Here is a 68104-nt window from a genome sequence, read left to right as displayed (position 1 = left end):
TATGCATGAGACTCATGATAAGAATGCTTTATGTGATAGTTATATTGTTGAGTTTGCTCATGTTGCTACTGAAAGTTATTATGAGAGAGGAAAATATGGTTGTAGAAATTTTCATGTTACTAAAATGCCTCTCTATGTGCTGAAATTTTTGAAGCTACACTTGTTCTATCTTCCTATGCTTGTTACTTTGCTCTTCATGAACTTGTTTATTTACAAGATTTCTTTGCATAGGAAGCATATTAGACTTAAATGTGCTTTGAATTTGCCTCTTGATGCTCTCTTTTGCTTCAAATACTATTTCTTGCGAGTGCATCATTAAAACTGCTGAGCCCATCTTAATGGCTATAAAGAAAGAACTTCTTGGGAGATAACCCATGTGTTATTTTGCTACAGTACTTTGTTTTATATTTGAGTCTTGGAAGTTGTTTACTACTGTAGCAACCTCTCCTTATCTTAGTTTTGAGTTTTTTTTGTTCCAAGTAAAGTCTTTGATAGTAAAGTAAGTACTAGATTTGGATTACTGCGCAGTTCCAGATTTCTTTGCTGTCACGAATCTGGGTCTACCTCCCTGTAGGAAGCTCAGAAAATTAAGCCAATTTACGTGCATGATCCTCAGATATGTACGCAACTTTCATTCAATTTGAGCATTTTCATTTGAGGAAGTCTGGTGTCCTAATAAAATCCATCTTTACGGACTGTTCTGTTTTGACAGATTCTGCCTTTTATTTTGCATTGTCTCTTTTGCTATGTTGGATGAATTTCTTTGATCCATTAATGTCCAGTAGCTTTATGCAATGTCCAGAAGTGTTAAGAATGATTGTGTCACCTCTGAACATGTGAATTTTTATTATGCACTAACCCTCTAATGAGTTGTTTCGAGTTTGGTGTGGAGGAAGTTTTCAAGGATCAAGAGAGGAGTATGATGCAATATGATCAAGGAGAGTGAAAGCTCTAAGCTTGGGGATGCCCCGGTGGTTCACCCCTGCATATTCTAAGAAGACTCAAGCGTCTAAGCTTGGGGATGCCCAAGGCATCCCCTTCTTCATCGACAACATTATCAGGTTCCTCCCCTCAAACTATATTTTTATTCCGTCACATCTTATGTACTTTGCTTGGAGCGTCGGTTTGTTTTTATTTTTTGTTTTGTTTGAATAAAATGGATCCTAGCATTCACTTTATGGGAGAGAGACACGCTCCGCTGTAGCATATGGACAAATATGTCCTTAGGCTCTACTCATAGTATTCAAGGCGAAGTTTCATCTTCGTTAAATTGTTATATGGTTAGAATTGGAAAATACTACATGTAGTAACTCTAAAATGTCTTGGATAATTTGATACTTGGTAATTGTTGTGCTCATGTTTAAGCTCTTGCATCATATACTTTGCACCCATTAATGAAGAAATACTTAGAGCTTGCTAATTTGGTTTGCATATTTGGTTTCTCTAGAGTCTAGATAACATCTAGTATTGAGTTTTGAACAACAAGGAAGACGGTATGGAGTCTTATAATGTTTACAATATGTCTTTTATGTGAGTTTTGCTGTACCGTTCATCCTTGTGTTTGTTTCAAATAACCTTGCTAGCCTAAACCTTGTATCGAGAGGGAATACTTCTCATGCATCCAAAATCCTTGAGCCAACCACTATGCCATTTGTGTCCACCATACCTACCTACTACATGGTATTTATCCGCCATTCCAAAGTAAATTGCTTGAGTGCTACCTTTAAAATTCCATCATTCACCTTTGCAATATATAGCTCATGGGACAAATAGCTTAAAAACTATTGTGGTATTGAATATGTACTTATGCACTTTATCTCTTATTAAGTTGCTTGTTGTGCGATAACCATGCTTCTGGGGACGCCATCAACTATTTGTTGAATATCATGTGAGTTGCTATGCATGTCCGTCTTGTCTGAAGTAAGAGAGATCTACCACCTTTATGGTTGGAGCATGCATATTGTTAGAGAAGAACTTTGGGCCGCTAACTAAAGCCATGATTCATGGTGGAAGTTTCAGTCTTGGACATATATCATCAATCTCATATGAGAATAATAATTGTTGCCACATTCTTATGCATTAAAGAGGAGTCCATTATCTGTTGTCCATGTTGTCCCGGTATGGATGTCTAAGTTGAGAATAATCAAAAGCGAGAAATCCAAAATGCGAGCTTTCTCCTTAGACCTTTGTACAGGCGGCATGGAAGTACCCCATTGTGACACTTGGTTAAAACATGTGCATTGCAAAGATCCGGTAGTCCAAGTTAATTAGGACAAGGTGCGGGCACTATTAGTATACTATGCATGAGACTTGCAACTTGTAAGATATAACTTTCATAACTCATATGCTTTATTACTACCGTTGACAAAATTGTTTCATGTTTTCAAAATAAAAGCTCTAGCACAAATATAGCAATCGATGCTTTCCTCTTTGAAGGACCATTCTTTTACTTTTATGTTGAGTCAGTTCACCTATCTCTCTCCACCTCAAGAAGCAAACACTTGTGTGAACTGTGCATTGATTCCTACATACTTGCATATTGTACTTGTTATATTACTCTATGTTGACAATTATCCATGAGATATACATGTTACAAGTTGAAAGCAACCGCTGAAACTTAATCTTCCTTTGTGTTGCTTCAATACCTTTACTTTGATTTATTGCTTTATGAGTTAACTCTTATGCAAGACTTATTAATACTTGTCTTGAAGTACTATTCATGAAAAGTCTTTGCTTTATGATTCACTTGTTTACTCATGTCATTACCATTGTTTTGATCGCTGCATCCACTACATATGTTTACAAATAGTATGATCAAGGTTATGATGGCATATCACTTCAGAAATTATCTTTTGTTATCGTTTTACTCGCTCGGGACGAGCGGAACTAAGCTTGGGGATGCTTGATACGTCTCCGACGTATCGATAATTTCTTATGTTCTATGCCATATTATTGATGATACCTACATGTTTTATGCACACTTTATGTCATATTCGTGCATTTTCCGGAACTAACCTATTAACAAGATGCCGAAGTGCCGGTTCTCGTTTTCTCGCTGTTTTTGGTTTCGAAATCCTAGTAACGAAATATTCTCGGAATTGGACGAAACGAAGACCCAGTGTTCCTATTTTCACCGGAAGCATCCAGAACACCCGGGAAGGACCGAGAGGGGGCACTCGGGCCCCCGCACCATAGGCCGGCGCGGCCCGAGGCCCCGGCCGCGCCGCCATATGGTGTGGCCACCCCTTTGACCCTCCCGCGCCGCCTCTTCGCCTATATAAAGCCTCCGTCGCGAAACCCCTGAGGCGAAGAACCACGATACGGAAAACCTTCCAGAGCCGCCGCCATCGCGAAGCCAAGATCTGGGGGACAGGAGTCTCTGTTCCGGCACCCTGCCGGAGCGGGGAAGTGCCCCTGGAAGGCTTCTCCATCGACACCGCTGCCATCTCCACCGCCATCTTCATCACCGCTGCTGCTCCCATGAGGAGGGAGTAGTTCTCCATCGAGGCTCGGGGCTGTACCGGTAGCTATGTGGTTCATCTCTCTCCTATGTGCTTCAATACAATAATCTCATGAGCTGCCTTACATGATTGAGATTCATATGATGATGCTTGTAATCTAGATGTCATTGTGCTAGTCAAGTGAGTTTTACTTATGTGATCTCCGGAGACTCCTTTTCCCACGTGTGTAAAGGTGACAGGTGTGTGCACCGTGTGGGTCTCTTAGGCTATATTTCACGTAATACTTACTCACCGTTATGAATGGCGTAGTGAAGTGCTTATTTATATCTCTTTATGATTGCAATGTGTTTTGTATCACAATTTATCTATGTGCTACTCTAGTGATGTGTTATTAAAGTAGTTTTATTCCTCCCGCACGGTGTAATGGTGACAGTGTGTGCATCCGTGTTAGTACTTGGCGTATGCTATGATCATGATCTCTTGTAGATTGTGAAGTTAACTATTGCTATGATAGTATTGATATGATCTATTCCTCCTACGTGGCGTGAAGGTGACGAGTGTGCATGCTATGTTAGTACTTGGTTTAGTCGTGTTGATCTTTCTTGCACTCTAAGGTTATTTAAATATGAACATTGAATTGTGGAGCTTGTTAACTCCGGCATTGAGGGTTCGTGTAATCCTACGCAATGTGTTCATCATCCAACAAGAGTGTAGAGTATGCATTTATCTATTCTGTTATGTGATCAAAGTTGAGAGTGTCCACTAGTGAAAGTCTAATCCCTAGGCCTTGTTCCTAAATACCGCTATTGCTGCTTGTTTCATCGTTTCTATCAGCGTTACTACTCGCTGCGTTACTATCGCTGCGTTACTACCGCTGCGTTACTACTGCTTGTTTACCGTCCCGGGCAAAGCACTTTTATGGTGCCGTTGCCACTACTTATTCATACCACCTGTATTTCACTATCTCTTCGCCGAACTAGTGCACCTATTAGGTGTGTTGGGGACACAAGAGACTTCTTGCTTTGTGGTTGCGGTGGTTGCATGAGAGGGATATCTTTGAACTCTTCCTCCCTGAGATCGATAAACCTTGGGTGATCCACTTAAGGGAAACTTGCTGCTGTTCTACAAACCTCTGCTCTTGGAGGCCCAACACTGTCTACAAGAATAGAAGCTCCCGTAGACATCAGGCGCCACTCTTTCCTATGTGGCCGACCTTCTTCGTCCAGGGTTCGCTGAATTTTAGCGGCCAGATCAGGCCGCGCCTTTCTCAACGTGTGCAGGTATAACCTTTCAGCTTCCTCCAAACCACGTAGTCGTTGAACCCTTCGCTTTTGGGAACGGCTGAGCCCATCAGGGCACCACCTTGGCCGATGATACTTGTCTTCTTCTTCATCATCGTCCTCTAGTTCCTCGAGATCTTCTACCCGAGCGGACTCAGCGTGCTTGTTCCGAGGCGGGAGAGGCCCTAGACGTTTGAACACGGACACGTTAGCCGCATCCTTCTTCTTTTGTCTACACTCGGACAATTGCCGATTGTAGGCAATCGGCTCATTCCCGAATCCCAGCGAGTGTCCGAAGAAGGGGCAGTCCCAGTGCCTATCCACGTCGTCTTGCTCTCTCGACTTTTCCTTGGCGTGGCGCTCATATCGCTCCTCGTCGCGATCATGCCGACGGTGTCTCCCGGCGTCCCTAGCCGGACGATCTCTTTCATCATCGTCGTTGTATCGCCGGCGTTGGTCGTATTGACCCACATACTTGCCGAGGAGGTGATCGAGAGAGAGGTCGCCGATATCTTACGTTCCTCACTTCTCCCTCTCGTGATGTAGCGCTTGCCATCGTGACGGAGCCGATCGCGTGGAGCGGCTTCCTCTCGTGTCCTTGCTATGAGAGCAGCTGCCCTCATCTACGTCCTTACCGGAGTGGTGCCCGGGTCCTACCATGTTGATATTGCACGAGAATCCTGGCTGGCACCCTCCATGGTAAGTGCACTCCACCATGTTAACGGCGGGGAAGGGGTGTGTGTCGACCTTCATGGCGTACCGGCTGAAAATTAGCCGCCCTTGTTCTATCGCCATTTGGACCCGCCGACGCCACACCCTGCAGTCGTTGGTGGCGTGGGTGAACGTGTTATGCCACTTGCGGTATGGCTTTCCGTTCAGCTCTCCGCACCGTGGGGATCTTGTGGCCTTCGGGTAGCTTTAGCCGCTTCTCCTTGAGTAAGAGGTCGAAAATCTGCTCAGCTTTGGTCACGTCGAAGTCGAACCCTTTTGGAGGACCTTGTGGCTTAACCCATTTACGGGACACGGGCTTGCCCCCGAGTCCATTCAGCCACTGCTACCTCTTGATCTCCCGCAAGCACCTTCATCTTCGTCCGCCTCAACCAGGACCACCGCACGCTTGAATTTATCCCGGTAAACATCCGGGTGGCACCGTTCATATGCCGACGCCTTCCGCACCATGTGCGCCGGTGAAGGATAGTCTCGCTTGGGAGGCCACGTCCTTGATCGATGATGAGAGACCCACCACCGCCAACTCGACTGCTTCTTTTTCACTTACATGAACCGAATAGCATCGGTTCCTAACGGTCCTGAAGCGCTGGACGTATTCTGCCACTGTTTCCCCACGCTTCTGTCGTACTTGTGCTAGATCGGCAATGCCAGCCTCGGAAGCCTCTGAGTGATACTGTATGTGGAACTGCTCTTCCAACTGCTTCCAAGTCCGGATTGAGTCTGGTGGCAGAGATGTGTACCACCCGAAAGCCGATCCTGTGAGGGACTGTGCGAAGAACCTCACGCGCAGCTCGTCCGATGCTGAGATCGTGCCCAGCTGTGCCAAATATCGGCTCACATGCTCGATGGAGCTGGAACCATCCGATCCATTAAACTTGGTGAAATCAGGGAGCCGATATTTGGGTGGTAGCGGGATCAACTCGTACTCGTTGGGGTACGGCTTGGAATAGCCGATTGTCCTCCTTTTCGGCATCATGCCGAACCGATCTTTCGAGATTGTACAGTATCTGATCCGCGGTGATGGCCGCAGCGTCGAACTCTGAAGATTCGCCGGGGTGGCATACTTAGCCAGCCATGCTTGCTTTTCCAGCTCTGAGCCAACTGCAGGAGCTGAGCTCTGGAGGTTTGTCGGAGTGGCATACTTAGCTAGCCATGTCTGCTTTTCAAGATCTGTTCCCGATGTTCCTCCTGCTGTTCCGGAAGTCCCTGCTGTTGCAGCCTGGTTAGAGAGCGCCCAGTTACTACAGTCTGGCACGTATGCGCACGTGTATCCGTGCGGGATCTCCTTAGGCGCCTCATGCAAGAACTGGTAGTCACTAGGGTCACCACCGATCTTGTAGACGACGTATGCCGATGAACTCGGCACTTCTGGTGCTGCCAATGCGAACGGCAGCGGTGGACGGGACTCGGAGTGGCATCTCTCCTCGGCGAGTCCCCGCAGCTGGTCCCGACGGAGAATATTGATGGCTCATGATTTCCTCGGATCACGCGCGAGCGACACGCTCCAAAGTGTTCACCGGGCTCTCGTAATGGCGGTGCAGCGAATGAGCCACCATGAAGTTAATCTCCTCGACGCAGCCGACTCGGTGCATTCTTCCGACGGGGTGGACAGGTCCACTCCATCGAGCGCGCCTCAGGTGAGAACCCTTTCCACCCGATGCCATGTCGAGCGGGTTCCGTGAAAAGAGCCGATGAGGTCGGCTTCGAGGACCGCCTTGATCTCGTCATGCTTCTTCTTGAGCTCCTCGGCCAGGTCCTCGTACTTGATCGGAGTGCCTTCCGCCATCTCGGATGTAGATGGCGATGCGGTTGATGTCGAAGATTGTCCCACCGGGCGTGCCGAATGCGTTGCGGTCGAAACCCACCGGCGTGCAGCGATGGGCAACACGAGAGAGCCGGGAATCTCCCAGGACTCGCGGCTGGCCCCTGGTCCCTCCGAGCGACGGCCCGCAAAGCCTTCGGCACGCACGTCCGATGCTGATGCAAGGGCGTGCCACCTGACCTATACTTGGTCAGGAAGGTGTTGGAGAATGCCTTGCTTAGTTTCCTGCATGGCATACACGTAAATATTAAATACGAGCCTCGATCGGCTCTCAGGTTATCCTGTGAATCGGCTCAAGGAGCCGATCCACCCATGATGCGTACGAGGTGTACGATCAGATGGTGGTCCTGCTTGATCAAAACAAAACTAAAACGACCTACTACGATTTAGGGTTTTCACCGCATAATCGGAACATCCTACTCGTGATTGAGCCTCGCGGCCACGCACGGTGATCGTAAACCGACCCTAGACAAGGCCTAAAAACCAACACGAGGTTGATCCTCGGAACATCCTGTCTAGGGCTAGCAAACTACACCCTACGCGCCACTGGATCCTTCAACCCGTTTGTAAGACCTAACGATGCAGATATTAAACTAATCCTTGAAGAATCAAGGAGCAATCATAACGGATCGGATCTACTAAATAATGATCAAGCGGGGTGCCGCCCTTACACCCAAGATAGGTGTAAGGGCGGCTAGATGCCTAAGGGTGTGTTTGTTTGGGCTGCAGTTGTGGAAAATCAGCTGTGGAGAATCAGCAGTGTAGAATCAGCAGTGGAAAAGCAGCAGTGGAAGTGGAGATTTGGTGTTTGGCAAATCAGCTTTTGACGACCGCTCGTTGCTGTTTGCGTAACCGAAATGTCCGGAATGCCCCCGATGCAATCAATTTTGTATATCTCGATGCAGTAATTATCATGACTATTATATGAGGCTATTTGAAATATAAATGTACTTCATATTACATCTGAACATAAAACACCATATATTAGAAATACGATGTCGTTGTGGTAGTTATATTACAAAGTTGTCCCAAAGTATCCAAACGAGATACAATTTTTTCATGCCTACAAGACACCTCCTCTAGCAATGAACAAATCATCGGCTATGTTATCACGCATGTTGTTCATGCTAACATGGTCATCTCCCAAATCATTGCCTACATTACCTCCTGATGTGGAAACAACATGGCCTCGGAGGCATATAGTTCTCATCATTGTCACATCGATAGAAGTGGAGATCAAACAACCGACTATCCCTAATGAAGTTATGGAGACCCATACACGCAATGATAATCTCTGTCTCGCTTCTCTAATGGATAACTTGGCACACCACGCAAGATGCGCCATTTTTGCTTCAATACACCAAATGTTCTCTCAATAGCATTCCGCAGAGATGAATGGGCATGGTTGAATATTTCTTTCTTCCCGTAGGTGGTCCAGCAAGTCTGAACTCAGGTAGATGATACTTGGTGCCTCGTATATGGTGAAAGATAGCCATCCTGATTGGGATAACCCGAATCAACTAGATAGTACCTTCCTGAATGAAATATGGTGAAGCACAAGTGAGTGATAGCATAGATGACACAAATATGATCATAAAGAAGAATGCACAAGTTTAACTACCTGGAGGAGGATGCGGAAAATTTGCTTCAAACTTAAACAATGTATCTTTGAATATCCTTGTGTCATGCACGTGAACCCGGCCATCCCGCAACTATGGAGGTGAACCGCAAGTCAAAATCACACACGGCCATAACATTTTGTGTCGAATATCCATAGCGACCAACATGGTTAACCATATGAGCAGCTGGCACAAGAACCGGTATGTAGCGTCCCATCGATGGCACCAATAGCACCATCGAAATGAGGTGTGAATCTAGAGTCCCGTAGCCTCTCATGCACCGTTGGGAATAGTGGATCAATAGGCTTGATGATATCTCCCGCTAACCGATTCACACAGTATAGCACCTCCGCAAACTTTCTATTGATTGTCTCCTTGCTTCTTTTGAATCTGTTCCGAACTTGTGACACAGATTGAGGACTACCAAGAGTCCACAAAAACATTCCAAGTGCCTCCTCGGAACACATGTTGGTTGATCCCTCCAGACCATACTTTTCAACCAAAGTGTCATGCAAAGAATCAAAACATGGCCTATGCATTCTAAACATGGCATAGCAATCCTTCGAGTTGCCCAAATTATCAAATACCCATTGTTGTCCAGAGTGTACCTTGGTTCCACCCTTGGTTTCTTCTCAAGATGCTTCTCGAATGTGACAGAACTTGATACATAATTGCAGTATTCAGCCGTCGACGGCGTCTTCTTGCATCCATAAGTGCAGACTCGATGCCATCCTCACTTTCACTGCTGTGGCTGCTACTCATCTAAAAAAAACAGCAATAGCATCAGCACAAACAGCAATATATATGATGAAAATAGAACACAAACAGCAATATATATGATGAAAACAGAACACAAACAGCAATATATATGATGAAAACAGAACAAAGATACAATCTCAAAGTACATTATAGATACAATCCATAACTTAGTAGTCATTACATGAAAGCATAAAGATACAATCTCAAAAGTACATTATGAGATAGGCATACAAAGCATAAAGATACAATCTCTAATTTCTCTTCCTATCCTCATATTGCATCTTCAACCAACGAAGCCGACCCTCCGCTGTCTTCATGGTATGGAAGAAAGCTCGGTTTTCAAGTTTGCTAAACAATTTAGTTGCCATGTAATGCTCAACACTACCCTCAAGGGCTCCACAATCCACAACTTCTTTCATGATGTCTTCAATGTCTTGAACAATTTGGGTTGAAGATGAGACAGCCCGATCTTCATTAATGCAATGGTCAATATAACGCTTAAAGTCTTGCTGCATTGGACTCTTCTTTTTCTTCCCCGGGCTGGCTGCAATCCTAGCAGCCCCACGCTTTTTATTCGGAGGTGTTGGTGTTGCCTCTTCGTCATCGACAATATTAACCAAATCAGCGGGCACCTCTTTTGGCACTCCCGGCATGACAGCCGATGTACCATCAACATGGGCATCCTCAAACATCTGATCCATCATCTCCAGGTTGTCCGGAGGACCTCTCTTGAAACCCGCAATAAGCTTGTTAGCCTGCATAACATTTCACAAGTTAAAAACCATAATATAATCCATCTATTTCAAAATGTACATATGACATAAACATGGCATATAACATACCTTGATCAGTTCATCCCACTGTTCCTTTGACGCTGTGATTGTTTGTTTCACCGGATCCCAACCAAGTCCAGTTGCTTTCGTTCTATAATACACCCATGCTTGGTACAATGATTTGGTTGAATCCCATTTATTTTTGAACTGCGGCCTCGAATAGGTTTTCCCTGTTCTACGAGCAAATTCGATACCTAGAATCTTGTACCCCTCCGGACTAAGAAAAGCTGTAGGTCTATTTCCTTTTTCTTTTTGATCGGCGCAGATTTCACAAAAAACTGTGGTGGACACAGCATCCCAATGTGCTTTCGGTATCTTATCATGATCCATCTAGTTACATGACCATAGAACGAAATTAACAACAATCTATCCATGTGTGAAAATATGTAAAGCACATGTACGTATTGCTATCTATATGAGCAAATAGTAAACAGCAAATTCTATTACTTATCTCCAGATTACAATGGGCCAATAAATTGCTGTTCTCCATTATCATCACAGTACAAAGAATCAAAAAGGAGGGCAGAGAGCCTCACCTTGCTGCTGGATGTGCTTGACAGGTCGGAGAAGAGGCGTCGGGGTTGGAGCTGGCCTTGGGCGCGTCGGAGTAGGTGAAGAGGACGCCAGAGAACGTAGTACGGTGAGTCGGCGGCTGCTCGAACAGCTCGCTTCTCCGGCAGCCGACGGAGACGACGCCGAGGCGTCGTTGCACGGGAAGGCGTCAACGGGGCGGGAGAGGCAGAGCACGGGGCGGGAGAGGCACGGGGCGGGAGAGGCAGAGCACGGGGCGGCGGGAGTACCTCTGCTTTGGCGGCCGGGACGGGCGGCGGCGGCGGCGGAAGGCGTCGACGGGGCGTGAGAGGCGGAGCACGGGCCGGGAGGGGCAGAGCACGGGGCGGGAGAGGCAGAGCACGGGGCGGCGGGAGGAGCTCCGCCGGCGGCCGGGACGGGCGGCGGCGGCGGGGGAATTCCTAACCCTAGCTATCGCCTTCCATGGCAGTGCAGAGGAGAGAAAAAGCAGAGGTCGGGGAACGAATCGACCGGGGCACTGGGCAATTACGGGCGGACGCGCGGTGGCAGTTTTTTTGTAAAAACGGGGAACTTGCGAGGATAGATACGTCCACACCACCCGGGAAGCGGCAGAAAATCTGGAGAAGCTGCCCTCGCCCCGCTTCCCGCAAACCTGCTCCCGCAGTGTATTTTCTATCCCGCTTCCGGCCAGCGCGGTTCAGAATTTAGCTGTTTGTTTTTTGCTACCGATTCTACAAAGCAGAAGCGGGGAAGAAGCAGTAACAAACACAGCCTAAGGGTCGCACGACGATAGCATATGATACGAAGAACAATGCTAACCCTAAGAACATCTATGATAACTACGTTGCTCGCCATCAAAAAAGCTTCAGTACGAGCAACGCATGAACGACGAATAAACGTGTGCTGCCTAGATCGCAAGATGCGATCTAGGCAGCATGGTGCTTACCCGGAAGAAACCCTCGAGACGGGGGAGTTTGCGATGCGCCGAGATTGGTTTGTGGTGAACGTGATTGTTGTTTATTTCATAAACCCTAGATACATATTTATAGTCCGGGGGACTTTCTAATTCAGGCATGCACCTAACCGTGCACGGGTTAAACTCTAACTTCTAAACTCAGATGCGATCTACTATAATACAAATACACGGGCAATCTAGCCCAAACTCTTCGCGTAAGGCCGCTTCAAAGATGCTTCACGTGTAATCTTCTAAGCCCGTCTCACTTACGGCCTATCTCCTGATTTGGCAAAAATCTGGTGATAACAGATTCCCAGTCCCAAATTAATTAACCTAAATAGACACTCCTCCATGGTATGTGATTGTTGGACGGCACCCGAAGGATTCGGTTAGCCATGGCTTGAGAAAGCAAAGGTGGGGAGGAGTGTCATCATAATAAAACTAAAATAAAAAGGCACTCCTTCATGGTATGAGATTGTTGGCAGGCACCCGAGGATTCGGTTAGCCATGGTTTGTGAAAGAAAGGTTGGAAGGAGTGCCACCCAAAAATAAAAATAATTCATGGGAGCCGCTCTTTGAAGGTTTGTATGGCAAGGGGGTTAGAGTGCCCACTACCATTCGTTGACAACAACAAACACCTCTCAAAATTTTACTTTTATGCTCTCTTTATGTTTTCAAAACCAAAGCTCTAGCACAAATATAGCAATCAATGCTTCCCTCTACGAAGGGCCATTCTTTTACCTTTTATGCCGAGTCGGTTCACCTATCTCTCTCCACCTCAAGAAGCAAACACTTGTGTGAACTCGTGCATTGATTCTTACATACTTGCATATTGCACTTGTTATATTACTTTACATTGACAATATCCATGAGATATACATGTTATAAGTTGAAAGCAACCGCTGAAACTTAATCTTCCTTTGTGTTGCTTCAATACCTTTACTATGAATTTATTGCTTTATGAGTTAACTCTTATGCAAGACTTATTGATGCTTGTCTTGAAAGTACTATTCATGAAAAGTCTTTGCTTTATGATTCAGCTTGTTTACTCATGTCATTACCATTGTTTTGATCACCGCATTCATTACATATGCTTACAATAGTATGATCAAGGTTATGATGGCATGTCACTCCAGAAATTATCTTTGTTATCGTTTACCTGCTCGGGACGAGCGAAACTAAGCTTGGGGATGCTGATACGTCTCCGACGTATCGATAATTTCTTATGTTCCATGCCACATTATTGATGATATCTACATGTTTTATGCATACTTTATGTCATATTTATGCGTTTTCCGGAACTAACCTATTGACGAGATGCCGAAGGGCCGCTTGCTGTTTTCTGCTGTTTTTGGTTTCGAAATCCTAGTAAGGAAATATTCTCGGAATCGGACGAAATCAACGCCCAGCATCTTAGGATCACGCGAAGCTTCCAGAACACCCGAGAGAGGCCAGAGGGGGGCCACTGGGCCCCCAGATGACAGGCCGGCGCGACCCTAGGGGGGGGCCCCCCCTAGTGTGTCATCGCCTCGTCGACCCTCCGACTCCGCCTCTTCGCCTATTTAGTCGTCCCTGACCTAAAACCTCGACCGAGTTGGACAAAACCAGAGAAAACCTTCCAGAGCCGCCGCCATCGCGAAGCCAAGATCTGGGGGACAGGAGTCTCTGTTCCGGCACGCCGCCGGGACGGGGAAGTGCCCCCGGAAGGCTTCTCCATCGACACCACCGCCATCTTCATCAACGCTGTTGTCTCCCATGAGGAGGGAGTAGTTCTCCATCGAGGCTCGGGGCTGTACCGGTAGCTATGTGGTTAATCTCTCTCCTATGTGCTTCAATACAATAATCTCATGAGCTGCCCTACATGATTGAGATTCATATGATGATGCTTGTAATCTAGATGTCATTGTGCTAGTCAAGTGGGTTTTACTTATGTGATCTCCGGAGACTCCTTGTCCCACGTGTGTAAAGGTGACAGTGTGTGCACCGTGTGGGTCTCTTAGGCTATATTTCACAGAATACTTATTGAGCTTTTCCTCAACAGATTTGTTAAAAGCAGTTTGTGTACTAATAAATTCTTTAAGCATAGCTTCAAGTCCAGGGGGTGTGTTCCTATTATTGTTGTAAGAAATCCCATAAGAATTACCATAACCATTACCATTATTATAAGGATATGGCCTATAGTTATTACTAGAATTGTTCCGGTAAGCATTGTTGTTGAAATTATTATTTTTAATGAAGTTTACATCAACATGTTCTTCTTGGGCAACCAATGAAGCTAACGGAACATTATTAGGATCAACATTAGTCCTATCATTCACAAGCATAGACATAATAGCATCAATCTTATCACTCAAGGAAGAGGTTTCTTCGACATAATTTACCTTCTTACCTTGTGGAGCTCTTTCCGTGTGCCATTCAGAGTAATTAATCATCATATTATCAAGAAGCTTTGTTGCCTCACCAATAGTGATGGACATAAAGGTACCTCCAGCAGCTGAATCCAATAGGTTCCGCGAAGAAAAGTTCGATCCCGCATAAAAGGTTTGGATGATCATCCAAGTAGTCAATCCATGGGTTGGGCAATTTTTAACCAAAGATTTCATTCTTTCCCAAGCTTGAGCAACATGTTCATTATCCAATTGTTTAAAATTCATTATGCTACTCCTCAAAGATATAATTTTAGCAGGGGGATAATATCTACCAATAAAAACATCCTTGCATTTAGTCCATGAATCAATACTATTCTTAGGCGAGAGATAGCAACCAATCTTTAGCTCTTCCTCTTAATGAGAAAGGAAACAATTTTAATTTTATAATGTCACCATCTACATCTTTATACTTTTGCATTTCACACAATTCAACAAAATTATTGAGATGGGCAGCAGCATCATCGAACTAACACTGAGAAAATTGCTCTCGCATAACAAGATTCAAGAGAGCAGAGTTTAATTTCAAAGAATTCTCGCTGTAGTAGCAGGTGGAGCAATAGGTGTGCATAAGAAATCATTATTATTTGTGGTTGTGAAGTCACACAACTTAGTATTTTCAGGAGTGGCCATTTTAGCAGTAGTAAATAAAGCAAACTAGATAAAATAAATGCAAGTAACTAATTTTTTTGTGTTTTTGATATAGAGTGCAAGACAGTAAATAAAGTAAAACTAGCAACTAATTTTTTTGTGTTTTGATATAATGCAGCAAACAAATAAGTAAATAAAGTAAAGCAAGACAAAAACAAAGTAAAGAGATTGGATTGTGGAGACTCCCCTTGCAGCGTGTCTTGATCTCCCCGGCAACGGCGCCAGAAAATATGCTTGATACGCGTACAACACGCGTCCGTTGGGAACCCCAAGAGGAAGGTGTGATGCGTACGGCGGCAAGTTTTCCCTCAGAAAGAAACCAAGGTTTATCGAACCAGGAGGAGCCAAGAAGCACGTTGAAGGTTGATGGCGACGGGATGTAGTGCGGCGCAACACCAGGGATTCCGGCGCCAACGTGGAACCTCGCACAACACAACCAAAGTACTTTGCCCCAACGAAACAGTGAGGTTGTCAATCTCACCGGCTTGCTGTAACAAAGGATTAGATGTATAGTGTGGATGATGATTGTTTGCAGAAAACAGTAGAACAAGTATTGCAGTAGATTGTATTTGATGTAAAAGAATGGACCGGGGTCCACAGTTCACTAGAGGTGTCTCTCCCATAAGATAAATAGCATGTTGGGTGAACAAATTACAGTCGGGCAATTGACAAATAGAGAGAGCATGACAATGCACATACATGATATGATGAGTATTGTGAGATTTAATTGGGCATTACGACAAAGTACATAGACCGCTATCCAAGCATGCATCTATGCCTAAAAAGTCCACCTTCAGAGTTATCATCCGAACCCCTTCCAGTATTAAGTTGCAAACAACGAGACAATTGCATTAAGTATGGTGCGTAATGTAATCAATAACTACATCCTCGGACATAGCATCAATGTTTTATCCCTAGTGGCAACAAGCACATCCACAACCTTAGAACTTTTCGTCACTCGTCCCGCATTTAATGGAGGCATGAACCCACTATCGAGCATAAATACTCCCTCTTGGAGTTAAGAGTAAAAACTTGGCCAGAGCCTCTACTAATAACGGAGAGCATGCAAGATCATAAACAACACATAGGTAATAGATTGATAATCAACATAACATAGTATTCTCTATCCATCGGATCCCGAGAAACACAACATATAGAATTACAGATAGATGATCTTGATCATGTTAGGCAGCTCACAAGATCCAACAATGAAGCACATGAGGAGAAGACGACCATCTAGCTACTGCTATGGACCCATAGTCCAGGGGTGAACTACTCACTCATCACTCCGGATGCGACCATGGCGGTGAAGAGTCCTCCGGGAGATGATTCCCCTCTCCGGCAGGGTGCCGGAGGCGATCTCCTGAATCCTCCGAGATGGGATTGGCGGTGGCGGCGTCTCAGTAAGGTTTTCCGTATCGTGGCTCTCGGCACTGGGGGTTTCGCGACGAAGGCTTTAAGTAGGCGGAAGGGCAACGCGGGGGGCCACACGAGGGCCCCACACACCAGGGCCGCGCGGCCAAGGGCTGGGCCGCGCCGCCCTATTGTGGCGGCGCCTCGTGGCCCCACTTCCTTTCCCCCTCGGTCTTCTGGAATCTTCGTGCAAAAATAGGACCCTGGGCGTTGATTTCGTCCAATTCCGAGAATATTTCCTTACTAGGATTTCTGAAACCAAAAACAGCAGAAAACAACGAACCGGCTCTTCGGCATCTCGTTAATAGGTTAGTGCCGGAAAATGCATAAATACGACATATAATGTGTATAAAACATGTAGATATCATCAATAATGTGGCATGGAACATAAGAAATTATCGATACGTCGGAGACGTATCAATGGACGCCAAGGCCAAGACCCGTGCAGAAGACACAAGGATCATGCTTGCCGACTTGAGCGGCGTCGACGATGACACCAGGGCATGGTTCATGAAGAGGCGCGCCGAAATCCGCACATGAGACGCCTGATCGCCATCGCCATGCGCCCAACACCTTGGCCTCCTTTTGGACTTTTTTTTTATTGCTGTTCAGGCCTTGTTGTGCCCCTTTTGCTCCACTTTGCGCCGTACCTTGTGCAAAGTGTGATGAACATATTGCTAACCTCAATTTGCGGTTGTAATTTCGTGCAAATTTGAGGCTACAATCTCTTTTTTGAAATCTGACCTGCGCCAAAAATGCGTCGCCCCGCTGGAGCCAGCCCCAGACGCAAAAAGACGCGCGACCATTTGTGCGTCCGCCAGGCGACGCAAACGGACGCCCGCAGACATTTTGGGGGTTCTAAATGCGTCGCGCCATTGGAGATGCCCTAAGTTTTGCCTTGCTGCTCTCTCTCCCAGGCGGCGGCGGTAGATCCCATCTTCACCGGCGTGAGAGTTGGGCCCCTCTCTCCGCTTGCGGCTTCAGCGGCAGGAGGGGGAGGAGACCTCTTTCTTCCGTTCTATAGTGAGGGCTTGTCTGATGTGGTGCGTTGTTGTGGTGGTGGGAGCGGCGCCTGGGCAAGTAAGCATGCCTCAACTTCACTCCCACACCGGCGACGACCTTAACGACGATGTCTCGGACTTGTTGGTGAAGTGTGCTTGTCGATCTTTTGGGTCACTAGCATGGTCTTCTCGTCGTTCTTTAGATCTGGCGAGATCTGTTTCTCGACGTGTCGCCGACGTTTGTCGTTGTCCACGATGGCGTTGGGGGCCGGTGCGAGGTGGATGCTCTGGAGCAAGGATGTTGGTCCGTAGGTGGTGGATTTGTCGTTCTTCCTCGACTTCGTTGAAGGGATACAACGGATCTTGCTCCAAGATAGCACGGGGATGTCCCCCGGTCGACGTGCCACATCGACATGTGCCTTGCTGCTTGCAGCGGGCATGTTCATCGACTCACAAAGCCTCATTGGCGATGGTGCTCTTTTGTATCTGGCAATGGTGGAGGCTCGGCGTCTCTTCCAACGCTTGTCTAGGCAGCGTTAGAGTTTGGCGGCGGTCGCTGGCTTTGGCGAGTGCAGGAAACCGTAGGAATAGTTTTGTATTTTTCTGTCATTTAGGTTTTTTCTGCAAAGTTTTCAGAACAACTGTTTTCTCCTGGTCTGTCTAGCATTCATGTTTGTTTACTCATGTAACTTGTTTTTCTATTAATGAAATACGTGTTTGCTCTCAAAAAAATACATCTACAGTTCATGTACTTGTCACGCTGACTCGATTTACTCCTCGTACGTCGTACTATCAAACTGCTGAATCGTTGGCGTCAAGTTGCTGATTTGATACAGTTTCATACTTAACCAGCTTTGGCGTCAAAATTAGGATGATAAGGATGACACGTTGACATGGGATGCACTGGAGGACAGATGGACAATAATTTTGCACTTAGCCCCTCCCGCATCTCTGTAGTAATGACTGGTTGGAGATATTTGCATAGCACCCCTCCCGCATCTTGTCTATACGCCGTTTCCTCCCCCACTCCCTGCCGATATAGCTTCATTCTTTGCATGTTGCAGATAACGAAAACTAGAAGATGGCGGAGAGCACGGAGAGGGGGTGTGAGACGGGGCCAGCGATCGGGCGATCGGTTCACGGAGGGGAGAAGCCGTGTAGGCAACACCGGCAGCCGCGGCGATGGTCCCCGTCCGCCGCCATGAAGGGGAACCGTCGCCTAATTTTGGTAAGCTTCACATCGACTGCTCCGCCGTAGTTTTATTTGATAAAAGGATGTCTTTTTGATGAGTTTGCTGGATTAAATTCGAATGTTCCGTGTTGGTACGTCGATTGTTTATAATGGAAGAAATAAAGTTAGGGTTTTTCTCTAATTTTGGAACTGAATAATTCAGGGGGTTCGTAACCGAGGGTTTTCTCTATTTCTTGACTGAATAATCAAGTGTTTTATGTAGGTGGAAACAACAATCTCTTCACTATTATGATGTACCACGGGGGCTTTTTCGTTGGGGATGAGAAGAACAAGAACGGAGGTTATGTGGATGGAAAAGTAGCATGGTTTGACTACTATGATGTCAATGCTCAGTCAATTGTCGCGATTAATGACATTGTTGAGCAACAGGGATATGAAGCTGGTGGCAGGGTGAGGTTGTACTGGTATTTGCCAGGTAAGATTCTAGGTGATCTAGGTGCACTTTGGTTCATCTGGCAGGAGCATGATGCTGCAACTATTGCTAACAGTGTGAAGACCGGCAACAATTTTGTTGTCATTTACATTGACCATGATGATACTTTGGGAGCACTTGATCTTGATGATGTAGCAACAATTGCACCTGGAGATCTCCCAGACTCCCACCAGATGATTACATCACTATATATGTATTGACCTACTATGTCCTTTTGCGATTTGAACCATGTGGTGCATCCTTTTGTTGTTTGAACCATGTAATGTTGCATCCTTTGGCTGTTTGAACCATGTAAAGCTGTATCATTTGGCTGTTTGAACTATGTAATGTTGAATTTGTGCAAGTTAGTGCACTTATGCACATCATCAGTGTAAATTTCTGATAATCTATGCAAGTTGAATCTATGTAATGTTGAATCGGGGTTAGCAAACCTTCTACCCTGGTAATCTGGTACTCCTCTGGAACCGCTCCCCTCCCGAGCGGTTCTGGAGGTGCCCCTCACCCTGCAACCCTAGTAGGCCGACCCATCCCCTGCCCCGTTGGCCGCCGCCGCTGCCCTTGCTAGCGGCGGTAGCGGCGCCCTTCTCGCTGGATCTGGCGGATGGGATGGGGAGGTGCGCTCCGCAGCTGATTCTCGGGAGGTGGTCGATCTGCGGTGGAGGCACGGGGCGGCGCGGCCCTTCTTGGCCGGTGCCTGAGGCCCTTCATCGGTGAACCGTCGCGGAGGTAGCTGTGCGCCCGTGGCTCGCGAGCCTGGTGGCGAGTGGAGTCATCAGGCCATGATCCGATCTGGCCTAGATGAACTCTGCCAAGGCTAGGGGGTGGGATCTGGCCCTTTGGAGCTGGTACTGCAGCCCTGCGCTTGTACAGTCGTTTTCCTCTTCGGTCTCTCCGGCATGGAGGCGATCGGCGGCGTGGGGGCCTGCCGGTCTCGCGAATAAAGGTGGCAGTCCTAAGGTTTCTCCTCATGCCAAGATGATGACCTACTGGTTGCCTGTCCTCATTGATCTGGCAGACGCGGTGTGTTCCGGAAGGCTCCGCCGGCGTACTCCACCGGAGATTGCTGGATCGGGTGGGATTCGGTCGTGCGCACCCATGTTTTTCTCTGACCGTTTGGTTTCAGAGGGAGCGCTTCGAAGCTCTGCTGGCTGTTAATATCATGGGGCATGTTCTCGTCCCATGATGCTGGCGCAGAATATCGTTGAAGCCGAGATCTGAGGATTGGTGCTGATGGTTCGACTCCGGGCAGCGATGAGGAATTGGCTTGGTGATTTATGACTTGGAGCAGCGGCATGCTAGTGGGGGCGACTGCATAGGAGAAGTTCATAGTCTTACCTTTCAGGGTGAAAACTCAAGGTCTGACCTTAATTGGTTGTGCCTGGCATTATCCTTGTTGAAGGTATTGTTTTGAGAGTGGAGACCTTTCTGGCCTTCTGGTGCTGTCTCGGTGGTGTTAATACTGCTGCTCCAAGGAATAGATTACTGTAGCGGGACATTTCTTTTCTGTAATTCTTCTTTCTTTTGTTGCTGTGTGCATCCGTAAAGCCGCTAGGGTAATACGTTGTTGCAGAGGCTGGGTGTATTTGGTATCTTCACGATATTAATATATACTTTTTATCGAAAAATGTAATGTTGAATCTATGCAAACTGCATCCTTTGGCTATTTGAATTATGTAATCTTGAACCATGTGGTGCATCCTTTGGCTATGTGAACTGATTTGACAAAACATGTGAATATTACCACAGATTTTGCAACTACAAATGTGAATTCATTGCCTGTTCACAGATACAATAGTTGTTCCATTACAATATTAAGGACTTGCCATTACAATTAACACACTGGTGCCTGGCAAATAGGCTTATGATGAGAACAATAAGGACATGACCTAAACAAGCATAAATCAACTTTAGTACTCCTAGAATTTCCTTCCCTACATCAAACAAAGCTATAAATAGCATACACAACTTTGCATCATTAAACTGTGTTCTTCCTTGTCTCTCCGTTCCAACATTCGAACTGGACTGGACTGCTGCATCTTCACATTATCATTCAAAGGATGCAACAAGCTACTGCCCACCAGAAAATCTTCATATTCATCAGACCACTTCTAGAAATTGCCTCCTTTAGGCTACATTACAAAACAAACAAATTCATGAGAAGGGGATGTCAAAATCCAAATTATCCTACAAAAGATTGAGGGCAAATTCAACTCAGCTCACCAACACTAATCGTTGTGATTAGGACACTTGAAGAAATCCATGTTCTGGTTGCCGTTGATGTATGTGTGCGCCGTGAACTGAACCACATCACGCAGGCACCGGCGAAGCCAGGATAAAAACATAGAAGGGGCCAAGTTGTTTTTTTCGAGCAGGAGGGCCAGCTAGATTTTTTTAACATTAGGGCTAGGTAGAATTTTTTTACATTAGGGCCAGGTAGATAATTTAGTACCAAATCCCCGCCTAGTTTTTCTTTTTGAGATTTAAATCCCGGCTAGTTGAGAGGATGCTTTTAGGGGTTGCTAGTTGACATGATGCCTATTTTTAGAGGAAGTGTGTTGCTTTTTTTAAAGGAAGGAAGTACGTGACATTTTTAGGGAAGAAAGGACATGGCTCAATCTACTTTAGTTTTATGAGCCTAGAGTTAAAAGACTTTGGTATACACCCACGGGTCAAATAAAGAGCAAGCCTGCCTCCTGCAAAGGCCCATGTCGAACGACTCAACTCCCATCGTCTTCCTCAGCAGCCAAACAACTCGCTCTCCTCCAGATCTCATTCACGATGGGGAGCAAGCAAGATGAAGAATGAAAAGACTATGCCCCTAGGAAGCTGCGGCATAGGGGGGTCGTGGCCCCTGCTGGTCCCCCTTAGCTCCGCCAGTGCACGCAGGTTGCACTTATTACACTTGACGACGTGCAGCTCCCTAGTGGGCACACGATACTGCTTCCTCGACATGTTCGAGCTCGAACAAACAAGAGTCGCTCGCCATTCTCGAGCTCGAACAACAGGTGTCGCTTGCACGCGCGCTGCTCGCCACGAAACAGAGGAAGAACTAGGGATTTAGAAATTTGGGAATTAGGGTTTCGAATGCCATAAAAATACAGAATACTAAACAAGAGAGGGGAGGGGGTTTTCGCATAATTACACTACTAGGAGATTATCCCACCCTAACCATCTCACTCGGGAGGGGCTAAGTGCAAAATTATTGTCCATTTGTCCTCCTGCCAGTGGGTCCTATGTCCACGTGTCGTCCTTGTCATCCTAACTTTGACGCTAAAGCTGGTTAAGGACGAAACTGTATCAAATCAACAACTTAAGGCCAATAATTTTGCAGTTTGACAGTAAGAAGACTAAGGCTCAGTTCTTTTGGGCTGCGGCTTGTGCATAAGCCATCTTAGCTTGAGCTGTCCATAGAAACAGCTGTGAAAATAAACTTTTGAGAAATTGTATTCCAGTTCTTGTTGGCTTTTGCTGTCCTAGCTTATTGCGTGAGTTGTATGCAGCAATGCCCAAAAACAGTTGTGCCGAAAAACGGCTTAAAATCGAGTTCTTTTTAGCTTCAGCTTATTTTCACCTCTAAGCTGTTCAGAAGCTCCAAAAGAACTGAGTCTAATTGAGTCAACGTGACAAGTACAAGTATAAGGGTCGCACTACGACAGCATATGATACGAAGAACAATGCTAACCCTAACGCATCTAAGATAACTACGTTGCTCGCCATCAAAAAGGCTTCAGCACGAGCAACGCATGAACAACAGGATAGGCTCGTGCTTGCCTAGATCGCAAGATGCGATCTAGGCAGCATGGTGCTACCGGAGAAACCCTCGAGACGAAGGAGTTGGCGATGCGCCGAGATTTGTTTGTGTTGAACGTTGGTTGTTGTTTATTCCATAAACCCTAGATACATATTTATAGTCCAAGGGACTTTCTAACGTGGGTGTGCACCTAACCGTGCACGGGTAAAACTCTAACTCTTAACCGACACGTAATCTAATATGTTACAGATACAAGGGCAAACTAGCCCAAACTTTGCATGTAAGGCCGATTCACGTATTTCTTCTATATATATATTCTTCAAGTCCATCTTGATCGCGGCCCACCTCTGACTCGGTCAAATTCTGGTGATAACAGCGCCGCCTCGTCCATGTCATTGGAGTCGGATGAGGGTCCCGCAGGGAGCCCCATTGGCGACGCAGGAGGTGGACTATGTGTCACGTGTCGCACCACCCTTGATAGTCCTGCCTTGCTATCATGGACGCGTGGAATGTTCCCTACCCACACGCGGGAGTTAAGGTTGCGGCGATAGAGGGCGCCACGCTTGGTCGAAGATGTGCGCCAGCCGCTCTAGCGGCTCTCGCCTCGCCGACGATGAGCCCATCACCTCCGGCTAGGACGTTGGTCTTGGACTCCTCTCTCTCTCCCTCCCTCCCTCTCTTTCTCTCTCTCTCTCTCTCTCTCTCTCTCTCTCTCTCTCTCTCTCTCTCTCTCTCTCTGCTTGCCGCCCCGCGCGGTGGCAGGAGGGAGGGGACCTTGTTCCTCCGTTCTGGCCTTGTAGTTAGGGTTAGGTTTTTTTCCTGCTGTGGTGTGCTATTGGGGTGGTGGCAGTAGCGTCATGGCAAATAAATCTGTCTCAACTCTACCCCCACACCGACGACGACCTTCTAGACGACGTCTCAGAGTTAATGGCAACATGTGTTGGTCAGTACTTCAGATCGGTAGCTTGATCTTCTCGCCGTTCTTCAAATTTTGTGAGACTAGTTTCGTGGTGTGTATTATCCGCGACGACGCCGGTGGCCGGGGCGAGGTTGTTCTTCTAGAGTGACAGATCTTGGTCCAAGAGAGCACGAGGACGTCCCCCGGTCATTGTCATGCCACACCGACAAGTAGGTCTATTCATCGACTCACAAAGCTTTATTGGTGATGGTGTTTTTTTGGATCTTGCAATGGCGGAGACTCGGCGTCTATTTGAGTGTCTGTCTCGGTGGTGCTGAAGTTGGGTGACGGCCACTGACTACGGTGGTTGCAGAAAACTCTAAGAATCGTTTTGTATTTCTCGATTAGTTTTGCTTCGTGTAATTTTTTTAATTAATAAAATATCTGGTTGCTCTAAAAAAAAAGTAGCCATAGTACACATGACCACTGAGTTCATTCATTCGACTTTTACTCGCTACAACATGGATCCCTTTCACAGATGGAGTAACTCAGCAGCAGCGCCACGTGGCGGGGAGCCCACGGGCCGCCTCATCATCTCCTCTTCCGCCTCTCTCCACTTCCACACATTGCTCCCCGCCATTTTCTCTCCCTCCCTCCAATGGCGCCCGCGCCCACCACCCCCTCCTTCCTCCGCCCTCCGCCGGCGCTACCCCACCATCGCGTCCGCCTCCCCGCCCCTCCGCCCTCCGCGTCCTTCCGCCTCGCCGAGATCCTCGGCGGCCGCGGCCTCTGCAACGGCGAGGTCGGCATCCGCAAGGAGCTCTCCTCGCCCAGCCCGCCTCCTCCGTCCACGCCCACGGGCGAATCATCCTCGCCAGGCACCGCAGATGAGCCGCCAGCCGTCGACCCGGACGCTTTCGAGAAGGAGATGATGGGCCTCACGGGCGGCTTCCCCGGCGGCGAGGTCGGGCTCAAGGACTTCGTGGCCAAGAACCCGCCTCCTCGTCCCCCCAAGAAAGCCCAGCCGGCCTCCCCCACGGCCGCGGTTCCGGCGGAGAGGCCGAGGGCGCCCGAGCTGCCGCTGTTCCTCCCGGGCATGGTGGTGCTGGTCAAGAACCCCATGAACGCCTACCACATGTACTGCGGGATCGTGCAGCGCGTCACCGACGGGAGGGTCGGCGTGCTCTTCGAGGGGGGCAACTGGGACAGGCTCATCACCTTCGGCGTCGGCGAGCTCGAGGGCAGGGAGAAGGGCCCGCCCATGGTGAACCCCAAGTCGGTGGTGCTCGAGGCGCTCGTCGGGGACGATGAGGAGGAGGCCGAGAAGAAGAAGGAAGCGGAGGGCGCCGCAGCAAAGGCCTGATGTACCATATGCTTCAGCTTCTTGTTCTTGTATCTATGTATATGTATGCGCAAGCCCTGTGTATACGTGTATCTCTACTAGATCTTGCGAAGTTGAGAGCGAGTCTGAACTCTGATTCGCTAAACTGCACATGTTACATGGCAATGGTGCTGCTTATTGTACACTACACCGTTTTAGTGCTGTTCCCGCTAGTCATGCTACATCCTCCCTCTAATTTAGTGTGCCAACACATACTACCTTATGGAACAGAGGATGTACTTCTGGGAGAAATACTGTAATTCAGAACAAATCTTGTTTAGGCGTCAAAACATTTCAGTCACCATATTGCGTGCTGCAAACCAAAAATTTAGGCACGAGAAATTTTCACCCCTTCGCCCCTTTTCTAACAGTGGACTTATGCTGACCTTTTGGTGGAATAGCTTTCTCTGAAGCTAACCAGCAGTGAGAGTGCCCAATATCAAAGTATCAATACTACATTTCTTGTTTAGTGCTGCTGTAAGTTTGAACTGATCGTGAAGAAACCCGCAGAGAAAAGTTATGGTGGCATGGCTGCATGCACATCAGGTTCTGAACTTTCAGAAAATAAGCCAAGGTAGAATTTGAATTTTTGAACTGGTCATTACGGTGAAGAAAACCGCAGAGAAAAGTTATGGCAGCATGGCTGCATGCACATTAGGTTCTGAACTTTCAGAAAATAAGCCAAGGCAGAATTTCTGTTTGAGCTGAACTTTCAGAAAATAAGCCAAGCCAGAACTTATATTTGAGCTTGAACTTTCAGAAAATAAGCCAAGGCAGAATTTCTGTTTGAGCTTGAACTTTCAGAAACGTTATGGTGACATGGCTGAACTTTCAGGTTTGAGCTTGAGTCGCTAATCCCGCCATCTGCGTACCAACATTCTGGCCATAAATCAAGGTCAGGGCTCTCCATATTCTGGTGGATGCATGTTTCTCTAGTTTATACTCTTGTTCTTTAAAGGTAACATACTAGCTAGCTATCATAATTGGTTCGATATTCCAGAGCAGCAGATGGATAAATGCATTTCCTGGTATGAAATTGTTGCATCTTTATTTTTGCAGTCACATGGCAATGCTGATCACAGGTACATAAACAAACCATGGCAGCTTTCCAGGTATGATAAGTTCTCCCAGAAACATGGAGCAATTTACTTTTTTACATTACAAATTGGGGCAGAAAAGCACCATAATTCATAAATACAAACATAATAAGCTTGCTATTTACAAATTCACAGGAGAGAATATCCAACAGAAGAAGCACTACCGTGAAAAACAGGCTTACCGCTTTGCAGTTCATAGGCTTGGTTTCGACAATGGTGGTGGGAAGCCAAAGTAGGAGTGAACACGAGTGGGGAAATTATAGTATGTTGCTCTACAGACCTGCTTCAGTTCAAAAGTCTTGACATCCAGAGAAAAGAATTCAACATCCTTACCCAAGCCCAACACGAACCTGTGTAAAGTATCATCCCACTGAGCTCTTCCAACACAACGAAGAAATAAGAATCCCTCAGTTGCACCCACTGTGAAATAAAGACATCCGCGAGGCAACGCTATAACATTTTTCTGCTGCCACTTGCTGGAAGATGCACCGTTGTTTTGTTGAGTGGTATGATAGAGATAAAACGAGGTAGGTTCTTCAATACCGACGAGAGTAAACATCTCAAGGGCTCCTTCTGTACCCTCAACGACGGTGGACATGCATACGCTCTGTCGAGGCTGATTTGTAAGCTGCAAATGGTCAGCGAGAACATCGGCGGTGGAAAACTTCATTGTGCCCGTGTCCAGCACGAGCAACTTCAACTTGTCGCACCAAAGAGATGTCCAGTAGAAGCAGCCACGCAAGCAGTTGAAACGGTACATCCGTTTCCAAGAGGGCTCAACTGTGCCCAAAGATCTCCAGCTGGGAGATGCAGCAATATACCATTGTCCAGTGACAGAAGAGAAGACGAACGCCACCAGCTTGATTTTGTAGTACGCTGTGCAGATCACCTTGAACGAGGTCTCATCCTCATCCCCATCATCGCCAATGGGAGCGAGCATAGGCTCGAATTCAAGAAGGCGCTCCTGCTGGACTGTCATTTTTGTAGGTATGGGTGGGAGCAGCACGTATCTCCGAGACAAGGGATCGCACACCGCCAGGCGTGTGAAGACAGAACTGGTTCCGAACTGGTGGCCGCAGTCGCCGCACTCGAGGAGGACGCGGCCGTCGCGGACGTCACGGGGACACCAGGGACTGCGCGGTCCATCGTTGGGCTTGGGGACGAAGGAGTAGGAGAAATCTGCGGCGCCTGCGAGGGCACGGGCAAGCGGGGCGGAGGGATGGGGTTCCCCGGCGGGGTGGAAGCCACCTTTGTCGGCGATGAACCCCAGGAGTGGCGGCGGATGGAGTTTGTGGAAGCGGCGGAGGAAAGGGCGCGCGGTGATGATGCGGCGGAAGGAGGCGCAGGCGGTGGAGGCGCGGGCGATCGCGGCCGGGGTCGGCAGGCGGATGAATATCTCTTCTAGGATCTCGTCGGCGAGGTGCGGCGCCGGCGGGGCCATGGCGGGCGGGGCCGCCGGAGTGGAGAGCAAGGTGGGATTTTTTTTTTTTGACGATAGCAAGGTGGGGTTTTCTTTTGGAGAGTGCTGGGCGTCCCCCGGGATTTGATTTCCCAGCCCCTAGTTTCCATGCTGACACGTGTCCTTTTTGCTGCCGGGTAGCAAAAAAATCTCGATTTTGCTTTAGTGTAGCAAAAAACGGTTCACCCACAAAATAAAACAAAAAAGGCTGAGCTCGCCGGACACACACCGGAGACTTGCCGGAGACCTCGCCGGAAAGCTTGTAGCAAACAAAATATGCTATTGTAGCGAAAAAAGATATCGTCAGAGACATCAAGGGGGAACTCGCCGGAGAACTCACCGGACATCTCGCCATATACCCCATAGCAAACATATTGTGCACATGTAGCAAAACCGTAAATTAATTGTAGCAAATTTTTTTATTCATATGTTGCAAAATCCTATAAGACATCAACCAAGACCTCGCCTGTAGCAGACAACAGCGTCGTTCGAGGTTGCGGAGCTTGCAGCAACTCCATCCGCCCAAGATTGCAAAACCAAAAGCCGCTAGTAGCAACGCCCTACGCCTAGGGTAGCAAAGTAGGCCTCCGCCGGTAGCAAAAAATTTCCCTCCCCGGTAGCAATGCCGGAGACCTCGGATAGCAAAACCGGTATCCGCAGGTAGCAACAACACAAGCCTAAAGCAACAAAACTCCTAACGAATCGGAGGAGTACCACCTTGTTAGCAAAACTCCTTCCGCCTCGACTTGTAGCACTGCCGTGCCACCTTGTCGACGGCGTGCACTATTGCGGCACCACCATGCACCGCCGGTAGCAACACCGGCCTACCCCCGGCAGCACCTTGCCACACCACGGCGAGGAGATGGTCGAGGAAGGAGCGGCACACGCGGGGCACCGCTAGGTGTCACCGACATCGGACGAAGTCGGGGACGGCCGGAGCTGCGTGGTGAGGTTGGACCTCCCCACGGCATGGACGCGGAGAAGGGCGGCGACTTCCACGCGGCGAGGTGGGCGAGCTCCGGTCTCAGCTCCCTCGCCTGGGGGTTCCGCCTCGGCTCCCTCGCCGGCCGCGCCCTCCGCTCCCCGCTCCCGGCCTCACGCCGCCGCTCCCCGCGGCCTCCTCCTCGCGCCGTAGCCGGCGCGTGCGCGCCTTCGTCGGCGTCGAGACCGTCGAGGGCGCGGGGATTGGTGGTCGCCGGACCTGAGGAGGCTCACGGCGGGCCTCCGTCGCCGTCGAGACCGCCGAGGGTGCGGGGATTGGTGGTCGCCGGATCTGAGGTGTCTCACAGCACGGGATAGGAGGGAGAAGTGAGGAGCGGCCGCCGGGAGAGAGACGAGGGGATAAGGTCGTGGTGGGGGGCCCACCGATAACGTGTCTTGCTGGGACAAGAGCGCGTGCGCGTGCGATGGCTTTCATCCGACGGCCACGGAGCCGGAGGTTGCGGAGCGTCTTATCCCCCGGGGGGATTGGATCATTTTCCTTTTCTTTTCAGGTCATTGTGGTTTTCTTTTCACGTTGTTGTAAACGGACCGGATCGGGATGGGTATTAACTATTAAGAGACTGGGATTCGTTTTTTTTTTGTCTTTGTTAAAGATAAGACCTCGTGGCCCGACTTTATATATAAAAAAATGCTTCAAACGGCCGAAAACCTTTTTTAGCCCGAGTTACATGTAGTCCGGTTTCCTTTTTTTTTTTAACTTTTTAAAACTATCAAAATTTGTAGTTATAGATTTTTTTAAAAATACATATACGTAGAGAATGTTGGAATCTATCGATACGTAATTTTATAGATTAAAAATATATTATATTTTGTCCTCAGTAAAAATGATAAAATCTAGATTATAGTGTAATGTGTATTACTATTCATTAATGATGAAATCAAGATTTGTTATTTTTGCTCAGTCCAAAATATCATGTCTTTCAATCTGAAAATTTACACATCGATAGATTCCAACATTCTCTATATCATGTTATTTTTTTTCAAATTATTGACATATTTAAAATGATATTTTCATATATTCAAAAAGTAGCCTAAGTGTGGCTCGACCTACATATCACCACTCCCACCAAACGGTATGACAATAGTTCAAAACCATACTACATGCACACAAAACATCATCCGGGAGTCAGGATCACGCCCGGATAAAGGAAGGAAGGTCTACACACATCACACCAAGTTAACAAGTTTGGTTACAGGACATTCTGTGGAGGTTATAGGACATTCCGTGGAGCGGGTCAAATAGATAAAGTAGAGATGTAGCTCAGGCTCTAGTCCTCGCGTCCAGCCTCCCAACCTCGTATCGCCTCGTCCAGCTGCGCTCAGTCTCTCGGTCTGACCAGTACTCTCCAACACAGGTAGTTAGCGGGGTTACAAATAATTGTTTTCCTTCGACAGTTAGCTTACTGCAAATGTTCCAAAAAGTCCAGCAAAGTGACGTAAAGGTAAACCAAACCAATCTACGAAGGGGCCCCGAGAGGCCCTGCGAGATTGCTAAGAAGTTTGTAGCTCTCGCTGGATTTCACTCACAGTGCAAGAGTTCCCTCACCCATGCCCACATGAAGCCCGTCATATGGCCCGAGAAGAAGATGTGGTTGCAATTCTCTGGTTCTCAAGAGAGAGTGCATAATCCATTAGATGGGTCATGGCTTTTAGCCACCAGGACACTGGACGGAAGTCTTCCTCGGATGAGATGCCAGAGGAAGATTTTAATTTTTAGCGGACACTAGTGCGACACACCTCCTTGAAGTGTGTGACCACCGCTCCCTGCGATAAGCTAAGGTATACCGGCCGAGTGGAGAACTCCCCGGAGGCCTCCAAGGACCAAGACAAAATGTTGTGTTGGTCCTCGATGGGCAGCGCTTGTATCTCCATGCATAGGTTGTCCCACTCCACCGCTTCAGCTAGGCCAAACTAACGTCTGAAGCTAGACAAAATGTTGTGTTGGTCCTCAACACGTGTACCATGGACCGATCTGAAGGGTTCGGTGATGGCGGTTTGACACCATTGGGGAACCCCAAGAGGAAGGTGTGATTAGCACAACAACAAGTCTTTCCTCAATAAGAAACAAAGGTTTAATCGACCAGTAGGAGAAAGACGTGACTTCTGAAGGTGTAGCTGACTATTGGCAGGATGCACTACCGACGTCAGCAACAACGTCGAACATGCACACAACACAACCAAAATACTTTGCTCCAACTTAGAGTGAGGTTGTCAATCTCACCGGTTTTGTTGAACACAAAGGATTAAACGTATCGAGTGGAAAGAGATGTTTGCAGTAATTGAAGAGAACAGTGCTTGTAGAAAGTAAATAGAACAGGATTGCAATAGATGAATTTATCAGTGTAAAGGAAAGGACTGGGGTCCATAGTTCACTAGAGGTGTCTCTTCATAAAGATAAATAACATGATGGGTGAACAAATTACAGCTGGACAATTGACAGAATAAAGACCATACCTGACAAGATGATTTCTATGAGATTTGTTTAGGCATTACAATATAATATATTGACCGTAATCCAATTTCGTCTACGACTAATGTCTAATAATCCACCTTCCGGTTATCGTCCGAATCCCATTCAGTATTAAGTTGCAAGCAACAAATTATCGTATTAAGCAATGTGTGTAAAGTAAACAATACAATTACCCTTGGATAAAACATTGTTGTTTTCTCTCTAGTAGCAACAACACATCTACAATGTTAAATGTTATTGTCACTCTTGTAGAAAACTAAAGGCATGAACCTACTATCGAACATAAATACCCCCTCTTAAAGTCACAAGCATCTACTTGGCCAGAGTATCTACTAGCAACGAAGAGCATGCAAGATCACAAATAACATATAACAAGTATATATAATCGATCTCAACATAGTATTACATATATAATCTACTTGCCAACACATACTAAATTACAGTATTTAGTTTGCCAACACATACTACCTTATGGAACAGAGAATGTACTTCTGGGAGAAATACTGTAATTCAGAACAAATCTTGTTTAGGAGTCAAAACATTTCAGTCACCATATTGCGTGCTGCAAACCAAACATTACGGCACGAGAAATTTTCACCCCTTCGCACCTTTTCTAGCCGTGGATTTAGGGCTGACCTTTTGGTGGAATAGATTTCTGTGAAGCTAAACCAGCAGTCAGAGTGCCCAATATCAAATCATCAATACTCCGTACTACATTTCTTGTTTAGTGCTGCTGTAAGTTTGAACTGATCATTACGGTGAAGAAACCCGCAGAGAAAAGTTATGGTGGCATGGCTGCATGCAGATCAGGTTCTGAACTTTCAGAAAATAACCGAAGTTACTACATCTGTCCGGATTTAGTTGACTTCTACCAATACGTTATTTGTACATTAGCCTTTTCTCCCCTGCGTCGATAAAATAGGAACGGAGGGAGTAGAATTTGAATTTTTGAACTGATCATTATGGTGAAGAAAACCGCACGGAAAAGTTATGGTTGCATGGCTGCACGCACATTAGGTTTTGAACTTTCAGAAAATAAGTGACGGCAGAATTTCTATTTGAGAACTTTCAGAAAATAAGCCAAGGCAGAATTTCTGTTTGAGCTGAACTTTCAGAAAATAAGCAAGGCAGAACTTCTATTTGAGCTTGAACTTTCAGAAAATAAGCCAAGCCAGATTTTCTGTTTGAGCTTGAACTTTCAGAAACGTTATGGTGACATGGCTGAACTTTCAGGTTTGAGCTTGAGTCGCTAATCCCGCCATCTGGGTACCAACATTCTGGCCATAAATCAAGGTCAGTGCTCTCCATATTCTGGTGGATGTATGTTTCTCTAGTTTATACTCTTGTTCTTTAAAGGTAACATACTAGCTAGCTATCACAGATTGGTTCGATATTCCAGAGCAGCAGACGGATAAATGCATTTCCTGGTATGAAATTGTTACATCGTTATTTTTGCAGTCGCATGGCAATGCTGATCACCAGCACATAAACAAACCATGGCAGCTTTCCAGGTATGATAAGTTCTCCCAGAAACATGGAGCAATTTACTTTTTTACATTACAAATTGGGGCAGAAAAGCACCATAATTCATAACTACAAAAAGAATAAGCCTGCTATTTACAACTTCACATGAGAGAATCCCCAACAGAAGAAGCACCACTGTGAAAAACAGGCTTACCAATTTGCAGTTCATAGGCTTGGTTTCGACAATGGTGGTGGGAAACCAAAGTAGGAGTGAACACGAATGGGGAAATCATAGTATGTTGCTCTACAGACCTGCTTCAGTTCAAAAGTCTTGACATCCAGAGAAAAAAATTCAACATCTTTATCGAAGCCCAACGCGCTGTGTAAAGTATCATCCCACTGAGCTCTTCCAACACAACGAAGAAATAAGAATCCCTCAGTTGCACCCACTATGAAATAAAGACATCCACGAGGCAACGCTATAACATTTTTCTGCTGCCACTCGCTGGAAGATTCACCATTGTTTTGTTGAGTGGTATGATAGAGATAAAATGAGGTAGGTTCTTCAATACCCACGAGAGTAAACATCTCAAGGGCTCCTTCTGTACCCTCAACGACGGTGGACATGCACACGCTCTGTCGAGGCTGATTTGTAAGCTGCAGATGGTCAGCGAGAACATCGACGGTGGAAAACTTCATTGTGCCCGTGTCCAGCACGAGCAAATTCAACTTGTCGCACCAAAGAGATGTCCAGTAGAAGCAGCCACGCAGGTAGTTGAAACGGTACATCCGTTTCCAAGAGGGCTCAACTGTGCCCAAAGATCTCCAGCTGGGAGATGCAGCGATATGCCATTGTCCGGTGACAGAAGAGAAGACGAACGCCACCAGCTTGATTTTGTAGTACGCCGTGCAGATCACCTTGAACGAGGTCTCGTCCTCATCATCGCCAATGGGAGCGAGCATAGGCTCGAATTCAAGAAGGCGCTCCTGCTGGAATGTCACTTTTGTAGGTATGGGTGGGAGCAGCACGTATCTCCGAGACAAGGGATCGCACACCGCCAGGCGTGTGAAGACAGAACTGATTCCGAACTGGTGGCCGCAGTCGCCGCAGGACGCGGCCGTCGCGGACGTCACGGGGACACCAGGGACTGCGCGGTCCATCGTTGGGCTTGGGGACGAAGGAGTAGGAGAAATCTGCGGCGCCTGCGAGGGCACGGGCAAGCGGGGCGGAGGGATGGGGTTCCCCGGCGGGGTGGAAGCCACCTTTGTCGGCGATGAACCCCAGGAGTGGCGGCGGATGGAGTTTGTGGAAGCGGCGGAGGAAGGGGCGCGCGGTGATGATGCGGCGGAAGGAGGCGCAGGCGGTGGAGGCGCGGGCGATCGCGGCCGCGGTCGGCAGGCGGATGAATATCTCTTCTAGGATCTCGTCGGCGAGGTGCGGCGCCGGCGGGGCCATGGCGGGCGGGGCCGCCGGAGTGGAGAGCAAGGTGGGGATTTTTTTTTTTTTTTTGACGATAGCAAGGTGGGGTTTTCTTTTCAGGTCATTGTGGTTTTCCTTTCTTTTCACGTTGTTGTAAACGGACCGGATCGGGATGGGTAGTATTAAGGGACTGGGATTCGGTTTTTTTTTTTTTTGTCTTTGTTAAAGATAAGATCTTTTTAGCCCGAGTTTATATATAAAAAAATGCTTCAAACGGCCGAAAACCTTTTTTAGCCCGAGTTACATGTAGTCCGGTTTCCTTTTTTTAACTTTTTTAAAACTATCAAAATTTGTAGTTATAGATTTTTTAAAAATACATATACGTAGATAATGTTGGAATCTATCAATACATAATTTTATAGATTAAAAATACATTATATTTTGTCCTCGGTAAAAATGATAAAATCTAGATTATAGTGTACTGTTTATTACTATTCATTAATGATGAAATCAAGATTTGTTATTTTTGCTGAGTCCAAAATATCATGTATTTCAATCAGAAAATTTACACATCGATAGATTCCAACATTCTCTATATCATGATATTTTTTTCAAATTTTTGACATATTTAAAATGATATTTTCATATATTCAAAAAGTAGCCTAAGTGTGGCTCGACCTACGTATCACCACTCCCACCAAACGGTACGACAATAGTTCGAAACCATACTACATGCACACACAACATCATTCGGGAGCCAGGATCACACCCGGATAAAGGAAGGAAGGTCTACACACATCACACCAAATTAACAAGTTTGGTTACAGGACATTCCGTGGAGGTTATAGGATATTCCGTGGAGCGGGTCAAATAGATAAAGTAGAGATGTAGCTCAGGCTCTAGTCCTCGCGTCCAGCCTCCCAACCTCGTATCGTCTCGTCCAGCTGCGCTCAGTTTCTCGGTCTGACCAGTACTCTCCAACACAGGTAGAAAGCGTTAGCGGGGTTACAAATAATTGTTTTCCTTCGACAGTTAGCTTATTGCAAATGTTCCAAAAAGTCCAGCAAAGTGACGTAAAGGTAAACCAAACCAATCTACGAAGGGGCCCCGAGAGGGGTCCTGCGAGATTGGTAAGAAGTTTGCAGCTCTCGCTGGATTCCACTCACAGTGCAAGAGTTCCCTCACCCATGCCCACATGAAGCCCGTCATATGGCCCGAGAAGAAGATGTGGTTGCAATTCTCTGATTCTCGAGAGAGAGCGCATAACCCATTAGATGGGTCGTGGCTTTTAGCCACCTGGACACTGGACGGAAGTCTTCCTCGGATGAGATGCCAGAGGAAGATTTTAATTTTTAGCGGACACTAGTGCGACACACCTCCTTGAAGTGTGTGACCACTGCTCCTTGCGATAAGCTAAGGTATACCGGCCGAGTGGAGAACTCCCCGGAGGCCTCCAAGGACCAAGACAAAATGTTGTGTTGGTCCTCGATGGGCAGCGCTTGTATCTCCATGCATAGGTTGTCCCACTCCACCGCTTCAGCTAGGCCAAACTAACGTCTGAAGCGGATGTTCCATTCTCCCTGGATCCCCCCTCCACACGTGTACCATGGACCGATCTGAAGGGTTCGATGATGGCGATTTGACACCATTGGGGAACCCCAAGAGGAAGGCGTGATTAGCACAACAACAATTCTTTCCTCAATAAGAAACAAAGGTTTAATCGACCAGTACAAGAAAGGCGTGACTTCTGAAGGTGTAGCGCAATATTGGCAGGGCGCACTGCCGATGTCAGCAACAACGTGGAATCTGCATACAACACAACCAAAATACTTTGCCCCAACTTAGAGTGAGGTTGTCAATCTCACCGGTTTTGCTGAACACAAAATATTAAACGTATCGAGTGGAAAGAAATGTTTGCAGTAATTAAAGAGAACAATGCTTGTAGAAAGTAAACAGAACATGATTGCAATAGATGAATTTATCAGTGTAAAGGAAAGGATCAGGGTCCACAGTTCACTAGAGGTGTCTCTCCATAAAGATAAATAACAATGCTGGGTGAACAAATTACAGCTGGACAATTGACAGAATAAAGACCATACCTGACAAGATGATTACTATGAGATTCGTTTGGGCATTACAACATAATACATAGGCCGTAATCCAACTTCGTCTATGACTAATAATCCACCTCCCGGTTATCGTCCGAACCCCATTCAGTATTAAGTTGCAACCAACAAATTATCGTATCAATGTGTGTAAAGTAAACAATAGAATTACCCTTGGATAAAACATTGTTGTTTTCTCTCTAGTAGCAACAACATATCTACAATCTTAGATGTTGTTGTCACTCTTGTAGAAAACTAAAGGCATGAACCTACTATCGAGCATAAATACCCCCTCTTAAAGTCACAAGCATCTACTTGGCCAGAGTACTACTAGCAACAAAGAGCATGCAAAATCACAAATAACATATGACAAGTACATATAATCGATCTCAACATAGTATTCCATATATAATCTACTTGTCAACACATACTAAATTACAGTATTTAGTTTGCCAACACATACTACCTTATGGAACAGAGGATGTACTTCTGGGAGAAATACTGTAATTCAGAACAAATCTTGTTTAGGAGTCAAAACATTTCAGTCACCATATTGCGTGCTGCAAACCAAACATTACGGCACGAGAAATTTTCACCCCTTCGCACCTTTTCTAGCCGTGGATTTAGGGCTGACCTTTTGGTGGAATAGATTTCTGTGAAGCTAAACCAGCAGTCAGAGTGCCCAATATCAAATCATCAATACTCCGTACTACATTTCTTGTTTAGTGCTGCTGTAAGTTTGAACTGATCATTACGGTGAAGAAACCCGCAGAGAAAAGTTATGGTGGCATGGCTGCATGCAGATCAGGTTCTGAACTTTCGGAAAATAACCGAAGGTACTACATCTGTCCGGATTTAATTGACTTCTATCAATACGTTATTTGTACATTAGCCTTTTCTCCCATGCGTCGATTAAATAGGAACGGAGGGAGTAGAATTTGAATTTTTGAACTGATCATTACGGTGAAGAAAACCGCACGGAAAAGTTATGGTTGCATGGCTGCATGCACATTAGGTTTTGAACTTTCAGAAAATAAGTGACGGCAGAATTTCTATTTGAGAACTTTCAGAAAATAAGCCAAGGCAGAATTTCTGTTTGAGCTGAACTTTCAGAAAATAAGCAAGGCAGAACTTCTATTTGAGCTTGAACTTTCAGAAAATAAGCCAAGCCAGAACTTATATTTGAGCTTGAACTTTCAGAAAATAAGCCAAGGCAGAATTTCTGTTTGAGCTGAACTTTCAGAAAATAAGCAAGGCATAATTTCTATTTGAGCTTGAACTTTCAGAAAATAAGCTAAGCCAGATTTTATGTTTGAGCTTGAACTTTCAGAAACGTTACGGTGACATGGCTGAACTTTCAGATTTGAGCTTGAGTCGCTAATCCCGCCATCTGGGTACCAACATTCTGGCCATAAATCAAGGTCAATGCTCTCCATATTCTGGTGGATGCATGTTTCTCTAGTTTATACTCTTGTTCCTTAAAGGTAACATACTAGCTAGCTATCATAGATTGGTTCGATATTCCAGAGCTGCAGACGGATAAATGCATTTCCTGGTATGAAATTGTTACATCGTTATTTTTGCAGTCGCATGGCAATGCTGATCACCAGTACAAAAACAAACCATGGCAGCTTTCCAGGTATGATATCCCAGAAACATGGAACAATTAACTTTCTACATTACAAAAATTGGGACAGAAAACCACCATAATTCATAAATACAAACAGAATAAGCCTACTGAATCCCCAACAGAATAAACCACCATCGTTATTTACAACTTTACAGGAGAGAATCCCCAACAGAAGAAGCACTACTGTGAAAAGCAGGCTTGCCACTTTGCAGTTCATAGGCTTGGTTTCGACAATGGTGGTGGGAAGCCAAAGTAGGAGTGAACACGAGTGGGGAAATTATAGTATGTTGCTCTACAGACCTGCTTAAGTTCAAAAGTCTTGACATCCAGAGAAAAAAATTCAACATCCTTACCCAAGCCCAACACGAACCTGTGTAAAGTATCATCCCACTGAGCTCTTCCAACACAACGAAGAAATAAGAATCCCTCAGTTGCACCCACTGTGGAATAAAGACATCCGCGAGGCAACGCTATAACATTTTTCTGCTGCCACTCGCTGGAAGATTCACCATTGTTTTGTTGAGTGGTATGATAGAGATAAAATGAGGTAGGTTCTTCAATACCCACGAGAGTAAACATCTCAAGGGCTCCTTCTGTACCCTCAACGACGGTGGACATGCACACGCTCTGTCGAGGCTGATTTGTAAGCTGCAGATGGTCAGCGAGAACATCGACGGTGGAAAACTTCATTGTGCCCGTGTCCAGCACGAGCAAATTCAACTTGTCGCACCAAAGAGATGTCCAGTAGAAGCAGCCACGCAGGTAGTTGAAACGGTACATCCGTTTCCAAGAGGGCTCAACTGTGCCCAAAGATCTCCAGCTGGGAGATGCAGCAATGTACCATTGCCCGGTGACGGAAGAGAAGACGAACGCCGCCAGCTTGGTTTTGTAGTACGCCGTGCAGATCACCTTGAACGAGGTCTCATCCTCGTCCTCGCCAATGGGAGCGAGCATAGGCTCGAATTCAAGAAGGCGTTCCTGCTGGACTGCCATTTTCTTGGGTATGGGTGGGAGCAGCACGTATCTCCGAGACAAGGGATCGCACACCGCCAGGCGTGTGAAGACAGAACTGATTCCGAACTGGTGGCCGCGGTCGCCGCACTCGAGGAGGACGCGGCCGTCGCGGACGTCACGGGGACACCAGGGACTGCGCGGTCCATCGTTGGGCTTGGGGACGAAGGAGTAGGAGAAATCTGCGGCGCCTGCGAGGGCACGGGCAAGCGGGGCGGAGGGATGGGGTTCCCCGGCGGGGTGGAAGCCACCTTTGTCGGCGATGAACCCCAGGAGTGGCGGCGGATGGAGTTTGTGGAAGCGGCGGAGGAAGGGGCGCGCGGTGATGATGCGGCGGAAGGAGGCGCAGGCGGTGGAGGCGCGGGCGATCGCGGCCGCGGTCGGCAGGCGGATGAATATCTCTTCCAGGATCTCGTCGGCGAGGTGCGGCGCCGGCGGGGCCATGGCGGGCGGGGCCGCCGGAGTGGAGAGCAAGGTGGGGATTTTTTTTTGACGATAGCAAGGTGGGGTTTTCTTTTCAGGTCATTGTGGTTTTCTTTTCACGTTGTTGTAAACGGACCGGATCGGGATGGGTATTAACTATTAAGAGACTGGGATTCGGTTTATTTTTTTTTTTGTCTGTGTTAAAGATAACCTCGTGGCCCGACTTTATATATAAAAAAAGGGTGTGCATATGTCTCAGTTGACTGAGATTTTCTTAAGTCTCAGTCACCTTAGAAAAGTGCAACTGCAGTTTAGTAGAAAAGTACAATTGCACTTTTTTGATAGAAAAGTGCAACTTAAGTTCATTTTTATGTGACTAAGACTTAAGGAATTCTCAGTTGACTGAGACATAGCAAAACCGATAAAAAAAAATGCTTCAAAAGGCCGAAAATCTTTTTTAGCCCGAGTTACATGTAGTCTGGTTTCCTTTTTTTTTACTTTTTTAAAACTATCAAAATTTCTAGTTATAGATTTTTCAAAAATACATATACGTAGAGAATGTTGGAATCTATCAATACGTAATTCTATAGATTAAAGATACATTATATTTTTTCCTCAGTAAAAATTATAAAATCTAGATTATAGTGTACTGTTTATTACTATTCATTAATAATGAAATCAAGATTTGTTATTTTTGCTGAGTCCAAAATATCATGTATTTCAATCTAAAAATTTACACATCGATAGATTCCAACATTCTCTATATCATGATATTTTTTTCAAATTTTTGACATATTTAAAATGATATTTTCATATATTCAAAAAGTAGCCTAAGTGTGGCTCGACCTACATATCACCACTCCCACCAAACGGTACGACAATAGTTCGAAACCATACTACATGCACACACAACATCATCCGGGAGCCAGGATCACACCCGAATAAAGGAAGGAAGGTCTACACACATCACACTAAGTTAACAAGTTTGGTTACAGGACATTCCGTGGAGGTTATAGGATATTCCGTGGAGCGGGTCAAATAGATAAAGTAGAGATGTAGCTCAGGCTCTAGTCCTCGCGTCCAGCCTCCCAACCTCGTATCGTCTCGTCCAGCTGCGCTCAGTCTCTCGGTCTGATCAGTACTCTCCAACACAGGTAGAAAGCGTTAACGGGGTTACAAATAATTGTTTTCCTTCGACAGTTAGCTTATTGCAAATGTTCCAAAAAGTCCAACAAAGTGACGTAAAGGTAAACCAAACCAATCTACGAAGGGGCCCCGAGAGGGGTCCTGCGAGATTGCTAAGAAGTTTGCAGCTCTCGCTGGATTCCACTCACAGTGCAAGAGTTCCCTCACCCATGCCCACATGAAGCCCGTCATATGGCCCGAGAAGAAGATGTGGTTGCAATTCTCTGATTCTCGAGAGAGAGTGCATAACCCATTAGATGGGTCGTGGCTTTTAGCCACCTGGACACTGGACGGAAGTCTTCCTCGGATGAGATGCCAGAGGAAGATTTTAATTTTTAGCGGACACTAGTGCGACACACCTCCTTGAAGTGTGTGACCACCGCTCCTTGCGATAAGCTAAGGTATACCGGCCGAGTGGAGAACTCCCAGAGGCCTCCAAGGACCAAGACAAAATGTTGTGTTGGTCCTCGATGGGCAGCGCTTGTATCTCCATGCATAGGTTGTCCCACTCCACCGCTTCAGCTAGGCCAAACTAACGTCTGAAGCGGATGTGCCATTCTCCCTGGATCCCCCCTCCACACGTGTACCATGGACCGATCTGAAGGGTTCGGTGATGGCGGTTTGACACCATTGGGGAACCCCAAGAGGAAGGTGTGATTAGCACAACAACAAGTCTTTCCTCAATAAGAAACAAAGGTTTAATCGACCAGTAGAAGAAATGCGTGACTTCTGAAGGTGTAGCTGACTATTGGCAGGGCGCACTGCCGACGTCAGCAACAACGTGGAACCTGCACACAACACAACCAAAATACTTTGCCTCAACTTAGAGTGAGGTTGTCAATCTCACCGGTTTTACTGAACACAAAAGATTAAACGTATCGAGTGGAAAGGGATGTTTGCAGTAATTAAAGAGAACAGTGCTTGTAGAAAGTAAACAGAACATGATTGCAATAGATGAATTTATCAGTGTAAAGGAAAGGACCAGGGTCCACAGTTCACTAGAGGTGTCTCTCCATAAAGATAAATAACATGCTGGGTGAACAAATTACAGCTGGACAATTGACAGAATACAGACCATACCTGACAAGATGATTACTACGAGATTCGTTTGGGCATTACAACATAATACATAGACCGTAATCCAACTTCGTCTATGACTAATAATCCACCTTCCGGTTATCGTCCGAACCCCATTCAGTATTAAGTTGCAAGCAACAAATTATCGTATCAATGTGTGTAAAGTAAACAATAGAATTACCCTTGGATAAAACATTGTTGTTTTCTCTCTAGTAGCAACAACACATCTACAATCTTAGATGTTATTGTCACTCTTGTAGAAAACTAAAGGTATGAACCTACTATCGAGCATAAATACCCCCTCTTAAATTCACAAGCATCTACTTGGCTAGAGTACTACTAGCAACGAAGAGCATGCAAAATCACAAATAACATATGACAAGTACATATAATCGATCTCAACATAGTATTCCATATATAATCTACTTGCCAACACATACTAAATTACAGTATTTAGTTTGCCAACACATACTACCTTATGGAACAGAGGATGTACTTCTGGGAGAAATACTGTAATTCAGAACAAATCTTGTTTAGGAGTCAAAACATTTCAGTCACCATATTGCGTGCTGCAAACCAAACATTACGGCACGAGAAATATTCACCCCTTCGCACCTTTTCTAGCCGTGGATTTAGGGCTGACCTTTTGGTAGAATAGATTTCTGTGAAGCTAAACCAGCAGTCAGAGTGCCCAATATCAAATCATCAATACTCCGTACTACATTTCTTGTTTAGTGCTGCTGTAAGTTTGAACTGATCATTACGGTGAAGAAACCCGCAGAGAAAAGTTATGGTGGCATGGCTGCATGCAGATCAGGTTCTGAACTTTCAGAAAATAACCGAAGGTACTACATCTGTCCGGATTTAATTGACTTCTATCAATACGTTATTTGTACATTAGCCTTTTCTCCCCTGCGTCGATTAAATAGGAACGGAGGGAGTAGAATTTGAATTTTTGAACTGATCATTACGGTGAAGAAAACCGCACGGAAAAGTTATGGTTGCATGGCTGCATGCACATTAGGTTTTGAACTTTCAGAAAATAAGTGACGGCAGAATTTCTATTTGAGAACTTTCAGAAAATAAGCCAAGGCAGAATTTCTGTTTGAGCTGAACTTTCAGAAAATAAGCAAGGCAGAACTTCTATTTGAGCTTGAACTTTCAGAAAATAAGCCAAGCCAGATTTTCTGTTTGAGCTTGAACTTTCAGAAACGTTATGGACTTATGGTGACATGGCTGAACTTTCAGGTTTGAGCTTGAGTCGCTAATCCCGCCATCTGGGTACCAACATTCTGGCCATAAATCAAGGTCAGTGCTCTCCATATTCTGGTGGATACATCTTTCTCTAGTTTATACTCTTGTTCTTTAAAGGTAACATACTAGCTAGCTATCATAGATTGGTTCGATATTCCAGAGCAGCAGACGGATAAATGCATTTCCTGGTATGAAATTGTTGCATTGTTATTTTTGCAATCGTATGGCAATGCTGATCACCAGCACATAAACAAACCATGTCAGCTTTCCAGGTATGATAAGTTCTCCCAGAAACATGGAACAATTAACTTTCTACATTACAAAATTGGGACAGAAAAGCACCATAATTCATAAATACAAACAGAATAAGCCTGCTATTTACAACTTTACAGGAGAGAATCCCCAACAGAAGAAGCACTACTGTGAAAAGCAGGCTTACCACTTTGCAGTTCATAGGCTTGGTTTCGACAATGGTGGTGGGAAACCAAAGTAGGAGTGAACACGAATGGGGAAATCATAGTATGTTGCTCTACAGACCTGCTTCAGTTCAAAAGTCTTGACATCCAGAGAAAAAAATTCAACATCCTTATCGAAGCCCAACGCACTGTGTAAAGTATCATCCCACTGAGCTCTTCCAACACAACGAAGAAATAAGAATCCCTCAGTTGCACCCACTGTCAAATAAAGACATCCACGAGGCAACGCTATGACATTTTTCTGCAGCCACTCGCTGGAAGATCCACCGATGTTTTGTTGAGTGGTATGATAGAGATAAAATGAGGTAGGTTCTTCAATACCGACGAGAGTAAACATCTCAAGGGCTCCTTCTGTACCAGCAACGACCGTGGCCATGCATACGTTCTGTCGAGGCTGATTTGTAATCTGCAGATGGTCAGCGAGAACATCGACGGTGGAAAACTTCATTGTGCCCGTGTCCAGCACGAGCAACTTCAACTTGTCGCACCAAAGAGATGTCCAGTAGAAGCAGCCACGCAAGTAGTTGAAACGGTACATCCGTTTCCAAGAGGGCTCAACTGTGCCCAAAGATCTCCAGCTGGGAGATGCAGCAATATGCCATTGTCCGGTGACGGAAGAGAAGACGAACGCCACCAGCTTGATTTTGTAGTACGCCGTGCAGATCACCTTGAACGAGGTCTCATCCTCAGCATCGCCATTGGGAGCGAGCATAGGCTCGAATTCAAGAAGGCGGTCCTGCTGGACTGCCATTTTCTTGGGTATGGGTGGGAGCAGCACGTATCTCCGAGACAAGGGATCGCACACCGCCAGGCGTGTGAAGACAGAACTGATTCCGAACTGGTGGCCGCAGTCGCCGCACTCGAGGAGGACGCGGCCGTCGCGGACGTCACGGGGACACCAGGGACTGCGCGGTCCATCGTTGGGCTTGGGGACGAAGGAGTAGGAGAAATCTGCGGCGCCTGCGAAGGCACGGGCAAGCGGGGCGGAGGGATGGGGTTCCCCGGCGGGGTGGAAGCCACCTTTGTCGGCGATGAACCCCAGGAGTGGCGGCGGATGGAGTTTGTGGAAGCGGCGGAGGAAGGGGCGCGCGGTGATGATGCGGCGGAAGGAGGCGCAGGCGGTGGAGGCGCGGGCGATCGCGGCCGCGGTCGGCAGGCGGATGAATATCTCTTCTAGGATCTCGTCGGCGAGGTGCGGCGCCGGCGGGGCCATGGTGGGCGGGGCCGCCGGGGTGGAGAGCAAGCTGGGGATTGAGAGATTGGGATTGGGATTAGAGTGGACTTTTAGAACCCGGAGACATTTGCTCCGGTCGCAACTCCGACATCTATTGGTCCACGTCAGTTGTAGGACCAGTCATATGGCAGGGTATTGACAGGGTATTCTTCCAGTGAAGTAAAAGAATTGATGGGTATATTACTGCGGGCCCCATGTCAGAGGAGAGTAATAACTCCGGTGACCCTCATCCCCCTCCCCGCGAGTCCCGCATGCAGTACGCCGCCGCCTCGAATCCCCGGGGCTGCTCCGTCGGCTTGCTAGAGGAGGTGGTGCGGGGGCTATCGCTGGCGTGGTCTCGCGGGAAGACTCCGGCGAGGAGCGCGTCGCCGGCCAGAATGTTGATCCCGCGCTGCAGCAGTACATGGCGGCGTCCGGCGGCTACAGGACGCTGCGGTCGGTGCAGAAAGCCTACGCCATGGGAAAGGTACGGATGGTGGCGTCCGAGTTCGAGACAGCCACGGCGCCACCGCCGTCGAGCAGGGCGGATTCGTGGTCTGGACCTTGGCGCCCGGGATTTGGTACGGACGAACGCACCCGCCGTCACGATGCAGACGATCCGCGATGTCGTATCGGCTCCAGGGCATGGCGGCACGACTGCGTCTGGCTGGCCGGCCACTCGCTCTGTTCCACCATCTCGACCCTCGGTGGCAAGACCATGGCCAGGGCGGGCGTCCTCCTCCCCATGTTCCTCTTCAACGCGCCGTTCCTGTCGGCACGGCGAGTCAGCGTGTGCGCGGTGAACCTCCAGCACGTCAACCCAACGTCGCTAGATGCAGTTTGAAGCCGCGTTCGTCGAGATCAGCGACTGCCCGACGTTGAGGTGCTCTGGATGGCGCAGACCCTTTTGAGACGGGAACCTCCGTTGACTGCAAAAAATGCTCGGGACGCCGCTGCCGTCTCCATGGCTGATTGTCCGGGAGTCGCAGCAATCGCTGGGAAGGAACATGAGAGAGTGTGCCGTCTTGCTGCCTGCAGAAGATCACGCGCCCCCAACAGAGAGAAGGAGACTAGGAGAGAGACCTGCACCCGTCCTTGCGATCTGTTCAACTGTTGTGCTGAAAGTTTCAGGCCTGAAACCATCTTTCTCTCTCCCATAATGTTGGTCCTACCTTACGTATTCTTCTGTATTTTTGTTTACCATCAAGAAAATAGGCTCTGCACACTCAAGTGGTCCTGCTTTCAGTGGCCAATAAAATGGCGGCACATGCCCGGATCAAATGCCGCTGGGTTCAACCGTGCCGGATTGGGATTCTCTTTTCAGGTCGTTGTGGTTTTCTTTTTAGGTCGTTGTGGACCGGGGTGTAAACGGAGTGTTTTTTTATCATATTTTTTATGGATCCGAATGCGGGTTACGTCGGATTGCGGATATAGCGCGAATTCAAAGCGAACTCGGATCAAAAGCAGATATCAATAATATACACATATATAATGAGAAATATGATTCTTTTTAGTAAAAAGGAGATGGCAAAAACCGCTAAAACTCATGTCATTTGAATCGAATAATTATCGAGAGAAAGGATTTCATTGCAAGCCCATTCTAACTTCTAACATTTCCTACGTGCTACTCCGTCTATTTATAAACTTATATTTCAAAATAGTGGGAGTATTTTCTTTGTCTCCTCTTGGTTTCTTTTTCAAACCAACCAGGAGGCAGGCCAAGACGAAGACTCAATCTATTCAAACCCTGAAGCTTAGGGTTGCACATGTGTCACCTCTCGCGGCAAAATTCACCGAAGTAAGTTCATCGAGGACACAACTGATCAAGCTAGATGATGTGATGTCTTGCACGAACAAGATAGAAGCAAGAAATGCACCACTCGACTCAGCCATTGTTGGAGCGGGAATGGTGCGAAATGGACGACCTATCCTCTCTCCCAACTAAGATTTAACCTTAAACAGTTTCTCATGCTTGCTGGGCAGGGCTACTGCCGGTGCCAAGGTACTAGGAGAAAGCAGCCCCGCGAAGAGTGGAATGCCATCCAAGACAGGGCACTACCATGAAGATGATTCTCCTAACAAGTTTGCGAAGGTGATCTAGGATAATGGGTCGAGAGAGGACTTTCAGATCAGCTATATTGCATCAAGATCCGTGCTAGCTTTTTTCTCATCTTAAACAACTTCTCATTTTTTATCTCTCGCTCAAACATAATCTTTGAACTTGAAATTTTACAGATCACTTAAGCATAAAAAATGGAATGTAGGGAAACTATTTTGGATTTTTATGTCATTATGTATATATAGATATTTCAAGAATTTATTTTAAATTTTAATATAATTTGATTTTTCAAATTCCAAAAAAAATCTGAACTATTTTTCCGTCAGTCTATTAGTTATTTTTGAGTGAACTACAAAGAAATCAAATAATCATATAGTTTGAGAGATATAAAAAGGAAAAAAATGTGAAGGTGCCCTCTGCGCCACCTGGTCTACTCAAATTTTCCCTAATGGGTCACTTGATGACGGGTTAACAAGTCTTTGCATCCCACGATCTTTTCTTGGATGCCTAGGTCCTCCCATCCCTAGGAGCCTCAAGCTTACTCGTGTGGTTTCTGGTTATATTTAGGTAGTAATTATAGTTTACTTGTAGTCAAAGTAATATAGGTAGTAATATCACGTACTCAAGACATATTTTGTTAGATGGCATGTCAATAAATAAAGAAAATGAACGACGTGGTAACTAGCTATGTTATCATAACATCACACACTCTAAAACAAGATGATTCTACAACATTATAAACCCTAGCCACATCTCATCTCATCTCATAAGGTGCAACTATAAACCTACGAGATCCAATCTTGTAATAATCTTGTAAGATCTTCTGATCACATCATAAATAAGGTTTGAGGGAATTTCATCAACATCGATCTGTAACATGTTGGCCCGACCCTTGTACCGAAAATATTAACACTTTCGATCCTTGTAAGTGTGATTGCCGAGGGATCGTGAAAACAATCATTCGTCATTTTAGCAAGTCAGATAGGGGGTCTGGGGGTGTGCATGTCATTCAGATTGGATCTACTCCAACCCCTATGGGTAAGAGATCCACCTCATACTCATACTAGGCCCGGGAGGAGCTCCACCTCATGGAGGAAAAGGAAGCATGTCGACAGGATCTGTCCTTGGCCTGACATAAGGACAAGGTCGAAGGCAAGATCACTACCGCCGAGGAGTACACTACATTGGACACCCATCACTTAACGAAAGGACTACCTCGACTCCACCGAGAAGATCTTCAAAACTTCTTACCGACAACAGTCCGAGGCCTACAACGTAGCCTAGGGGGCTTACTACTCCACCAAAATCTCCCGCGCCTATTGTTCCGGGGATACTCAGGTATATATGTCGTAGTATTTTCTCTCCACTCAATTTGTTGTTCAGCAAGTACAGACACTCGGCAGGATTGAAACGTCATATCTTGTTGAACAATACACAAAAATGCTCTTCAAATATTCCACAAGAATCTTCCTAGACCTTGGTAGATAAGGTACATGTAGGAAGCAAATTGATTTCCATACACTTGTGTAACTACTTGATGCAGATTGCAACCCTATTCGATTTGATAATGATTTATTTTCCATCGCAAGAAATGGACTTTCTAACATCTCAATTTCTTCATACAATCTTTATAAGGAAAATAATTGAAATCCTCTTGCCTGTAATCTTGATTCCACAGGAAAATCACAGTTCAAAGGCCATACAGCATAAAAACTAGATAATGATCTTGTTGAGTAGATTAAGCACAACAATAAGCAGCGATTCTTTCAGAATGTCACTTACATATTATTGCTATACAATGTTCACCCCAACTGGGAAGGACATTTTCCCAGCACAACAGCATCATATCTCTTACTTATTAGTCTTAGGAAAAACCACTGTGCTTAGACATGTATAGCGACCTGCTTAAATATGCTTTACACATCACGTGTACCTAATACTATTTTCTCATAAGTAGTATGACACAACCAGCCAGCACACAACACCACTTGACTATCAACCAGTCCTTCTCAATGACACCGGATGCATCGCCCAAATAAGGGACTCCAAAAGCAAAGAGAGATCATCCCTGCATATACACTTAGTTACATCAATGAAGAAACCGATGTGGATGCAATAGAACTAATATATTATGCCCCTTCAAAGTAAGACTTATGTGCATAACTGCGGCATTAGACTAGAGGCGCATAAGCATGACTCATTCGTGCTTTGAAAGAGTGCCAGCCACTAAATCAGGCCTTCTCAGTACAATACGTATTAAGAATAAAAAATGCACTTTATGCTTTACGAAAATCTCAGGAACATGTAACTACAGTTTGAAGCAATGTACACAAATATTACATCATATTTGTATGGTAATACAAAACCCGGGGGGAGGGGGGGGGGGGCATCAAACAATAAATAACTGTTACACATGTTTAGTGTGTTAGTGTGCAATACTAACATCTTAAAATAAACCCTAGTCCCAAGGCATTTTTGCTTGTATTCTCATCCGTCAAATCTACATGGTAAAGGGCTGTCAACAAGCTGATCAACCTGATATTGAGCAATCCAGACATACCCAAAATATCAAGATTAGATTCAGTTAATAGACTAGTTTTTTCACCTTTTGTATAACATGGTTGCGCATAATTTGACATGCTCCTATAGGCTGTAATCAATGATGAGATTAGCTTGAATAGGTTGAACTGCGACACCTATACCAGCATTATCAGACCCGGCTTGGTCCAGCAGTTAAAACATAGGAACTCAAAATGTTAGGAACAAAATGGGTTGAGTTACCTCAGAGAACCTGGATGGGAACCCAGCCAAGCTGGGTAGGTTTTTGGTCAACCAGAGTGGATTTTGCGCAAGTGATGGTAAATTGGTGATGGATACTGATCGTTGAATATTAGTAGTATTTCACTGTTGATTTATGTTTGTCTAGTTTTTATTTTTCTTCTTGAAAAATGCAATCTACTAGTAGCTGCAACTTATAGATTGGTCCAGCAACAGAAGGATATAAATGACTTTCCTAGTACGATATTATTTTCTTTATTTGTACAGTCGCATGGCAGTACGGATCAGCTGTAATGAAACAAACCATGACACCTTTCCTGGTTTGACAGGTTCTCACAGTAGCATGGAACAACTAACTTTCCATATTACAAATTAGGACAACAGAGCACCATAAATTCGTAAATACAAACAGAACAAGCTTGCCATGTACGACTTCAGAGGAGAGAATCCTGAACAGAATAAGCAATACTATGACAAGATGCTTACTGTGTTGTATAGTTCATAGGCTTGGTTTCGACAGCGATGGTGGGAAGCCGAAGTAGGAGTGAACACAATTGGGATGATATTTCGCCATGCAGACCTGCTTGAGTTCAAAAGTCTTGACCTCCAGAGAGAGAAAATTAACATGGTTATCCTCGGGCAAGAACCCAAGTGCGCTACCATCCAACTGAGCCTCTCGATCACATCGAAGGAATAAGAACCCCTCTGTTGCGCCCATTGTGGAGCAGAGCCATCGGCGAGGCAACTCCATAACATTTTCCAGGTTCCACTCAATGGAAGATCCACCATTGCTTTTCTGAGTGGTATGATAGAGATAAAACGAGGTAGGACCGTAATCACCGGCGAGAGTAAGCATCTCAAGCGCTCCTTCCGTGCCATCAACAACGATAGACATGCATATTCTCTGGCCCGGCTGGTTCCTAAGCTGCACATGGGTGCCGGTGAGAACGGCGACGGTGGAGAACTCCATTACCCCGGTGTCCAGAACGAGCAGCTTGTCCCGCCAAAGGTCTGTCCAGTAGAAGCAGCCGCGGAAGTAGTTGTAACGATACATGCGTTTCCAAGAGGGCTCAACTGCGCCAAGAGAGCTCCAGCTGGTCGACGCAGCTACGCGCCATTGTCCGGTGATGGAGGAGAACACGAACGAGGCCAGCTTGCTTCTGTAGCGTGCCACGCAGATCACCTTGAAGGACGTCTCGTCCTCGTCGGTCTCGTCCTCCTTGCCCTCCCGAATGGGAGCTAGCATAGGCCTGAACTCGAGGAGGTGCTCTTCCTGGCTGGTCATGTCGTCAGGGATGGGCGGGAGCAGCACGTACCTCCTTGACAAGGGGTCGCACACCGCCAGGTCGGTGAAGACGGTCTTGAGCACGAACCGGGAGGTGTGCTCGAGGAGGACGCGGCCGTCGCGGGCGTCGCGGGGGAACCAGGTTTTGGGCGTGCCGGTGTTGTCAGGCTCGGGCACGAAGGAGTAGGTGAAGTCGCCGGCGGCGACGAGGGCGCGGGCGAGCGGGGCGGAAGGGTGCGGCGCCTGGGCGGGCAGGAAAACACCTTCCTCGTCGACGAGGCCGAGGAGCGGCGGCGGGTGGCGTTTGCGGAACTGGCGGAGGAAGGCGCGCTCGGTGATGACGCGGTGGAAGGAGGCGCAGACGGTGGAGGCGCGGGCGAGCGCCGCCGGGCCCGGCAGGCGGAGGAAGATCTCCTCCAGGAGCTCGTCGCGGAGGTCCGGGAGCGACAGTCCGTGGATTGGCGGCGCCGGGGAGGCCATAACGGGCGGCCGATCGACCGCCGACGGGGTGAAGAGGATGGTGGTGGTAGGTGGTTGGGGTTTGGTGGTGCCGCGGGCGACTCTGCTCTGTGATCGAGCGGACGGACGAGCCATTTGAATGGAACTCGATCAGGCCAACCGCCCACCGACTACGGGGGTAGTTGTTAGGGGTTGGTGGTGCTGTGCAGCGCGCTTTGCGCTGTGACAACGGAATGATTCAAACTCGGAGTATATAAAATATATGAAATCATTTGTTGATAATTTAGTAGGACTATACCAGAAACGTGTATACTGTATTATGCTAGTTTGTTTGCCAAAAATAGTCATTATTTCAGAATAGCATCCCCCGAACATGTTACATGTTGCAACGACACAAACAAGTTCAAATAGAGAAGGAGCCACCGTTGACCGTTGACGCAAGAGTCACTGATCATGATTGAGGGTGGTTAAGGTGGTGTATGCGGTTTACCCGCAAAAAAAAAGGGTGGTGCATGCGGTTGGTGCCATATATATCGGCAGGTTGCTACGAATTTGGGCATCGACATGCTGCTGAAAATTTGGGGACATGCGTGCCATAAATAAGACTTGGTCGTTGCACATGCACTCTGAGGATGAGGTCCACGCGTCATTTGTCTCCTCATGATCCACCACATGCGACAGTCTCACTTGCATTTGCTGACCATTATCGACTTCTAAGTTTCTATTTTACTCGCAAAACGAAGTTTGAAAAGGTCAAAAGATATCAACTTTGACTAAGTTGTTTGACAAAATTATATACATCTACCATACCAAATGTATACTTCTTAGTTGGTTATGCCTGCAATAACCTTGTTGAAGGCATTTTTTGTAAGAGCGAGAACTTTATTTAGGGTGAAAATCTAAAATCTATGACCGGGCGCTTGTGCAATGCTTTCTTCTTGGAGACGCCACTTATGGAGAAGCTGGACTTCTGGTGCTATTTTGGTGGTGTTAGTGCTGATGTTTCAAAAAAAGATCATTGTAGTAGGATTTTTCTTTTTGTAATCCTTTTTTTGGTTATGTGCATCCGTAATGCTAGTAGGGCAATGCGGTATTGCAGAGGCTGGTGTAATTGGTATCTTCACAATATTAATACATATTGTTTGTCAAAAAAAATCAAATGTATATCATATGAAAATATACATTGTGAGGAATCTAATGGTTTGGTATTCTAGATATTGATATCTTTTCCTAAATACTTGGTGAAACTTTATATCATTTGAATTTTATAACTTCTTATGCGCACTACATTTTGGTAAGGAGGGAGCACCTGGCAGGGTGGTGGGCCAGCCAGGTTTTCGGGCTGACACAGTTTTAGGAGGATGATAGGTTGTGGTGTTGCGATAATACCTGAGTAATGACTGTGACATTCCCGTGAAAGCCTTGCCTGATCTTTGTCGGTGTCAACGATGGTACGGACATTTCTAGCATCTTTCCTAATTTGGTGGTGCGGTCAATGAGCCCCAGTTCACCTCCAACTCTTGTGGTCTATTCCTTCGGGTGAGAACTAAGATCCCACTAGATGGATGGCACGATGGCAAGGTCGTTGAGGTCGCTCTTTCGTGGAGGCATCATTCTTGGAGGTATGCCCCGTGGCCCGGTTGGTGTGCATGTTGTTCAAACAAGCTTTGGCTCTATTGAGTACATTCTAGGAGTCCCCTTGTCGTGTCGGTGCAACTATCATAGGTGTCAAAGGGTTGTGGACCGCGGGAGGATCCCTTCTTGTGGCGTCTTGGTCACATGGGGTTACTCGGCGAGTTTGACGTGATTGTAGGAGGCATATGTTACGGAAAATGGGTGTTGCGGCGGTTTGTGGTGGTGTATTGTTCAGGATACAGGCTGCGTTTCGGGAGATGCCTTGTGTGCACCTTTTGGTATGCAAGGTCTAGTACAACAACAATGTGTCTTGCATATTATTGCTGACAAAGTTACCTTATTTACATGTCTTTGGTTAGATGCTCTTAACATATGTTTGTCTTTTAGTAAACATTGTTGTATCCGACATTATTTTTGTGGTGTACCATCTTCCACTTATGCTCAACGTTGCAAAAATGGACTCTATGTCGAATTATAGACCTAAAATTAGGTATGTCGTCTTCTGCTTTGTATTGGATTTGGACTCAAATACCCAATATGTACTGCATGTTGGAGCCATCTCATCCTTCCACATCGAGGAAGAATTCATCCTCACGCTTGATCCGGCTGAGTGATGATCTTTGGGCACACGTCTGCCCATATCTTGCTTTTCTTGGGTAGTTCGTGGAATCTTCTAGTTGCAGCACCTCTTCTCCACGGCCGAGTCATCCTATCGTCTAGCTCCTCCCTAATTTGGCCTAGAGCTAGATGTGTCCATGTGGATTCTTAGTCTTCAATAGATTCTCCTTACTCGGTTGGCTACCTATCAAAAATAGGTGCTAATATAACACCGATATCATGCCATTGCGACTACCATGGGTGGCAAGGGTTGTGGATTGCGGAGGATCCCTTCTTGTGGAGTCTTGGTCGCATGGGGTTAATCGACAAGTATGAAGTGATGGTAGGCGTGTAGGTTGTGATATACGATTGATGCGCTGACTTGTGTATTGTTTATGATGCATGCGGCGTTTGGCGGTACCAAGGCCTCCAGCAGGGATGTCTTGTGTGCACTTTTGTGTATGCAAGATCCACTCCCCAATGTTGTGGCTGGGTTGCGAATATATTTTGTTAGGGAAAACACAAAGCTTGTGCCTCAGACTCTCAATGCATTGATGGAAAGAATATATTCACAATCCTATGAGTTGTTCAATCAACTCACCACTTAAGACAAGACCACACCCAACAACCAGAGGGTAAACATTACAACCGATGTCGCCGGACTACCCAACCTAGACACAATACATTATGCAAAACGTACAAAACCATTACTACGGAGATAGAAAATTCAACTCTAAAGAGCAGGGTAGAATTGGACCGCTCCCCGCTATGGAGAAGACAGCAAGCCACATACCGCCAACCTTACACAAGCTTTAATGGTGCCCCTGCCACACCAGGTTGATCTCACACCTCACTCATCACCGAGTCGGCCAGACCAAGCGGTCTAGTCAGCTGGCAAAGTAATATTTGAATTGCATTGCTTGACCGTGCCCGTAAAAATGAACTTATCTAGAATGCATTGTTTGTTGACGGCATGGACAATAATGTGATAAATAGTCAAGGACCGCAGGAACTACATTATTTAAGAAGCCTGCTTCTCAAAAGTGGGTGACGAACATGTATCCTAGCATAAACCGTCTGTTTGGAACACAATATGTTCAGCTTACACACCAGAAGCATTAGAATGCAAATGTTATGGCTTGTTGAACAATACGCAAAAAACTGCTCATCAGATCTCATAAAGAACTTCATTGATTGGAGATCAGGTTCAAATAGGACAGAAATGGATCTTCTATGAGGTCTCGTCTAAATTTATCCAAGATTCTAAGTATAGCTCAAGCAATTTCCACAGGAAAGTTACCGAATTTCAATCTGTAACACAGTTCACAAGAACACTTCCATATCAAGCGAAATTGCACATTTTTTAAACCCATACACCCTGAGGACGCCTTTAGAGCATAAAAGTAAGACCATGAAGTTATTGAGCAGATTAGACATGATATGTCAATAATAGGTAGCATATCTCCCAGTACAACAACAACAACAATGTTTTTCTTGCATAGTAGGGCTAGACAAGGTGACCTTGCTTACAGGTTACAACTTACAAGCGTCCCTATGCTTTAAATACACAACATATGACTATTATCTGATACATGCTACAACATCCAGCTAGTTTCGCAGCATAGTCTTGGTTATTCTTTTATCTATCCTCGGCGGCACCAGATGCATGGCCTAAATAATAGACCCTGAGAAAAAAAGTGAGTTCATCCCTGCAGATATATACATTTAGTTACAACAAAGATGCAAAAAAAATGAGGCCACCTCGAATAGTACAGTACAGTTTAAGAGCAAAAGGCGCATAAGCTAATCATACCTGCTTCAGGAGAGATCCAGGGCAATGAATACTCTAGTTCTGTACGCAAGAATCAGCAGAAACAACACATCTGAATGGTGAATACAAAGTATATAAAGGCAATCAAATATTAACCAACTTATGGTGGTTTATGCCACATGCTAACAATATTTTATGGATTGGATTCACTTGCCTGCGGTAGATATTTTGTATAAATGTTTCGCCGTATTATTAAGTATTCTCCTTTAGTTTTTTTTCTCTATCAAGAAGGGGAATAGAATATCCCGGTTGAAGGGTAATAGGCCAACTTATGGCGGGCTATGACACATTCTACCTGTATACATAATCTGTATCACTGAATGATGTATATAGGATGTTCCACAATTCCAAAGGACATTTACTCTCCTATTTTCCAAAAATATTTACTAGATGTAGCCTGCTTTTAACATGAGACAGCTGTGATAAAAGAAAATGGGTAAGGCCTAAGAAAGTGAGTCCTAACACACCATTCCAGAAGACTCGTGCTTAAAGTTGCAGTCAACTGGCCTGATTTTAAGCCAAACGTGGTGGGATTTACAAAACCAATGGGTCGTGGTTACTGAATAAAGATTAGCGCCTTAGGACGCAAAGCCTCAGATGGGACGTTAAGAGATGGAGCTTGATGGCCTTATCCTTGAGATGTTTTACAGTTCCAAAGGGCATTTATCTTCCTATGTCTTCCCAAAATGTTTACTAGATGTAGTCAGATTTTAAATGAGGCAGCTCTATTAAAATGGATATGGCCTAAGAAAGCGCGAGTCCTAACTCGTGATTCCAAAAGAGTCATGCTTAAAGTTGTAAACCAAACTTGGTGGGATTTAGAAAACAACCGGGTCAAGGTTATTGAATAGACATATGAATGAAAACGGACATCTGTGTCCTTGGCAAGAACCCTAAACCACATAAGCTATATCTTGTCCCATTTGAGGCTTTGATTTTTTTTATTCGTTTTAGCTCTTTTAAGATGCTCTCTCTCACCACCTAGGAAGTAAGAGCAACAAACAGATCTCAACCTTTGATTCTTTGCATATATATGGTTAAATATTTTTCCTTATATTTGTGACCTACTGACCTGATGCTGTCAGCGGTTGCTATCTTTCCTATGCCAAGGCAATGCAAACTCCACACACGAAAAAAATGCATTGCTATGGCAGGGAAAGAATGAATCAACCCAGCGCATAATCAGCCTATACATCAATAGACAGCCATATATATATTTCTTAAGGGGAATAGCTCATATATTAATCATGCACAATGTTTACAGCATCACACTTGGCGAGTTCAGCCAGAACAGGCGGAAAGTCTGCCAACCAAAACTTACAAACACCAGAAACGGTAGCAGCTTTTGCAAGCTCATGGGAAACCATATTAAGCTCTCTCCTAGTGTGACAAACTAAATATCCAGACATCATCGATCTAGCAGTGCCTATATCTTTGTAGCTGCTCCAAATAATAGATTGATTGGGAGAAGGATCGTTGACAGAAACTACAGCCAAACAGTCAGACTCCAGGACAGACACATTCAGGTTAAGGTCTATAACCATCTGGAACCCAGCAAGCAACACCTTAGCTTCAGCTTCTTCCGCCGACTGGCAGCAGCTCATGGTTTGGCTCAGCGCGGCGACTAGAGCCCCACTATGATCCCGAGCAGCTACCCCAATGGCTGCATCCCCCGTCTCTTTCTTGAACGCAGCATCAACGCTGATCTTTATAGAATTTTCAGTTGGAGGAATCCAGGACTTCATGCTTCTATCTTCTCTTTCGCTGGGAACAGTAGAGTAAATCTGGTTAGTCAACACAAAAGGATTACTGATTGTTTTACCTTTGTTATTTGTTGCTATCCCACTTGGGTCTGACAAAAGGTAATCATAGTTCAGAAGAAAGGAGGCAGACCCCATAATACTTTCATTTCCTTCCCTATGAACAGTATTACACCTGAGGTGCCAGGCACGCCACAACAACAACAGAAACTGAGTTCTTTGGTTTCTGCTGCAGTTATCCAACAAAACAAGAAGCCAATATTTACCAGTAGGTCTGAACAAATATTCCTTTGTCAAATCCCAATGCTCTCTCATCTTATCTCTCAAAGCTCTAGCCTTCGTACAGGCGACTGTGGCATGGTAGCTGGTTTCCTCATCCATACCACATATAGTGCATGTACTTTGAAGCTCCAAAGTTCATCTGAATTTGTTTCTCCTAGTTGTCAGATTATCTCGTGCCGCTCTCCACCCAAAGATCTTAATTTTGTTTGGCACCAAGGTAGACCAGATGGTACCTTTCTTGAGTTATCTGTGGCTGCACTTGAGCCTGCTTGCCACCTAACATCATAATGGATGTTGTAGGCTAATTTATATGCGCTTTTAACAGAGAAAATTCTGTTTTTCTCGTAATGCCAAGCTGGGAAATCCTCACAAAGGTGATTTGGGAGATTTATGTCCAAAATCAGAGCGGCGTCCACTGGGTAGCAGCACTTCCTAACCTTCACCCCATCCCATCTGTTGGTTCCTGGGATAAGGAGTTGGCTAACCTTTCTGATTCTATCCTTCCAGCCCTCGCTTTTAGGTTATAGTCTCTTGGTAGCCAATTATCTCGCCACAAATTTGTTTTCTCACCATTGCCTATCCTCATGATTAGACCCTCTTTGATCAGTTCCAATCCAAACTCGATACCTCGCCTCGAGGGAGATGCCTCCTGCCTAAACACAGTGTACAGGAAGTTTCCTCTAGGGTAGTAAATAGATTTTAGAAGCCTGGCACATAGGCTTTCTGGGTTTTTTATGATCCTCCAACATTGTCTGGCTAACATAGCCTGGTTGAGGATTTTGAGGTCCCTGAAGCCTACACCGCCAAAAATTTTTTGGTTTGGTTAGAACATCCCAAGCTTCCCAATGAACTTTCCTTTTGTTCTCATTCTCTCCCCACCAGAAGTTCCTTATCAAGCGTGTGTAGTCGTCATGGAAATCTTGGCAACTTAAAAACTCCCATCACATGGTTTGGAAAAGCCTGCGCCACTGATTTTATCATTTCTTCTTTGGCACCCATAGACATGTATTTCTCTGCCCAGTTATTTACCTTCTTTCCTAGTCTCTCTTTTGACGGTTCAAACTTTTCCTTTTTCATACGACCTTCAGGAGTGGGCAGACCCATGTACTTATCCTCAAAATATGTACGTTTTACTTGGAGAGAAGTCTCACCTCATCTTGGATTTTTCCTTCACAGCTTTCACCAAACAAGATAGAGCCCTTATTTGCACTAAGTAATTGGCCAGATCCCTTTTCAAAAGAAGTGAGAATTGATTTGATGGTCTTTGCTTGTTCAGTCTCAGCTTTGAAGAAGAGCATACAATCATCAGCGAAAACAATTGCACAGCCTTCCGAGTCATTTTAGAGAGGCTATCAGCGACGAACAGAAATAAATAGGAGGAGAGGGGATCCCCCTGTCTCAGACCTCTGGTAGGAGTGATCTCATCGGTCAGGTTGCCATTCACCTGTACACAAAACTTTTGTGACACAGGTCATGATCCACCTCACCCATCTGTCCTCGAAACCCCACTTTGTTAATAGGCCTTTCAAAAAAAACCAATCGACTTTGTCCCATAAGCTTTGGAGAGATCCATTTTATAAGCACAATAAGAGTCATCAGGCTTCTTATTTCTCTGGATGGCATGGAAACACTCGAAGGCAATCAAAGCATTGTCAGATATTAGTCTCCGTGGGATAAAGGCACTTTGGACACTTTGCAATGATCTTGTAGATAACATTGCAAAGACAAATTGGTCTGTACTCTTTGAGGTCCTCTGCTTCATTTGACTTTGGGATGAGGACAACTTTTGTCATATTAATTCCCTCATGCGAAACACCATCTTGGAAGAACTTCTTGATCGCACTACAGGTTTCAGCTTTCAGAAGGGCCAAGTTTGGCAGGAAGGCCATCAAGGCCAGGCGCTTTGAGCGGGCCAATTTGGAACAGCGCATCGCCAATCTCCTAATCCAAGAAATCTGCAGTGAGTTGCCTATTCATGTCTTCTGTGACCATTGGTTCAACAAACTGGAGTAGAGATTCTGGATCTGTCTCCTGGTCCTTTGAGTATAGGTTCTCAAAGAAACATTGGGTTCTAGATAGAATTTCCTCTTCATCAATACCAAAGGATTCATCTGGTCTTTTCAATCTTAGAATTATGTTCTTTTTGTGTCTAGTAGAGGCTTTGCGGTGAAAGAACTTTGTGTTCTTGTCACCCTCCCTAAGCCACTGTAGTCTTGACCGTTGTTTCCACATAACTTCCTCCCTGAGCAGTAGCTCATCTAGTTGGAAAGACACGTTCCTGATTTCTTCTTGATTTCCCATCTTCTAACATTTCTTTCAGTTGCTTTTTCTTATTAACTGACCCAAACACTTCGCTGCTCCAGCTACACATTGACTCCATGGTGGAGTTGAACTTACTCTGGATGCCAGCCAGGTTAGTAGCCGGCGATTGATGATACCACGCCTCTTCAATTTGTTTTCCCAGGGAGCAATCTCTCTCCCACATTACCTCATACCATGGACCAGGTTTCCTTTTCCTTCTTCTCGCCTTTTTCCTCCATTTTCAAGATCTAGCAAGATTGGACAATGATCAGACCTCGAGGACACTAGGTGCCTGACCGAGGCTTTAGGGAAGAGGGAGCTCCAGGCTGGGCAAACTACCGCTCTATCAAGCCTGACACGCACATTTTTTTGTTGGACAGCGAGCCTGGTCTCGAGAACAGCGAGCACCTCTTGGGTAGCTGGCGAATATCTGCTGCGCCATGTCCCTGGAGTGCCAGGATCATCGCATCGTCTTGTTCAGCAGCTTCTCATTGTCATTCTTGAGCTGGATAGTCTCGGCAAATAGCGCATCCCTCTTATCCGCGAGCCACTCGATGAGCTTTTCTAGCTGCTGGTACTTCTTGTTGTTCTCCTTGGGGGTATGCTTGGTCCAGTGCAGATCACACATCTCGGCACGCAGCAGGGTCTCCACCTTGTAGGCGTACCTCTCAATATCCTCGAATTGGATCTGCATCGTCAGGCCTTCGCGACCTCTCGAGGTCCTCATGGGAAATCTCTCAGAGCTGCGCTTCCCGAAGAACTGGCGACCAGACTCCTCGTCGATGATGTCATTGTGCATGTAGACGATGCGGGCTAATGCCTCTTGCATTGCCATCACAACGCTGTCATCCCAGTTGGGGTACTTCTTCAAGTAGACCACCGTGTCGGTGACCGGCTCGACAGGGCGCCCCTCGATGGTCGTCTCGATCTCCCACCGCTCCACGGTGGGCACGTCGGACGACGGGAGCCTGCCTCGGAGCATAGGCGGGCGCAGGTTCAGCGACATACACACCCGAGATAGTGTGTCGCTAAAGGGGGTGGTGTCCTCGTCGTAGGGGGTCTTAAGCTAGGTGAAGCTAGCCATCTACAAAACAAAATGTAAGCAAACGACTTCAAAAGAAGCAATACTAGCATTTTAAGAAACAAAAGAATGTAATCAAAAACCATTAAAAACGAGTTTTGTATAGTAAAGATATATTTTTGATCCTAGGGTCTTTCCTATACTATCCAAACCTAGGATACGAACCTAAGGGCAACACAGTGCTCTGCTCTGATACCATCTGTGGTGACCTCGCCTTAAAAAGCGAGAGTCCATGTGTATCCGTGCTAGTCCCGGATCGACTGCTAGCACACACAGTTTAAGATGTAATATCATAAAGCAAAGGTCAATTATTACATCGTATGATCCAGCAGAAAAAAATAAAATAGTTCTTTACAACTTGTATAGCTTTCAAGCTAGCACTTTATTTCAAAGTTCAAGCAGCAATTAAACAAATAGCATGTTGGGCAAAGACTCGTAATCCCGCTTTTATGTGGAGATTACTAGTTCTTCAAGAGGTTCCATGCTATTTGTTTAATTGTTGCTTGAACTCTGAAATAAAATGCTAGTTTGAAAGATATGCAAGTTGTAAAGAACTATTTTATTTCTTTCGCTGCATCATATGATGTAATAATTGACCTTTGCTTCATCTGAGACTAGCATGGATACACAGGGACTCTCGTTTTTTAAGATGAGGTCACCGCAGATGGTATCAGAGCAGCGTGTTGCCCTTAGGTTCGTAACCCTAGGATTGGATAGTCTAGGAAAGATCCTAGGATCAAAAATATATCTTAATATACAAAACTCATTTTTAATGGTTTTTGACTACACTACTTTGTTTCTTAAAAATGCTAGTGTTGCTTCTCTTGAAGTCGTTTGCTTACATTTTGTTTTATTTTCAAATTTTGTTTTGTAGATGGCTACCTTCACCCAGCTTAAGACCCCCTACGACGAGGACACCACCCCCTTCAGCGACACACTGTCTCGGGTGTGTAGGTCACTGAACCTACGCCCGCCTATGCTCTGAGGCAGGCTCCTGTCGTCCAACGTGCCCACTGTGGAGCGGTGGGAAATCGAGACGACCATCGAGGGGCGCCCTGTCGAGCCGGTCATCGACACGGTGGTCTACTTGAAGAGGCACCCGAACTGGGATCACGGCGTTGTGATGGCAATGCAGGAGGCATTAGCCCGCATCGTCTACATGCACAGCGACAGCATCGACGAGGAGTCCGGTCGCCAGTTCTTCGGGAAGCGCAGCTCTGAGGTATTTCCCATGAGGACCCTCGAGAGGTCGTGAGGGCCTGACTTGGATGCAGATCCAGTTCGAGGATATGGAGAGGTACGTCTACAAGGTGGAGACCCTGCTGCGTGCCGAGATGCGCGATCTGGACTGGACCAAGCATACCCTCAAGGAGAACAACAAAAAGTACCAGCAGCTAGAAAAGCTCATCGAGTGGCTTGTAGATAAGAGGGATGCACTATTTGAGAGACTGTCCAGCTCAAGAAGGACAATGAGAAGCTGCTGAACAAGATGCTGGACCAGGATGCGATGATCAGTGCACGCACCTGGCGCAGCGGATACCGCCACCGCCACCTCGGCGCAGCAGATACCACCAGCTACTCAGGAGGATCCAGCTACCAGGTGATGGAGGTGGAAGAAGACCCGGAGGAGGTCGAATTCACGGCGGAAGAGGAGGACACCGCCGCCACCAACACGCGCTCCCATACACCGAGGATGAGCGCCAGGACCTACGCCAACCTCTTCGGGACCAAGATCTGAGTAGAGGGACTGCCATTTCTTTTTATAGCAATTGAGTTTGAGTTTGTCCACCGCATGGGATGGTCAAGCTATTAGTTTAGCTTCATCGAGAGGATTTGAGTTATACGTATCTTTGAACTAAATAGACAACCATATATACCATAACAACTTGATGTTTTTTTGTTTTCAATTTAGTCATTCATATTTACAATGTGTAACATGTGCCTTCGAAAAAAGTATGTGAAACATGTAATTTACATGGAGAAAGTCTACTGCATATTAATTATTTTGTAGTTCGAAAGTGGAAGCTTGACCATTAATTCTTTCAGTGAGACATAAGATTATTTACCAAACATAAAAAATGAATATACACACTCAAAGTTTATTATATATTTAGATGCAGTATTCTTGAGGTAAACTTCAATGCATTTTATTTTGGAATATCACAGCTTCAAAAACCATTTAACCGTTAAGCTAACATAGTACTGATATTCCAGCACATGACAGAGTAAAATTTGTTACATCAACATATATAATCGTGTCAAAAAAATCTATTTAAAAAAGTTGTTTTGCATTGTTGCACACATAATACACATATGCAACGACTTCTTGCCACATTATTATTTGGTAATTTCCAAATATACAGGCCTATATGCCTATTTAATGTCCCGGGTGACCTATTACCTTATGGGAGGAATTAGGTCCCCATGTTCAATCTAAACCCTTGGATAAAAAGGAATGAACAAATCCTAAGCAATTGGGAGCAAGTTAAAATCCTCTTTTCGTTAGGTTAGGTTTCTTTAGATTAGGTGGGCAAATCTGAGAGCCGTTCCCAATGATTTTTCCACATATACTACCTACGGATACTCCCAAATAGTAACAGTTTTGTTTTCCACACACGACATTCAGAACTAGGCTTGCACATAGTATACTATAGTTTATGGTTTACATTTGTTTATTTTTCTTTTTTATATTCTTCAAAGTTAGAATAATACCTAGAAAATGATCAAGTGGACATACCGACATACATGCCTTTCCAAGTATAAAACAAACTTTTTTCCTTACATGCCAAGTCAGCTTCAGAATTGTTCCACAGGACATAAAGTAACCATGACTATTTCACTACTCTAAAAGTTCGCACAGTAGCAGAAAACAATAACGTGAATGAAAATTTTGGATAAAAAATACTACACACATGATAAAAATAAGATTACCACTTCACAAGATGGAAAGAAAATATATGCAAACACTTAGTATGAACACAAACTTACCACTTCACAAAGTCGGTTTTGACAATGATGGTGGGAAGCCAAAGTACGGTTGAGCAAGTCTGGCGGAGCTACAGGAGTTTTGTGCTCCTTCACAAAGTCGGTTTTGACGTCTTGATATCCAGCGAAAATAAATCTTCGATCCCCGCTTGTGAACCCTGCGGCTGAGTTTTTCGAAAGCCTCGAAGTCGAAGGAACAAGAATCCCCCAGTCACGCCAACCACTACGGGAGAACAGGGCTTTGCCGTGCAGCCTAAACGCACGGCAAAGGCCCAAATAGGCTCGGCAAAGCCTTTGCCGTGCGGCCGTGCACGGCAAAGAATGCACGGCAAAGACCCGCCCGGCAAAGAGGCCTTTGCCGTGTGCTGCGGGAAAATCGCACGGCAACGCCTTTGCCGTGCGACCCAGCTTTGCCGTGCGCCATCCCAGCTTTGCCGTGCAAACTTCTTTGCCGTGCAGCTGAAATGGTTGCCGTGCGGCGGTCTTTGCCGTGCGCTGCCCCTCCAACCCGCACGGCACAGGGTGAGCTTTGCCGTGTGCTTCACCAACACCCCGCACGGCAAAGAAACAGAGCAGCACACAGGCCGCAGCGCAGTGCACAGCTGGAGGCTCTTTGCCGTGTGTGTGTGCACGGCAAAGAAGGCCTTTGCCGTGTGCTTTTTCTTTGCCGTGTGCACGTGCACGGCAAAGATGCTGACAAAATTCCAGAATTTCCCTGCTTCCACATTAATCCCTGCATATGCAATTCACAAATACCAATAATCATCCAGATACACATATAGCACAATATATAGAGTATTTGCATCATCAACAACAAAGTTCATACACGAGTAGTCCAACAAAGTCCATACAATAGTTCCAAGTCACATAATTAGTTCATACAACAAGTAGTCCAACATCAACAACAAAGTCTCCAACATAGAATGTTCCAAGTCCCACAACAAGTTCATACACAAGCAACATCAACCTTCGCCACTTCCTTGTCCTTCTCCACTTCCTTGTCCTTCTCCACCTCCTTGTCCTCCTACAAGTTCATAGATGCATAAGTGGCATGGAATGGCTAAAATTGACATGTAAGAACTTGGATTGACATGGAAGAAGTAGAATTGACATGGAATGGCTAAAATTGACATGGAAGAAGTAGAATTGACATGGAATGGCTAAAATTGACATGGAAGAAGTAGAATTGACATGGAATGGCTAAAATTGACATGGAAGAACTCGAATTGACATGGAATGGCTAAAATTGACATGTAAGAACTAGAATTGACATGGAATGGCTAAAATTGAACATAATCGCTAAAATTGACATGAAATGGCTAAAATTCAACATAATGGCTAAGGATGACATGGAATGGCTAAAATTAACATGGAATAGGTAAAATTGAACATACTTGGCTAAAATTGACATGGTTGAATGGCTAAAATTCACAAGTGACATGGTATGGAAGAATTAGAAGTGTAGGAGAACTCACCTAGAAACTGCTGCAGGCTCCGGATGATGCCCGTATTGTTGACGGTCAAGCCGGGTGTCGGCGGGCTCGACTTGGCGCTTGTCGGAGGAGCGCCATCACAGCCGGATCAGGCGCGGGGATCCGCAATATCCAAAGTTCGGTTAGACAACAAACAAGATTGAGACGGAGATATTAAGTTAACCACTTACCCGGTTGGGGAACATAGGAGGACACGACGTGCTAGGAGCACTACTCCCCGGTGGGGAAGTCAGCACGGCCTGGTTCATGAACATCTCGCTGGAACATCTGCCGCTGTTGTTGCATCCGCTGCAACATCCGCTGCTGCATCCGCATGTTCTCCCTAACCTGCTGCTCGCAGACTGCATCTCGCTCCTCTTGGTGCCTCCGTTCCCTTTCTTCCATCTCCGCCTACGTTGTGTTGCCGCGATGTCAGTAACATTGCAATGGAAAACATGTAATGAAGCGTAGAGGATCGACGAAGAACTTACCCGTAACTTCTCGATAGCTAGGTCCGAAGCCCGTGGGCGGGTCTCTACCCGAGGCTGCTCGCTCGTACGCCCACGACGGATCCGGCGTAGAGATGGAATGGTACTTGGGTCGACTAACCCGTCGGCAATCCATAGGCGGCCACCCTTCTTGCCTTGTCCCGCAAGCACCGCAACCTCAACGTCAAACTCTTCGGTGGTTGGGTCGGCGTCTTCGCCGTGCTTGTCCTTGAACTTCGAGCGGTACGCGCCACACTGGCCCTCCGCTAGGTCGTTGACCCACAAGGACCCCGTTTCAGGATGCGGCTCCTTCCTCGGTCTTCGACTTTTGGAAAAAGCCAAACAAGTTTGGTGCCACGCCTGTCTTCACTTCCTGCAAAAGAGTACATGCAATTAAGTGAAGAGGGAGACACTTGCGGGGCTAGCAATAACATAAAACGAAAGAATGAAGAAACCACTTGCTCACCTCATCCTGCAAGGTAAGGGCCAAGTTCTTGCTGCCCAGGACATGTGATCCACCTCCCATCTCTGAACGCTTCTGCTTGCCCTCCTCGTGCTTCCGGGCGTACTCGCGGGATGTCCACCATATGACCATCGCAAGAAAGCACGCCCTGTCTTCCCCGACGTACTGAGGAGGGTGCTACATACACAAGATAGACCCATTATTAGAACATAAAGTACATGAAAATGCGGAAATAAATAACACATCGATGCTAATACCTGCGAGTACTGCCATGGTGCCATGAGCGTATCCCGACAATCAGCCTTACTCATCCAAACTTTGCGCTCGGCGTGCCGGTCGCGGACGCACTTGGACACGTGCCTCGTAGTGCATGCCAGTCACCCTCACCCTGCACAACTCGTGTAAGACAACGTCGCACGCAATTTCCTTGCCCTCAGCCCTCTTGAAGTATTTCTGCAACCATGCACATAGGTAAAATAAGATGAATTAGAGCAACTATTGGTAGCCAAGAAGTGTTTGAATGCTAAGAAGCCAAAAGTCACGTACCCAGAAGTGGCGGACAACCCGCTCTTGCATGTTGGCGCACTTGCCGCTAGGATCTTCCGCGTAGCCGTAGTGCTTCCAAGTCCAAGCCACATCGCGGCCACCACTAGGGAGATTGACAATCCCAGGGAAATGCTTCCTAATTAGGCCTCCAAGGATGTTCGAGTACTCACGTGTCGGGAGCCTCCTCGGGTCACCATACTTGAACATGCTGCACAACGAATTGCCAAAATCAGTATGCATGTGATAAAAAAATTGTATAATGATAAAAATTTCAATAATGGAATGCCAAAATCAGCATGTACCTCTTTCCGAGCGGGCACGAGAACAACATCGCGGAAGGCCCAAGTTTTTAGCTTGGGGAGTTTCGTAATCCCGCGCCTATACGGCTTCTTGTCCCGTGGTTCCAGCCTCTCCTCGGCTGCAACGTACACCTCCTCCGCCGGCGGAGTCCAAACTAGGGTCGGGTCTAGCTCCGGCGGCATACCCCCAGCCCCTCATCCTCCTCGAGGTCCTCCCCACCGTCCTCCCCACCGTCCTCCCCACCGTCCTCCCCACCTGTCCTCCCCACCGGCCTCCTCGTCCTGCCCACCGTGCTCCTCACCGTCCTCCTCGTCCTCCCCACCCCACTGCTCCTCGTCATCATCCTCGGCTGGGGGAGGACTAGGAGAAGGGGTACGAAGTCGCCGTGGCTGGGCATTCTTCCTCCGTGGTGGAGGGCTAGGAGGAGCGCTAGGAGGAGCGCTAGGAGGACGTGTCTGCGACGACGAACCACTCGAAAGTCCCACAAGCTCAGCCACGGCCTTGATCTTCTTTTTGAAACCTCCCTTTCTTTTTCTTGGCGGCATGTTTCAATCACCTGCAAACACAATGAAAAGAGTGGTTTATTAGTATGCAATGTAAACAGATGAATATTAGTGAAATCAACAATAAATAGCACATAGTTCGGTACATAGATCATAGTTTATTACAAATAGCACATAGTTCAGTACATAGGATAGCCTCACAATTACAACTACATAGATCATAGTTTATTACAAATAGCACATAGTTCAGGTACATAGGATAGCCTCACAAGTACAACTACATAGATCATAGTTTATTACAAATAACACATAGTTCAGTACATATATAGGATAGCCTCACAATTACAACTACATAGATCAGTAGCCTATGTCGACATCCGTATTTGGACCACATGTTTCATCATCATCAGGCTCAGCGAACCAATAATCATCGATGAAACCTGGAGGTGGTCCATTTGGATCTAGGTCAATGCCTGCTTTGAACGCCTCGAGCAAACTTAGGTCTTCTACGGCACACACATCCTCAGCTTCATATTCTTCATTGTCTTCCTCCATAACCGCATCTTCTTCTTGCTCATCGTCTACGACCATGTTATCAACAACGGCCGACAAGTCGATAGTGAAATGACCGGGGAGCCCTTCTTCTTGATAAAAATCAACGAGTCCTTGTTGAGGGGTCTACGCGGCGGTAATCGTCCTTGTTTGGCGGGGGTGGCCTAATGCGTGAAGGAACCGTCATCACAACATCCCATCCATGTAGACGTTTGGTCGGGTTTCGGCACGCGTACGGGAGATAGA

General features: G+C 46.2%; 5 protein-coding genes and 1 long non-coding RNA gene across 6 annotated transcripts; 1 reads left to right on the top strand and 5 right to left on the bottom strand.

Moving 5' to 3' along the window:
- Positions 1-10752: 10752 nt before the first annotated feature.
- LOC124686385 lies at positions 10753-11216 on the bottom strand. The gene is made up of 2 exons (XR_006997809.1): positions 11040-11216; positions 10753-10833 (listed from the first exon to the last, which is right to left on the bottom strand). It is a non-coding gene; the product is annotated as an uncharacterized LOC124686385 (long non-coding RNA).
- A 13214-nt stretch (positions 11217-24430) lies between these two features.
- Positions 24431-25372, top strand: LOC124691713 (NAD(P)H-quinone oxidoreductase subunit S, chloroplastic-like). Its single transcript, XM_047224986.1, has one exon. The coding sequence runs from the start codon at positions 24473-24475 to the stop codon at positions 25175-25177; it is 705 nt and encodes a 234-aa protein (XP_047080942.1). The 5' UTR covers positions 24431-24472; the 3' UTR covers positions 25178-25372.
- A 906-nt stretch (positions 25373-26278) lies between these two features.
- LOC124691714 lies at positions 26279-27733 on the bottom strand. Its single transcript, XM_047224987.1, has one exon. The coding sequence runs from the start codon at positions 27731-27733 to the stop codon at positions 26486-26488; it is 1248 nt and encodes a 415-aa protein (XP_047080943.1). The 3' UTR covers positions 26279-26485.
- Positions 27734-32912: 5179 nt separating this feature from the next.
- On the bottom strand, positions 32913-34143 carry LOC124689683. The gene is made up of 2 exons (XM_047223173.1): positions 33951-34143; positions 32913-33835 (listed from the first exon to the last, which is right to left on the bottom strand). Exons 1-2 carry the CDS (start codon positions 34141-34143, stop codon positions 32913-32915), a joined length of 1116 nt encoding a protein of 371 aa, XP_047079129.1.
- A 3844-nt stretch (positions 34144-37987) lies between these two features.
- LOC124689682 lies at positions 37988-39331 on the bottom strand. The gene has a single exon (XM_047223172.1). It carries the CDS (start codon positions 39295-39297, stop codon positions 38056-38058), a length of 1242 nt encoding a protein of 413 aa, XP_047079128.1. The 5' UTR covers positions 39298-39331; the 3' UTR covers positions 37988-38055.
- A 3765-nt stretch (positions 39332-43096) lies between these two features.
- LOC124689681 lies at positions 43097-44481 on the bottom strand. Its single transcript, XM_047223170.1, has one exon. The coding sequence runs from the start codon at positions 44479-44481 to the stop codon at positions 43243-43245; it is 1239 nt and encodes a 412-aa protein (XP_047079126.1). The 3' UTR covers positions 43097-43242.
- Between the last annotated feature and the right edge of the window lie 23623 nt (positions 44482-68104).

This window comes from Lolium rigidum, chromosome 2 (genome assembly GCF_022539505.1).
Source record: "Lolium rigidum isolate FL_2022 chromosome 2, APGP_CSIRO_Lrig_0.1, whole genome shotgun sequence".
Lineage (NCBI taxonomy): Eukaryota > Viridiplantae > Streptophyta > Magnoliopsida > Poales > Poaceae > Lolium > Lolium rigidum.
The sequence above is the reverse complement of the archived record's forward strand: the minus strand, read 5'-3'. Positions and strand labels throughout refer to the sequence as shown.

Coding starts and splice junctions, on each gene's coding strand:
- LOC124689681 (XM_047223170.1), bottom strand. CDS start 44,481: ATGGCCCCGCCGGCGCCGCACCTCGCCGACGAGATCCTAGAAGAGATA.
- LOC124691714 (XM_047224987.1), bottom strand. CDS start 27,733: ATGGCCCCGCCGGCGCCGCACCTCGCCGACGAGATCCTAGAAGAGATA.
- LOC124689682 (XM_047223172.1), bottom strand. CDS start 39,297: ATGGCCCCGCCGGCGCCGCACCTCGCCGACGAGATCCTGGAAGAGATA.
- LOC124691713 (XM_047224986.1), top strand. CDS start 24,473: ATGGCGCCCGCGCCCACCACCCCCTCCTTCCTCCGCCCTCCGCCGGCG.
- LOC124689683 (XM_047223173.1), bottom strand. CDS start 34,143: ATGGCCCCGCCGGCGCCGCACCTCGCCGACGAGATCCTAGAAGAGATA. Junction 33,836..33,950: donor GGGGTTCATCGCCGACAAAG/GTGGCTTCCACC, acceptor TGGACCGCGCAG/TCCCTGGTGTCCCCGTGACG.